The following is a 72,089-nucleotide window of genomic DNA, read 5'->3' as shown; positions in this document are numbered from 1 at the left end:
TTAATTTCAATAAAATTAAAGTACTTATAAAAACACAAAACATCATCAGCTTAACAAACCTGTTTCATGTTGTAGATCCAAATATTTCCTAGTTGATTTATCCCCAAATGGTTGCCTCCTTTCAACATTCAGTACTCTTAGCAGACTGACTGATGCACAAACTTAACTCTGGGACCTGGATTCGTACTCAGTGCAGCTTGGTATGAAAGTGTTCATCGCGTATTGGCTATGAAATATTGGACAATTTTACCTCGGTGTTATTCTATCAAAATAACCACGCTCAATTTGTCCCATCTTTGAAAGCTGAGAAACCACAGCATGAGAATTGGAAATATATAATATTGAGGTTGTAGCTGATTCTTTTCTGAAGTTGGGAATGAGACACATTGGTGGTACAGAGCAAAAGGAGTTTTTTCTCTGCATATAAACAAAACTGCTCAAAATCAAATAAAGTAAAAGATGTTGGAAATGTAAAGTTGGCCAGTCAGTTTCTGAAGGAAAAAAGGTAGATTAACATTTCGGGTGAAACTTTTCATCGGAAATGAAACAAAGGAAGTTACCATGTTGGTGCAATACAGGAGAATAGTCTATGTCCACACCCCAGCATGAGGAGCCAAGGTCTGCAGGAGAGGAAGTTCAGAGAATTGGGGTGCAGGTTCATCACTGAGAATGCAGCTTAGAGAATTGGGGTGTAGATTTATCGTTTAGAGCACTGGATTTTGGAAACATCCCTTAAATACCACCACAGCTTTGAACTTTCTCTAAAGCAATTTTATCTTACATAATATACACAAGCTCTGATTTTGTGGAGAACCCAGTGGGTATCTTGCATAGTTCTGCTTCCTTGATGTGTTACTAGGCCACTAACCAACTCTATCTATGCACCATGCAACATTTTCTTAACTGAGTCCAGGGCACTGGCCTCCACTGTCATTGCTGGCAAGCCATTCCAGCTCTTTCTGTGTAAAGAGGACAGGACTGGGAAGAAGTTTGAATTGTTCCAGTAAAGACCTGCCACAGGCATAATGGGTTGTCTATTCAGCTCTTCCACCTGTTCGATATGAGCGTTTGTGAAAAAACAGAAGGGGAAATCAATAATCTCCTGTAATTAAGACACTAAAGGAAGGGAAATCTAAAAGATGTAAAGTAATTAAACCAGGAGAGTGCTATTATCTGAGATGGTGGCTGCAAGTGCCAGTTCAAGTGACTGTGTTTCCTCTTCCTAAATTGTTCTCTCTCTAGGCCTCTGCCTCAGGCTCCATTGGCTGTCCACGTGACAGTTCTTGAGTGTCTGAAAGCATAAAAGCAGAATCTAAAAACACAAGGGCAAAGTTGAGGTGAGGAATTGGGGAAAGTTAAGGGGTGAATAGTTAAACCATCTGCAGTTTGTACATCATAAATTGTAGGATGAGGATAAAATGGGCTTTGAGGAGATTGTCATTCTCAGCAACATGGCTGCAACCATAGCCTCATTGGTGGCTACTCCAATGATTTCCATCTGTTCCCTCCATAGGGTTAACAAATATAATTGCACCTGCCTTCACTCCCCCACCACCCCCTCCCCACCCCACACCACCTGCTACCATATACCATAGACCACCTTGTCCTGTAAAATAGAGGGAAATATATCAGTGAGCATGGTGTCAAGTGTTTGTGTGTGTGATATGCCCGTTGAGTAGCTGGCCATGTGTTCAGTCTCTGAGATTTGAGTGCGAAGGCTGCAGCAGTACTAAGTGTCTGAGAGTGAGGTTTCAGTACTGTTTGACACTGTTGGTAGTTAGTGAAAGGGGTAAGATGAGTGAAACAGTACAAATGCTCTCACTGCCTTTTCAGCATTTGTCCTCAGGGTCCTGGCTTACAGTGTAAGAGAGCATCTTACCAAGGACACCAGTGCAGAATCTAAAAACATAAGGGCAGGCTTACTGAGCTGTTGGGCCATTTCTGCTCTTTGCTCCAGGTCTTTAAATTTTGTCCAAGCAGTTCCAGCTCCTGCCACAGGCAGAATGTACATCGCCTTTAAGAAAGGGCAGTCTAGCTTTAAGTGGTACTAAGCTCACACAAACTTGGGCCACTTGTTGATGGGGACTATCACTCAGCAGCATGTTCAGTTCAGGGATGCATGTCACAATCTTTCGAATAACCAGGCAGTACAAAGTTTCTAGGTAGCCAACTTTATTTCGAATGGAAGTGGGATATTTGTGCATCGCGATCCTTTTTCCAATTTCAGGGGTTATCCAATTTATCCCCCAAAAGTTTGTCTGCAAAGTGCTGTTCACAAGCTAGGTCGAGGGTGGGCAATTTTACCTGGAGGCAGTGACCCCTGACTTTCAAGTTGGGGGTGAGCCCTCCTCTGCTTGGCAAAGTTGCCCTGCAGGAATTTAATAACCATGGGGCTGTTAATTAGCTAGATGCGGGACCTCCACCCCCATTGGGGAAAAGCAGAGCCGCCTCCAAGATCTGCCGGCCAATTGAATGGGAGCAGTGGCCATTGCTGGTAATACAGGCTGTCCCCAGCACAGAGTAGCCAGTAGCTGGATACCAAGGTAGGTCTGGGGGTTTTCTGGGGCTAGTCCAACAGGCCCCAGTTAAGGGGCTGGTGTTCAGGTTCTGCAGGCAAGGGGGGTGGTGATGAAACATGATGGGAATCCTTGGCTGGGCACAGGTTGCCCAGAGGGTGCCCGAACAGGAGGCACATTCCTACCCGCCCTCCAGCTGGCAACAAGGCTGCCATATTTTGTCTGGCTCAGGCACCAACCACCATTGGTAAATTACTATTGGTGGCAGGAGCGGGCCCTAAATTGGCCATTAAAGGACTGCCCGACACTTCCCTGCCACGAGTAAATAACCTGCCAGCCCGCTTCCAAGGACGGATAATATTCCACCCAAGGTTATCGTCAGAAAGGTGACTTTTGCTCCCCTTGCTCCATAACGATCTTATATATAATCAAAACAAAAAATTTTCGAAATTCACTGCAGCTCAGTTGGTTTCTGAAAGAGATTCTGGAAGACAAGTTTGTTTCTTGGAACATGAAAAATGGCTAGTTGGGTGAAGTGTAAGGGAGAATTTTATGCAAAAGACATCGTTGAAATAATTACTGATAAAATGTCATTTTATGTGTGTGGTTCATGCAAGCTAATTGCTTCTATGCCCTGCCTACAGTGAGAATTGAAGAAGAATTGGCAAAAGCAAAAGATGGTAAGTTCAATCTAAAGGAAGAAAAAAATACAACCAGAAGTTACTTGCACTTTATGAGCATATTCAGCACTCTGATATTTTTTTGTGAGTGGTTCATGCTGACTAATTGCTTTTATTCTCTTTCCACAGCACCGCCAGCAGCAGCAGCAGCAGCAGCAGGAGCAGCAGCAGCAGCAGCAGCAGCAGCACCACCACCACCACCACCACCACCACATCCAGAACCTGGTAAGTTCCATCTGGAAGGGGAAATATTTTTAGCCAGAGTGATAAAGAGGAATGTGCAAAGATAGCTGCAGATTTGACTTTAACGCATGATAAGGAAATGGCATACTAATGAATACTAGTGGCACAGCCTAACAATGAGTCAAAGGGAGGCTTTTAGTGGATTTAATGTCACTTCATTATTTAAAATTGAGGGAGGGAGAAAGTAAATGATTGTCATTCAACAACATGGGGAAGTTACTGAAATTTATGTTCGGAGAGAACAGGGTAACTGAGCACTTGGTCACGTGAGAGCTGTTCAAAGAACGCCGGCATGTATTTGTGATTAAGACCATAAGACATAGGAGCAGAAATTAGGCCATTCGGCCCATCGAGTCTGCTCCGCCATTCAATCATGGCTGGTAAGTTTCTCAACCCCATTTTCCCGCCTTCTCCCCGTAACCTTTGATCCCCTTACCAATCAAGAACCTATCTATCTCGGTCTTAAATACACTTAATGACCTGGCCTCCATAGCCTTCCCTGGCAATAAATTCCATAGATTCACCACTCTCTGGCTAAAGAAGTTTTTCCTCATCTCTGTTCTAAAAGGTCTTCCCTTTACTCTGAGGCTGTGCCCTCGGGTCCTAGTCTCTCCTACTAATGGAAACATCTTCCCCACGTCCACTCTATCCAGGCCTTTCAGTATTCTGTAAGTTTCAATCAGATCCCCCCCTCATCCTTCTAAACTCCATCGATTAATCTAGTTGGATTTTTGAGAGGGTCACTAATGTTGGGACATTTCTTGTTCTAATTCATTTTGTTACTTTTGACACCGGAGTATACACACATCAGTTTTAATAACAGCAGAATGGGTCTTTTAATGAGTTATCACACTAAACAATCCAGTATGTGCTCTCAAATACATAACATGACACCATATTAATGGCCTCCCCTAAGGCAGGTTTGGAGTTGGTGGTGCATTTAATCAGGTGGGAGGTGCCGGGTGGGGCCCCTCAGCCTTGCCGCCTCCGGCTCAACTTAGTTCAGGGTGGGAAGGCTCATGGACAGCCTTCCTGGCCCACTGCCAGTTGAGGCCCACAAGTGGCAATTAATACTCACAGGGTCTCATCCCACAGCTGCTGGTATTCAACCAGAGGTGGGCAGGGAAGTCGCCATGCACGGAGCTGGAAAAGCAAATTCTGTTGTATTTGCTTGCGGGCTCATGGGGATTGTGGTGGTGGTGGGGTGGGGGTAAGAGGGGACCTCGTTGTTAGGTACTCAGTGCGAGGTGATACACTTTGGAAGGAGTAATTTGACAAGTAAGTATTCAATGAACGGCATGACACTAGGAAGTTCTGAGGAACAAAGGGACCTTGGCGTGTGTGTCCATAGATCTCTGAAGGCGGAGGGACATGTCAGTGGGGTGGTGAAAAAGGCATATGGGACACTTACCTTTATCAATCGAGGCATAGATTACAAAAGTAGGGAGGTCATGTTGGAGTTGTATAGAACCTTGATGAGGCCACAGGTGGAGTACTGTGTGCAGTTCTGGTTGCCACATTATAGGAAACATTTAAGTTATGAAGAGAGGTTGGATAGACTTGGGTTGTTTTCGTTGGAGCAGAGAAGACTGAGCGGCGACCTTATCGAGGTGTACAAGATTATGAGGGGCATGAACAGGGTGGATAGGGAGTAGCTGTTCCCCTTAGTTGAAGGGTCAGTCACAAGGGGGCATAAGTTCAAGGTGAGGGGCAGGAGGTTTAGGGGGGATGTGAGGAAAATCTTTTTTACCCAGAGGGTGGTGACGGTCTGGAATGCGCAGTGCACCAGGGAGGAGGGCTCCACACCCCTGTCCTTGCCTCTGAATCCGTGCCCCCCCCCCCCCCCCCCCACCTTCCCCCCGGCCCAACCCACCATCCTATGGCCTGGGCTCCCTCACTGATCCTGGGCCTCTGATGAGGGCATTACCAGAAGCTGCCACTGCTACTACTATTACTGCCTGCAATGGACAGCTGCTGGCCTGAAATTAGCTGGCAACGGGAGGGGAATGGGATTTCCACCCTGCAAGTCCTTGATCCTGGGGGAAGCCCGCCTTTGGCCATTTAATGCCCAACTGGCAGTTGATATGGTGTGCCTTCCCCAAAAGAGGTGACACAGGGTCCTTACCAGCTGTCCAGCCAGGGAAGTGGGGTGGTGGGGGTGAGGCCCTCTTCTTCTGGATTAAATACCACCCAATGCATGTACATGGGTCTTTAATGAGATCATGGCTGAATCTCACCTATGTCGGGCAGGCTGGGCGGGAGGGGGCAGGGATGGGCATGGAGCCAATTGCCGCTCGTGATCGGTTGCGTGCCGCCATTTTGGCCTACCCAGTGTAATGCGCATTCCGTAGCGCTCAGTGCTACCTGTCCGGGCGGTGGGGAGAGGGAGAATCGGGTCCTGCGCTCTTTCGCGCATGCGTGCGAAAGAGCGCAGCAATCTCCCTGAGGCACGGAGCTGTCTCAGGAAGATTGAATGGGCAATAAAAGTTTTTAAAAATTCAAGTAGAAAATTATTTAAACATGTCCCCTCAAGTGACAGTGTCACATGAGCTGAGACACGTTTGTCAAGTTCACCAAATGTATTTATTAATTTTATAAGACCTTCAAGAAACCTCATCCCGCCAGTGGATGAGGTTTCCTGGAAAACGTGAAGGCCACTTGGGCTCTCTGCGTGCCCGCCAACCTTCAGGTTGGACAGGCAGCGGTGTTAATGACATTAATGACTTTCTTAATGGTTATAATAGGCCTTTGACAGTTCGGCAGGCACGCAGCCGCCTCTCGCGCATGCCCGCTGAATGCAATATCAAAATGATGTGCGATGACGTCGGGACACATGCCCAACGTCATCTCACATCATTTTATGCGTCGGCATGTCGGGCCCACCCCTGCACGCCGATGGCAGTATTCTGGCCCATGATCCAATAAGTCCAATGAGAGATGGTGCAATTCTAGATTTAGTATTAGGAAATGAAAAAAGCTGGGCAGTGGATGAAGTAGCGGTGGGTGATCATTTTGGAGATAGTGACCATAATACAATTGGATTTAATATAATTATGGAAAAGGATAAAGATAGAACAGGAATAAAAGTTATAGGTGGGGTAAGACAAATTTTGAGAGGTGATCTGGTAAAAGTGGTCTGGTTACAGCTACTTGAAGGGAAATCAGTGACAGACTAGTGAGAGGCATTCAAAAGAGGTTCTACAGGCACAGTGTATACAAGAAAAAGGGTGGTATTGCCAAATTTAGAGCCCCCTGTTATCTAGAAGCATAGAAGGTAAGATAAAGCAGAAAAAGAAAGCTTATGACAGTCACAAAAAACTTAATATGTAGAAAGTCTAGAGGAGTATCGAAAGTACAAGGGTGAAGTAAAAAATGTAATGATGTAAGCAAAGAGAGGTTATGAAAAAGACATTGGCAGGTAAAATCAAAGAAAGCCTAAAGGTGTTTTACCAGTACATTAAGAGCAAGAGAATAACTAAGGAAAGGGTAGGGCCGATCAGAGATGTACATGGTAACTTGTGCTCTGATGCTGAAGATGTGGACAGGGTTCTCAATGAGTACTTGTCTCTGTCTCCACTAAGGAGGATTGATGAGGATAATGGAGTGGATGTTGTTTGTCTACATGGATTTTAGTAAGGCATTTGACAAGGCCCCACGTGGCAGATTGGTCAGAAAAGTAAAAGCCCACAGGAGAATGTGGCGAGTTGGATTCAAAATTGGTTCAGAGACGGGAAACAAAGAGTATTGATTGATGGATATTTTTGCGAATAGAAGTTGGTTTCCAGTGGCGTGCCACAGGTCTCAGTGTTGGGTCCCTTGCTGTTTGTTGCATATATTAATGATTTGGGCTTAAATATGGGTGGCATGATTGGGAAAGTTGCAGATAACACAAAAATTGGCTGCGTAGTTGATGATGAAAGCTGTTGTCTTCAGAATTATACCAATAGTTTGGTTAAGTGTGCAGAAAAATGGCAAATGGAATTCAATCCAGAGAAGTGAGAGGTAATGCATTTGGGGAGGGCAATAAATGGGAGGATACTGAAAGGGGTAGAGGAAGTGAGAGACCTTGGTGTGCATGTCCATAGTCCCTGAAGGTGGCAGGACAGGTGGATGGTAAAGAAAGCACATGGAATGCTTTCTTTTACAAAACAAAAACAAAAATACCTGGAAAAACTCAGCAGGTCTGGCAGCATCTGCGGAGAGAAACACAGTTAACGTTTTGAGTCCAAATGACCCTTCAACAGAACTAAGTAAAAATAGAAGAGAGGTGAAATATGAGCTGGATAGAGGGCCAGTGATAGGTGGAGATAACCAAAAGATGTCATAGACAAAAGGTCAAAGAGGTGTTGAAGGTGGTGATATTATCTAAGGAATGTGCTAACTAAGGGTAGAAAGCAGGACAAGCAAGGTACAGATAGCCCTAGTGGGGGTGGGGTGGGGTGGAGGAATCAAAAATGGCTAAAAGGTAGAGATAAAACAATGGATGGAAATACATTTAAAAATAATGGAAATAGGTGGGAAAAGAAAAATCAATATAAATTATTGGGAAAAAAGAAGGGGGGGGGGTGTCGGAAAGGGGGTGGGGATGGAGGAGAGAGTTCATGATCTAAAATTATTAAACTCAATATTCAGTCCGGAAGGCTGTAAAGTGCCTAGTCGGAAGATGAGGTGCTGTTCCCCCAGTTTGCGTTGAGCTTCACTGGAACAATGCAGCAAGCTAAGGACGGACATGTGGGCATGAGAGGGTGGAGTGTTGAAACAGCAAGCGACAGGGTAATGCTTGCAGACAGACCGAAGGTGTTCAGCAAAGCGATCACCCAGTCTGCGTTTGGTCTCTCCAATGTAGAGGAAACCGCATTGGGAGCAACGAATGCAGTAGACTAAATTGAGGGAAGTGCAAGTGAAATGCTGCTTCACTTGAAAGGAGTGTTTGGGCCCTAGGACAGTGAGGAGAGGGGAAGTAAAGGGACAGGTGTTGCACCTTCTGCGGTTGCATAGGAAGGTGCCGTGGGAGGGGGTTGAGGTGTAGGGGGTGATGGAGGAGTGGATCAGGGTGTCCCAGAGGGAACGATCCTTGCGGAATGCTGCCGGGGGCGTGAAGGGAAGATGTGTTTGGTGGTGGCATCATGCTGGAGTTGGCGGAAATGGCGGAGGATGATCCTTTGAATTCAGAGGCTGGTGGGGTGATAAGTGAGGACAAGGGGGATCCTATCATGTTTCTGGGAGGGAAAGGAAGGTGTGAGGGTGGATGCGCGGGAGATGGGCCAGACACGGTTGAAGGCCCTGTCAATCATCGTGGGTGGAAAACCTCGGTTAAGGAAGAAGGAAGACATGTCAGAGGAACTGTTTTTGAAAGTGGCATCATCAGAACAGATGCGATGGAGGCAAAGGAACTGAGAGAATGGGATGGAGTCCTTACAGGAAGTGGGGTGTGAGGAACTGTAGTCGAGGTAGCTGTGGGAGTCGGTAGGCTTGTAATGGATATTGGTGGACAGTCTATCACCAGAAATTGAGACAGAGAGGTCAAGGAAGGGAAGGGAAGTGTCAGAGATGGACCATGTGAAAATGATGGAGGGGTGGAAATTGGAAGCAAAATTAATAAATTTTTCCGGGTCCAGATGAGAGCATGAAGCAGCACCGAAGTAATCATCGATGTACCGGAGAAAGAGTTACGGGAGGGGGCCGGAGTAGGACTGGAACAAGGAATGTTCCACATACCCCATAAAGAGACAGGCATAGCTGGGGCCCATGCGGGTACCCATAGCCACACCTTTTGTTTGGAGCAAGTGAGAGGAGTTTAAGGAGAAATTGTTCAGTGTGAGAACAAGTTCAGCCAGACGGAGAGTAGTGGTGGATGGAGATTGTTCGGGCCTATGTTCGAGGAAGCAGCGGAGAGCCATCAGACCATCCTTGTGGGGGTGAAGGTGTAGAGGGATTGGGCGTCCATGGTGAAGAGGAGGCGGTTGGGGCCAGGGAACTGGAAATTGTTGATATGATGTAAGGTGTCAGAGGAATCACGGATGTAGGTGGGAAGGGACTGGACAAGGGGAGAGAGAATGGAGTCAAGATAACGAGAAATGAGTTCCGTGGGGCAGGAACAGGCTGACAGGATCGGTCTGCCGGGACAGTCCTGTTTGTGGATTTTGGGTAGGAGGTAGAAGCGGGCAGTCCGAGGTTGGGAGGCTATCAGGTTGGAAGCTGTGGGAGGAAGATCTCCAGAGGAGATGAGGTCAGTGACAGTCCTGGAAACCATGGCTTGATGTTCAGTGGTGGGGTCATGGTCCAGGGGGAGGTAGGAGGAAGCGTCTGCAAGTTGACGCTCAGCCTCTGCGAGGTAGAGGTCAATGCGCCAGACAGCAACAGCACCACCCTCGTCAATGGGTTTGATGACAATGTCAGGGTTGGATCTGAGAGAACGGAGTGCAGCAAGTTCAGAGAGAGACAGGTTAGAGTTGGTGAGAGGAGCAGAGAAATTGAAATGACTAATGTCACGCCAATAGTTCTCAATGAAAAGATCAAGACAAGATAAGAATCCAGAGGGAGAGGTCCAGGTGGAGGGAGAATGTTGAAGGTGGGTAAAAGGATCCATTGAACGGGAAGAGGACTCCTGCCCAAAGAAGTGAGCACGCAGACGAAGGCGACAGAGGAAGAGTTCAGCATCGTGCCGAGCCTGAAATTTATTGAGATGAGGGCGTAAGGGTATGAAACTAAGTCCTTTGCTGAGCACTGAACGTTCAGCGTCAGAGAGGTGAAGGTCAGGGGGTATAGTGAATACTCGGCCGGGGCTGGGATTGGAAGACAGGATGGGGACAGAGGGACAGGCAGGGGTAGAGGGTCCTGGATGGATGTTGGTGTCGATGAGTTGTTGGAGCTTGCGTTCCTTTGCACCTGAAAGAAAGAGACAAAGTTTTTTGTTGAGGCGTCAGATGAGACGAAGAATAAAATGAAATTGGGGGCATGCGCAGCTTTGAAAAAGGGTGCGTCGGTGCTGCTGGAGGGAGAGGTCGAGTGTGTTCATATGGCGGCGCATGGCACTGAGTGTGGATCTCAGAATGTGAAGAGAACAGCAGTCCAAGGAGCGTTGTATGTCCCGGAGATACCTGTAATCCTGGGTAGGTTCGAAACATGAGGGATGGAACTTCAGTTGAAATCCACGTGGGGTAAGTCGGAGACAGAGACAGTCACTGATGAAGGAAATATGGCTGTAAAAGCGGGTTTTAGTAAACACCTTGTCAAACACCAGAAGAGAAATGGAAAGCAATGAAGGTGAACGAGGCAAAAGAGAGATACGAAAATCCTGACAGAGAGAAGAGCAATACTTCTTCAAGGTAGGCTTTCCTTGAAGAAAAGTGGCAGTCAATTAAACACTAAGATAAAAGCAAAAAACTGTGGATGCTGGAAATCCAAAACAAAACAAAAATACCTGGAAAAACTCAGCAGGTCTGGCAGCATCTGCGGAGAGGAACACAGTTAACGTTTCGGGTCCTAATGACCCTTCAACAGAACTAAGTAAAAATAGAAGGGAGGTGAAATATAAGCTGGTTTAAGGGGGGGTGGGACAAGTAGAGCTGGATACAGGGCCAGTGATAGGTGGAGATAACCAAAAGATGTCACAGACAAAAGAACAAAGAGGTGTTGAAGGTGGTGATATTATCTAAGGAATGTGCTAATTAAGGATAATGCTTTCTTTTATTGGATGAAGTATAGAATACAAAAGCAGGGATATAATGATGGAACTGTATAAAACGTTGGTCAGGCCACAGCTGGAGTTTTATGTACAGCTCTTGTTGCCACATTACAGGAAGGACATAAAAACAAAAAATGCTGGAAAAACTCAGCAGGTCTGACAGCATCTGTGGAGAGAAAGACAGAGTTAACGTTTCGTGTCCGTATGACTCTTCTTCAGAGCTAAAGGGAAGTAGGAATGTGGTGAAATATATACTGTTTAAGGGGGTTGGAACAGGTAAAGTTGGATAGAAGGCCAGCAATAGACGGAGGCAAAGGAGAGATCGCAAAAGATGTCATAAACAGAAGGTCAAAGCGGTCTTAATGGTGGTGGTACTAGCTGAAGGAGGTGCTAATGGTGACATTAAGAGAACAAAGCAGGATGTGATAATGGCCGGACGAGAGTAAGCACTCTGGAACGTACAACATGAGCAAGTGACAAAACAAAAACAAAAATACCTGGAAAAACTCAGCAGGTCTGGCAGCATATGAGCAAGTGACAGATGGCCCGGGTGGGGGGAGGGGATGGTGATGAGAAAAAAAATCGAAAATAGGCTAAAAGCTGGGGATAAAACAATGAATAAAAATGGAAATGAATTTTAAAAATAATAAAAATAAGTGGGAAAAAATGAAAATTAAAAAATAAGAATGAATATTGAAAAAATGGGATCAAAAAGGGGTGAGGATGGAGGAGAGAGTTCATGGTCTGAAGTTGTTAAACTCAATGTTAAGCCTGGAAGCTGTGAAGTGCCTAGTCGGAAGATGAGGTGCTGTTCCTCCAGTTTGCGTTGAGCTTCACGGGAAAGTTGCAGCAGGCCAAGGACGGACATGTGGGCATGAGAGCAGGGTGGAGTGTTGAAATGGCAAGCAACAGGGAGGTCTGGGTCATGCTTATGGACAGACCAAAGGTGTTCCGCAAAGCAGTCACCCAGTCTGCGTTTGGTCTCTCCAATGTAGAGGAGACCGCATTGGGAGCAGCGAATGCGATAGACCAAATTGAGGGAAGTGCAAGTGAAGCACTGCTTCACTTGAAAGGGATGTTTGTGCCTTTGGATAGTGAGGAGGGGGGAAATAAAGGGGCAGGTGTTGCACCTTCTGCGATTGCATGGGAAGGTGCCGTGGGAGAGGGTTGAGGGGTTGGGGGTGATGGAGTGGACCAGGGTGTCCCGGAGGAAACGTTCCCTTTGGAATGCCAACGGGGGTGGGTGAAGGGAAGATGTGTTTGGTGGTGGCATCATGCTGGAGTTGGCGGAAATGTCGGAGGATGATCCTTTGAATGCGGAGGCTGGTGGGGTGAAAAGTGAGGACAAGGGGGACCCTATCATGGTTCTGGGAGGGAGAGGAAGGTTTGAGGGCAGAGGCGTGGGAGATGGGTCGGACATGGTTGAGGGCCCTGTCAACCACTGTGGGTGGGAAACCTTGGTTAAGGAAGAAGGAAGACATGTCAGAAGCACTGTTTTGGAAAGTGGCATCATCGGAACAGATGCCACCGAGGCGAAGGAACTGAGAGAATTGGATGGAGTCCTTACAGGAAGCAGGGTGTGAGGAGCTGTAGTCCGTGGTAGCTGTGGGAGTCGGTGGGCTTGTATTGAAGAGGAAGGACATAATTGCCCTGGAGAGAGTGCAGAGGAGATTTACAAGAATGTTGCCAGGGATTGAAAATTGCAGCTAAAAGGAAAGATTGGATTGGTTGAGTTTGTTTTCCAAGATTATGAAGGGCTTAGATAGGGTAGACCGGGAGAGAGGTCAATTACAAGGGGGCACAGATTTAAGGTGATTGGTAGAAGGATTAGAGGGGACATGAGGAGAAACGTCTTCACCCAGAGGGTGGTGGGTGTTTGGAATTCACAGCCTGGTTTGGCGGTGGAAGCAGAAACCCTCAACTCATTTAAAAGGGAATTGGACCTGTACCTAAAGTGCTTTAACCTGCAAGGCTATGGACCAGGTGCTGGGAGGTGGGATTAAAATGGCTGGCTAGTTTTGTTTTTTTAGCCAGTGCAGGCACGATGGGCTGTATCTTTTCCAAGGTTCCATGAGACAAACAGGGACATTACACACCACAATCCAGCATTTATGCAACATACAGTGATTCACTCAAAACTCCTAGATGAATTCTACCTTTGATTTCTACGTGTGCATTATAACGGTCTCCCTAGAGACTGGTAACTTTTAAAAAGAGTTTCAAACTTCCAGTTAAAAGCTAAAAGGAAAGCACTGTTACTGAACACTATTTTTGTAGGCAACTTATACTTTAAACCACAGAATGGAATACCCCTCACCCTGCCTTTCCCCTTATTTTTAGCACAACCAAAATACACACTTCACAGGTATACGTTACATTGTCCTTTAAGTAGACATTCAATGCTTCTGAAATCAATCCAAAGTGATTCTTAGTTTCTGTTCTTTGCTTTTCTCAGTCTAGTAACTTTGAAACCCAGAACTGTCCTTCACGGTGAGTGTATTACTCGAGATCTGCCCTCAAGCTAAAGCTAGGCAAAACTTACAGCCTCATTTTAGTTCCCCACAAATTTCAGAATCACAACATTGTTACAGAAGGAGGCCATTCGGCCCATCATATCTGTACAGCTTTCTGAATGAGAAATGCACCTCATGCCATTACCCAGTCTTCTCTCCGTAACCATGCCTATTCTACCTTTTCAAATAATAATTGAATTCCTTCCGGAAAGTCTCAATTGAACCTGCCTCCACCACATTCTGAGGCAGCGCATTCCAGATCTTAACCCCTTCTTGTTTGAAAAGGGGTTTCCTCATATCCCCATTGCTTCTTTTACCCCCTTGTTTTTCATCCTTCCACCAGTGGGAACAGGTCAGAATTTGGTCTTTTCGGGCTCCCTCTCTCTCTCTCATATCTAGGTATAGATGCTGATTAGCTATCCTTGAGAACCCCAATCTCTTTCATCTTTGAAGTAAATAGTAGTGTAAAGTACAAACTATTTACAACTTAACATTCTCAACATTTTTGTGGGACCTTGGAGACTCTCACTCTATCCACTGTTAGCACACAGGCTGCTGCCATTATCTCCAAATGAAAACACCTTTCACCGGCTTCCAAGTTAAATAATCTGGGTCTTCTTTAATCTCTAACGATCAAACCACCCAGGCTTGCTGTCAAGCAGACTTCAAAACGAGCCACATGACCCCCTTTACTTTACCATAAATTAAAGACAATCCCAAAACATTACAATATTTATAAACCTCATAATTGTAACAGCACGCTACCATTAATTCACGGTACATCAAAGGTAAATAAAAGTGACATCAAAATAACAATCTGGGATGCACCTAGGTCTTGTCCATCTCTTCCAGTCATCCTATTGCTATGGTTATATGACCTATTTAAGCTCTTTCAATCACTTTATTACTATAAGCACAGTCAATACATCAACTGCGGCCAGGCTACTAGGTGTACAGGTCACATACGAGCATACAAAATAGGAGCAGAAGTAGGACATTCGGTCCCTCAAGCCTGCTCTGCCATTTAATAAGATCATGGCTGATCTGTTTGTATTTCGAACTCCACATTCCCATCGACCCCTGATACCCTTTGTCCTTGCCTAACCAGAATTTATTTATCTCCATTTTAAAAATATTCAGTTACCCCCCACCTCTACCACCTTCTGAGGCACACAGCCCTCTGAGAGAAAAAAAAATCTCCTCACCCGTGTCCTAAAAGGATGACTCCTAACTTTAAAATAATAAGACCATAAGACATAGGAGCAGAAATTAGGCCATTCGGCCCATCAAGTCTGCTCCGCCATTCAATCATGGCTGATAAGTTTCTCAACCCCATTCTCCTGCCTTCTCCCCGTAACCTTTGATACCCTTACCAATCAAGAACCTATCTATCTCCGTCTTAAATACACTCAATGACCTGGCCTCCACAGCCTTCTGTGGCAATGAATTCCATATTCACCACTCTCTGGCTAAAGAAGTTTCTCCTCATCTCTCTTCTAAAAGGTCTTCCCTTTACTCTGAGGCTGTGCCCTCGGGTCCTAGTCTCTCCTACTAATGGAAACATCTTCCCCACGTCCACTCTATCCAGGCCTTTCAGTATTCTGTAAGTTTCAATCAGATCCCCCCTCATCCTTCTAAACTCCATCAAGTATAGACCCAGAGTCCTCAAAAGTTGCTCATATGTTAAGCCTTTTATTCCTAGGATCGTTCTTGTGAACCTCCTCTGGACCCTCTCCAGGGCCAGCACATCCTTCCTGAGATACAGGGCCCAAAATTGCTCACAATATTCTAAATGTGGTCTGACCAGAGCCTTATAAAGCCTCAGCACCCCTGCTTTTATATTCTAGTCCTCTCGAAATAAATGCCAACATTGCATTTGCCTTCCTAACTACCATGTCAACCTGCAAGTTAACCTTAAGAGAATCCTGGACTAGGACTCCCAAGTCCCTTTGCACTCCAGATTTCTGAATTCTCTCCCCATTAGAAAACAGTCTATGCCTCTATTCTTCCTACCAAAGTGCATGACCTCACACTTCCCCACGTTGTATTCCATCTGCCACTTCTTTGCCCATTCTCCTAACCTGTCCGAATCCTTCTGCAGCCTCCCCGCCTCCTCAATACTACCTGCCCCTCCACCTATTTTTGTATCATCTGCAAACTTAGCCAGGATGCCCTCAGTTCCTTCATCTAGATCATTAATGTATAAAGTGAAAAGTTGTGGTCCCAACACTGACCCCTGCGGAACCACTAGTCACCGGCCGCCATCCTGAGAAGGACCCCCTTATCCCCACTCTCTGCCTCCTGCCAGACAGCCAATCTTCTATCCATGCTAATACCTTGCCTCTAACACCATGGGCTCTTATCTTACTGAGCAGCCTCCTGTGCGGCACCTTGTCAAAGGTCTTCTGGAAGTCCAAGGTAGATAACATCCATTGGCTCTCCTTTGTCTAACCTACTCGTTACCTCCTCAAAGAATTCTAACAGATTTGTCAGGCATGACCTCCCTTGATGAAACCATGCTGACTTTACCCTATTTTGCCATGCACTTCCAAGTATTCTGAAATCTCATCCTTAATAATGGACTCTAAAATCTTACCAACGACCGAGGTCAGGCTAATCGGCCTGTAATTTCCCGTCTTTTGCCTCACTCCCTTCTTAAACAGGGGGGTTACATTAGCGATTTTCCAGTCCTCTGGGACCCTCCCTGACTCGAGTGATTCCTGAAAGATCACCACTAACGCCTCCACTATCTCTTTAGCTATCTCCTTCAGAACTCTGGGGTGTAATTCATCTGGTGCAGGTGATTTATCCACCTTCAGACCTTTCAGTTTTCCTAGCACCTTCTCCTTGGTAATGGCCACCATACTCACCTCTGCCCCCCGACTCTCTTGAACTTTGGGGATGTCACTCGTGTCTTCCACTGTGAAGACTGACGTAAAGTACCTATTCAGTTCATCCACCATTTCTTTGGTTCCCCACTACTACTTCTCCAGCGTCATTTTCCAGCGGCCCAATGTCCACTTTTGTTTCTCTCTTACCCTTTATATAGCTAAAAAAAACTCTTGCAATCTTCTTTTATATTACTGGCTAGTTTACCCTCATATTTAATCTTCTCCCTCCTTATTTCATTTTTAGTTGTCCTCTGTTGTTCTTTGTAGGCTTCCCAATCCCCTGGTTTTGCACTCTCTTCGCCGCATTGTATGCTTTCTCTTTAGCTTTTATGCTATCCCTGACTTCCCTTGTCAGCCATGGTTGCCTCGTCCTTCCTTTAGTATGCTTCTTCTTCCTAGGGGTGAATTTTTGCTGTGTCTCCCAAATTACTCCCAGAAACTCCTGCCATTGCTGTTCCACTGTCTTTCCTGCTAGGCTCATCTCCCAGTCAATTCTGGCCAGCTCCTCCCTCATGCCTCTGTAGTTGCCTTTATTCAACTGTAATACCGTTACATCTGATTCCAGCTTTTTCCTCTCAAATTGCAGGGTAAATTCTGTCATATTACGGTCACTTCCTCCTAAGGCTTCCTTCACCTTAAGCTCCCTTATCAAATCTGCCTCATTACACATCACCAAATCTAGAATTGCCTGTTCCCTAGTGGGCTACTCCACAAGCTGCTCCAAAAAGCCATCTCGTAGACATTCCACAAATTCCTTTTCTTGGGATCCACTACCAACCTGATTTTCCCAGTCTACCTGCATATTGAAATCCCCCATGTTCACTTTTTGCCCCTAGTTCTAGACTCATCCACAAGAGGAAACATCCTTTCCATGTCCACCTTGTCAAGACCGTTCAGGATATTATATATTTCAATCCCTTAATCTTCTAAACTCTAGTGGAACTAAGCCCAATCTGTCCAACTTTCCTCATAAGACAACCCACTCATTCCAAGTAACAATCTAGTAAGCCGCTTCTGAACCATCTCCAATGCACTTACATCCTTCCTTATATAAGGAGACCAAAACAGCACATAGTGTTGAGAAATATGATCTCACCAATGCCTGTATAACTGAAGGATAACAACCTTACTTTTATATTCAATTCCTCTCGTAATAAAGGATAGCATTCCATTAGCCTTCTTAATTACTTGCTGTACCTGCACCCTAACTTTTTGTGATTCATGCACTAGAACACCTAGATCCCTCTGCACCTCAGAATTTTGCAGCCATTCTCCATTTAAGTAATACTCTGCTTTTTTATTCTTCCTGCCAAAGTGAAAAGCTTCACATTTTCCCACATTATACTCCATCTGCCAGATTTTTACCCACTCACTCAACCTTATCCATATCCATCTGCAACCTCCTCATGTCCTCTCCACAACATACTTTCCTACCTTTCTTCGCTCCCCTCATCTAAGTTATTGATATAAATTGTAAAAAATTGAGGTCCCAACACAGACCCTTGCAGGACTCCATTCTTCCATGCTGCCAATCAGATAAAGACCATTTATGTATAATCTGTTTTCTGCCAGCTAACCAATCTTCTATCCACGCTAATATGTTACCCCTATACGATGAACTTTTATTTTCTGCAATAACCTTTGATGTGGCACTTTACCAAATGCCTTCTGGAAATCAGAGTATAGTATGTCTGCAGGCTCCCCTTTATCCACAACACATGTTACTCCTTCAAAGATGGGGAAGCCAAGAACATGAGTGCAAAAGACACGGCTGAATCATTTCCAACCATCTTCAGCCAGAAGTGCCTCTACCTGAGGTCCTCAACACCACAGATGCCTATCTTCAGCCAATTCAATTCACTCCACCTGATATCAAAGAAACAGGCAAATACAGTAGATACAGCAAAGGCAATGGGCCCTGACAATGCCATGGCTGTTGTGGTACTGTGCTCCAAAAATAACAATGCCCCTATCCAAGCTGTTTCAGTATGGCATCTACCCGACAATGTGGAAAGTTGCTCAGATATGCCATGTCCACAAAATCCCATCCAATTTTCAGCCTATCAGTCTACTGTCAGACATCAGCAAAGAAATGGAAGGTATTGTCAACAGTGCTATCAAGTGGCACTTACAGAGCAATAGCCCTTGAGTCTGGGTTCTGCCGGGTCACTTAGCTCCTGATCTCATTGCAGCTTGGTCCAAGCATGGACAAAAGAGTTGAATTTCAGAGGGAGGTAAAAGTGACTGTCTTTTGAAATGAAGACAGCATTTGACTAAGTGTGCCATCAATTTTGCCCTAGCAAAATTGAACACATTGGGAATGAGGGGGAAAACTCTTCACTGGTTGGAGTCATACCTAGCACAAAGGAAGATGGTTGTGGTTGTTGTAGGCAAACTAGCTCAGACCTAGGAATTGTTGCAGGAGTTACTCAGGCTAGTCTACAAGGCCCAACCATCTTAGTTGCTTCATCAATGATATTCCCCTCCACCTTAAGGTCAGAAGCGGGGATGTTCGCTGATGATTGCATAATGTTCAGCAGCATTCACAACTCCTCAGATGCTGAAGTTGTGTATGTCCATATGCAGCAAGTCATGAACAAAATTCAGAACTTGGGCTAAGTGACAAGTAACACCACACAAGTGCCAGGCAATGACCATCTCCAACCAAAAAGAACAAAAAATCTAATCATCTCCCTTTGGCATTCAATGGCATTGTCATCGCTGAATCCCCTACCATCAACATCCTCAGGGTTACCATTGACCAGTGATCCACAGGCATCCACAGTCCCCATATCTCATGCAGTTGCCTCCATCCCCAAATGTATGCAACAGCTTGCCAAAGCATCTCCACACAACTCACTGTACTTCCATTAACTGAGCCTAAGCAGAAGTAAATTAAAAGCACCTTACCTGCAAGTTATCCTTTTCCATTTAAATAAAGCCAATGGGGGACTTCTCTTGGTGTTGAATGCCTGTTCAGCTGTGAGTGATTAGTACATTAGGGAAATAAGCATCAAATCAGCCACAATGGCTGTTTGATGTCATGATATGAATTCTTCTGACACTTCTGGCACACGGTGCGCCCATGCCAGCAGTCTTCCCAAACTGGGGGTGCACGTGGACCAGATATAGCTTGAAGTGTGGCACCAATGTTGCTACAAAACCCAATTTCGCAGCTTTGCAGTTCAATGTGGAGAATTGAGAAGTCATTCATTTTGGATGTAAAAGAAGAATTTGAATATTTTCTGCATTGTGATAGAATTGGAACTGTGGTGAAGCAAATCACTAAAAAAAAGACATAAAAACAAAACATAATCAAAAAGGCTAATGCAATATTTCTCTTTATTTCACAAGAGGTTTTAATTCAAAATTGAGGGAACATTATTTGAGTACAGGAGTAAAGATGTCTTGCTGCAGTTGTATGGAGTCTTGGTGAGACCTCACCTAGAGTATTGCATATAATTTATCTAAAGCGAGATGTACTTGCCACAGAGGGTCTACAATGGTGGTTCACCAGATTAATCCCTGGGATGGTGGGATCGTTTTATGAGGAGAGATTGAAGAGACTGGGTCTGTATTTACTTGAGTTTCGAAGAATGAGGGGTGACCTCTTTGAACCATACAAAATTCTTGCAAGGTGTGACTGGGTGGATGTAGATAAGATTTTTCCCCTGGCTGGTGAGTCTAAAACCAGTGGACGTAATCTCAGGATAAGGGGAAGGCCATTTAAAACTGAGACGAGGAGGAATTCCTTTCCTCAGGGGGTGGTGAATCTTTGGAATTCCCAGTGGGCTGTGGAAGCCCAATCACTGAGTATGCCCAAGACAGAAATCGATAGATTTCTGGAGACTAATGACATCAAGGAATATGGAGATAGTGCAGGAAAGTGGCATTGAGGTAGATGATCAGCCATGATCTAATTGAATGGTGGAGCAGGCTCGATGGGCTCAATGTGAGGCATTGTGAGGCGTAGTGGTATTGTCACTGGACTAGTAATGCAGAGACTAGGGTAATGCTCTGGAGACCTGGGTTCAAATCCCACCATTGCTGATGGTGGAATTTGAAGTCTAATGATAACCGTGAACCCATTGTCGATTGTTGTAAAAACCCATCTGGATTATTAATGTCCTTTAGGGAAGGAAATCTGCCATCCTTATCTGGTCTGGCCTACATGTGACTCCAGATACACAGCAATGTGGTTGACTCTTAACTGCCCTCTGAAATGGCCTATTAAGCCACTCAGTTCAAAAGCAAATAGGGGTGGGCCACAAATGCTGACCTTGCCAGTGATATCCACCAAAGAATTAAAAAAAGGTTTACTCCTGTTCCTATGTTCCTTTGAAATCAAAGTGCTTAAAATGCCAGTTTTTTCAATGATGGAGGAATCAAGAATAATAAGGCATAATCTTCAAATTAAAGCTGCACCAATTAGTCCAGTAAAATCAGGAAGCTTTTGTTTCACAAATAAGGAAGTGGAAATCTGAAACCTTCTGTCCAAAGCCTATTGATGCAGGGCCCATTGAAATTTTCAAGACTAAGATTGATAGAAGTTTGATGGGATATTATGGAATTTTAATTTGTTTATGGGATGTGGGTATCACTGACTAGGCCCGCATTTATTGCCCATCCCTAATTGCCCTTGTTCAGAGTGCATTTAAGCTGTGGGCCTGGAGTAACGTATAGGCCAGACCCAGATAAGGACAGCAGAGTTCCTTCCCTAAAATACATTAATGAACAAGATGGGTTTTTACAGCAATTGACAATAGTTTCATGGTCATCATTAGACCTTTAATTCAATTCAAATTCCACGATCTGCCAGAGCATTAGCCACGGAAGAGGGGCAGATAGTCAGGCTGGATGACCACCTCGGTCACCCGCTACCTGGACCTGTTGATGGCCAGCCTGGCCAGGCCAAGTGGCAGGTTCATGAAAAGGTCCTCCTCCCTCCCCACCCCTCTCCGCACCGGGTGCCTGAAAACCAGGAGTATGAGACTGAAGTGCAAACAGAACAAAAGTAAAAGGCCTTTTAAATAACCAAAAACAGGATGCAGTCTACAACATGAAACATGGACATGGTCCACGGACTCCACAAGGCCGCAAAACACAAAGGCATCCTGGGAGTCCGTGAATCGAGACAGCCTACAGTTGTATGGCACTGCTGCGTGCAACACTGTCTACCCTAGGTCCCTGATGGTAAGCGGGAGGGCTCCCGAGTAGCGAGCCCTCCCGCTTGGCAACAAGGCATGCCAAGGCGTGTCAAAGGCAAAGGCAGGGAGGTGAAGTGTGTGCAGCAGCAGCCCATACAGGAAACCCTTCCATGCCGAGTGAAAAGGCACGAAGGACATTTCCATAAGATGACTCAGGTTACAGGGCCCCGCTCCCCGCAAGGGAGGATTTGGGGCCAATGTGGAATTCCATCCAAGCAGCGGTCAAGCAAGCCCATGTGTGCAATTGGGACCAAGCACAACCGTCCTATGGTCTTGAATGGCATCCACAGATGCACAAGGTGCCAACTTCTGTGGAATCATCCAGCCCACTCCTCCACCACATCCCTGATTCTGGTCACCCCAGCAAAGACATTACAACAATCCACAATGGCCGATGATCATCATTAGAATTTAAATTCCAGATTTTTATTGAATTCAAATTCCATCTGTAGCAGGACTCAAACCTGAGTCCCCAGAGCATTACCCTGGATCCCTGGATTACCAGTCCAGCGACAATACCACTATGCCACTGCCCTCCTCTCCTTAGCCAACTAAATAGAGTTCAGCTACAGGTCAATACCACTATAATTTTCTAATTGAATGCCAGAATGGACTGGAGGAGCTCACTGGCTACTGTTGCTCTTACATTCCGCTCTTCCTTGCAGTATTCCATACTTTCAGTGCTCATGTTGTTTTCACTGTGTGCATGCGAGTGACTGATTGAATGAGACACTTACATGTGCTTCAATAGTATAGTGCCAACTGGTTTAGTACTCACCTGATGCAGTAGGGATTGGATTGCAGTGGACAAAATTTAACATCAAAACTGCATTGCTGTTTTGAATACTGTTTATAGTGCTAACTACAAGTCAACTATGAAGGCTCAAAATTGAAATTGGAGCTTGTAATTGCAAAGTCTTTAAATAATTTCCCTTTATCCACATTTTACAGTACTGACTGCTTTAGAGGAATCAAGCTGCACATCACCTTTGACAAAGCATGACAGTCAGAAATATTGTGGCATCTCATCCAGTTCACAGAAGCTCCTGGAAATTATAATTATGCTACTCTGGTTAGCTTTATTGTGCAGAGTTCATGCTGATTTATTGTTCTGTTCTATCTTGCAGAGCACCCTAGAGGAGCAGAGGGAGGTGGTAAGTTTAAAATTTGGCAAGTGAAATTTTGGTTGTGCTTTAAAAAAAATCATACAAAATATTAACCTCCACAATAACATAGCCTACAGATGCTGAATCAGTTGACATTTTCAAGATTTGAGATTAATAGATGCTTCTTGGGTGCAAGGTTCAAAATACACAGGGACGATTGGTAAATTCCCCTCAAAAGCCTCAAAAATCCAGTGAAAAATTAAAGACATGGGAAAAAAATGAGAGAAAAGTCACCCCTGTACATAGTAACTTGTATTTATGGCTCCTCAGTAGTCCAATCTGGGCTGAATACTTGAATGTACATGCATCAAAGGGAGAAGGAAAACATTACACAGTTCTGATTTGAGTAGGGAGTGAAGGAGAGACAGAATCTGTGAGCAGCTGCTTCACCAATCACTGATTCTGCCTATTTATGCTGCTGGAAACATTGGGACCCTTGCTCTTCCTGATATATATATATAAACGATCTAGATCTTGGTGTGCAGGGGACAATTTCAAAGTTTGTGGATGACACAAAACTTGGGAGAATTGTAAACTCTGAGGAGGACGGTGTAGAACTTCAAAAGGACATTGACACATCGGTGGAGTGGGCAGATAAGTGGCAGATGAAGTTCAGTGCCGAGAAGTGTGAGCTGGTGCACTTTGGTACAAAGAACATGGAGAGACGGTATAAAATAAAGGATACTATTCTAAAGGGTGTGCAGGAGCAGGGAGACCTGGGCATATATATACGTAAGCCATTAAAGGTGGCAGGACAGGTAAAGAGAGCGGTTTCTAAAGCATACAGTATTCTAGGTTTCATTAATAGTGGCATAAAGTACAAGAGCAGGGAGGTTATGATGAACTTATATAAGACACTGGTTAGACCTCAGCTGGAGTATTGTGTACAGTCCTGGGTGCCACATTATAGGAAGGATGTGAGAGAGAGAGAGTGCAGAAGAGGTTTACGAGAATGGTTCCAGGGATGAGACACTTCAGTTATGAGGAAAGATTGGAGAAGTTGGGACTGTTTTCCTTGGAGAGGAAAAGGCTCAGATGAGACTTGATAGAAGTTTTCAAAATCATGAGGGGTCTGGACAGAGTAGATGGGGAGAAACTGTTCCAGCTTGTAAATGGATTGAGAGCCAGAGGGCACAGTTTTAAAATGTTTTGCAGAAGAAACAAATGCGAGGTGAGAAAAAAATTTTTACACAGCGAGTAGTTAGGGTTTGGAATGCACTGCTTGGAAACGTGGTGGAGGCAGATTCAGTTGAGGCATTCAAGAGGGCATTGGATGATTATCCAAATAGAAATAATGCACAGGGTTGTGGGGGAAAGGCAGGAGATTGGCACAAAGTTAAAATGCTCAGAGAGCCGGTGCAGACACAATGGGCTGAATGGCCTTCTTCTACACCATAACAATTCTGTGATTCTGCTCTAGTTCCTCCAATCACAGATTCCCTCTCTTGTGCTCTTGATGCTCCTCCAAAGATAGAATCTATGATTAGAGGAGCAGCAAGGGCAGGAGGGCATAAAGAAACATGTGATTGGAGGAGCTGGAGTAGTTATTCTGGCCAGTCCCCATGCCAACATGCAGGAGATGTTTGGCTGTGTTGTTATGAATCACACTGAGAAGAGGCCAAGGAGAAGAAGCTGCAAATGATAAATGGAGGGAGGAGTCAGCCTGAAGCAGGGCCTGAGGGAGCCTAGCTGCGTCTGCGCAGGCAGGGCCAAGGTTCTTGGCTGACCTTTCACCTTTTCGCAGTGACAGCTCAGATGAGTTTGCAGGATGTTTTAAAGGGAGGTGAGGAATGGAGAATATTTGCGGAAGTGCAATTAATGGGACGGTTGGGTCTCAGGATCTGGGTCTGGTACCATTCATTATTTGATGGTTAGCTAGGCGCTGGAGCATTAATTTATTTATTCCCCTTGTTGCACAGTTGGACCCTTCAATATCCTGGTGTGTGCTTTAGCACTCACTTTAAAGAGAAGTGTTGAGGGAATAGAAACTTGAAATTGGCCAAACAAAACCAAAGAATGGTGGAGATTGCTAATTGCTTGCAATTAATTTTTTAAAAGGGGCCACAGATGTGAGATTCATTCCCAATAAGTTACTCTGTACTGCCAAGTTGTTGGAATTTTCATTTTGATTAGAGCATGGGAGATTTATTTATAATCAATCAACAAAAACAACTTATTTATAAAATAATTTATAGGAAATTGAATACCAGGACCTGGCTACAGATTCCACCTCCTGTCTTTTGTATTTGTGTTATCCTATTTTTCTGAAGAAGAAAACGGTAAAAAAATTCAACACAAATATTCAACAGAAAATAATGTGACACTATCAACTAATTAAGGAATTAGTGAGAATGTAAAATAATCCCCTTAAAAGCAATGGTAAGATGATAAGTTCCACCTATAATGAAAAAATTGAGCCAGTGGTTACCTGTACTTTGATAGTATAGTGCAAACTGGTTTAGTGCTCATCTGATGCAGTAAGGATTGGATTGCAGTGGGAAAAAATTAAACATCAAAGCTGCATTGCTTTTTTGACCACTGTTTATAGTGCTAACTACAAGTCAACTATGAAGGCTCAAAATTGAAATTGGAGCTTGTAATTGCAAAGTCTTTAAATAATTTCCCTTTATCCACATTTTACAATGCTGACTGCTTTAGAGGAATCAGGCTGCACATCACCTTTAATAAACCATGACAGTCAGAAATATAGTGGAGCTTCGTCCAGTTCATGGAAGCTCCTGGAATTTATAGTTATGCTATTGTGAGCAGGATGTAGTGAAAATGGATACACTCAAATTTACAACCTTAAGTTCCAGTTACACTTGTTATTTTCTTGTTCATTTTCTTATTATTTGTCAAATTGAGAAATGTATTTAGTACTGAAACTGCTAATACTTTCAGTACTCTGGTTAGCTTTATTGTGCATGGACCTTGCTAATTTATTGCTCTGTTCCATTTTGCAGAGCTCCCTGAAGGAGCAGAGGGAGGTGGTAAGTTAAAAATTTGGCAAGTGAAGTTTTGGTTATGTTTTTTAAAAATGTAATATGAAATATTAACTTCCTCAATAACATAATTCGTAAGGCACTACCTTACAGGCCAAAAAAGCCCAAGCTTGATTCCTACATTAACTGAGCTGCTCTTTAGCGGCAATTGCCTCAGCACTGGTAGGCTAAAGAATGAATACTATCCATTGTCCTTTGCAGGGAAACTGCAATGTGTGGAAATTGTGGAGGACAGACCGATATATTCTAAAACCTTGCTCGAGTCAGTCGTAGCTCTGTTAGGACTGTCATCTCGAGTCAAAAGGTTATGGATTCAAGTTCCACGTCAGAGATTTGAGTGCAAAATTTAAGCTGTGCTCTCCAGTGCAGCACTGATGGAGTGCCATCTATCTATGGACAAGGCATTACATTGCCTGCCTCAGATGAATGTAAAAGATTCCATGCAACTATTCTGAAGAAGTGCAGGAGCATTCTGACTTGTGTCTTGGCCAATATTTATTCTTCAACTAAAGCTTATTCTCTAGTTATTATCACATTTTGTGCACAAAGTGGCTGCTACATTTCCTACATTATAACAGTGACTACACTTCAAATGTACTTCATCAGCTGTAAAATGCTTTGAGATGTCCTTAGGTTGTGAAAGACACGATATAAATGCAAGCTTTTCTTTATGATCAAATTACTCCAATGTGTGAGCACCATCAACACAAAAAGTTTAGCTGGTCAAGGAGAAGCTCCATCAACATCTATTCTGGGCAACAAGGCATAAGCACTAATTGCAGCCTTGCTAGTATCACCCATATCCAAGAACATATATGGAAAATGGCCATTTTGGCAAGGTATCAGAGCATTGTTAACATCTGTGCAATTGTACCCCAGGCTAAGTCAATCCTTCAGGAAGTATGGGAAGAAGATTGCTTTATGTTCTGTTGGCATTGGAAGTTTTTTTTGTACTAATCTTTTCTGTTACTTATTAGCAGCAACTGCAAGTTGTAGTGAAAATACCCTGTCTCAGAAACGTAAGTTTAGAAAAGAAGAATGCCTTGAAAGACATAAATACTGCCATTCAATCACACTCAAACATATTTCAAATATTACTGCTGTATAATAATAATTTTTACACAGGCATTTAAAAGCGAAGAAGATATGTTGGGACATTACTGCATCCATTTTTCAATCTCCACCTCCAGCAGTAGCTCACCCTGGTTATTATATTTAAATAATTTCTCCCTTAGAAAATGCTTGATCTGTAACCAATATTTTCTATTGTACAGTGTCTCCAATTGTTAATTCCATGAGATAGAGGATAGGGCTTCTGCTGGGATTCCCCAAATATGCTGTTGTAATTTTGACTTCAGTGGAAGAGTAACAGAAACTGTGAAGTTATAGATTAACAGGCTGTTTGCATAATTTCACCAGTGTTTCTGATGAGGTTCTGGTTGGTTTCTGACTAAGTTACAGTTGATTATCGGAGAAACCTCAGCTGAACTTTTACAATATAGTGTTTTCTGCAATAATTAATTGAAAAAGATCTAATATTATTTTTAAGAACATGAGAATGAGTGCAGCGAGGAAAAAAAAATATTTGGTCAATTAAGCCTAAGGAACGTGCAGTAAGAACATGCTTTACATTGCCCTGACAAATTTGCCTTGTGACAATGCTGCAAGTGGAGTGTAAATGCAGCTTGGAGCCAAGTTTGAAGCGTAACCTGACACCAGAACAAAATAAAGGAAGATACCCTAGAGAGGGATTGTCATCCTGCTGCATTTTGGATTATCACAGAATCACAGTGCAGAAGAGGCCCTTCGGCCCATCGAGTCTGCACCGACACGTGAGAAACACCTGACCTACCTAATCCCATTTACCAGCACTTGGCCCATTGCCTTGAATGTTATGACGTACCAAGTGCTCATCCAGGTACTTTTTAAAGGACGTGTGGCAACCCGCCTCCACCACCCTCCCAGGCAGTGCATTCCAGACTGTCACCACCCTCTGGGTAAAAAAAGTTTTCCGTCACATCCCCCCTAAACCTCCTGCCCCTCACCTTGAACTTATGCCCCCTTGTGACTGACCCTTCAACTAAGGGGAACAGCAGCTCCCTATCCACCCTGTCCATGCCCCTCATAATCTTGCACACCTCGATCAGGTCACCCCTCAGTCTTCTCTGCTCCAACGAAAACAACCCAAGTCAATCCAACCTCTCTTCATAACTTAAATGTTTCATCCCAGACAACAGCCTGGTGAATCTCCTCTGCACCTCCTCCAGTGCAACCACATCCTTCTTATAATGTGGCGACCAGAACTGCACACAGTACTCCACCTGTGGCCTCACCAAGGTTCTATACAACTCCAACATGACCTCCCTACTTTTGTAATCTATGCCTTGATTGATAAAGGCAAGTGTCCCATATGCCTCATTCACCACCCCACTAACGTGCCCCTCTGCCTTCAGAGATCTATGGACACACATGCCAAGGTCCCTTTGTTCCTCAGAACTTCCTAGTGTCATGCTGTTCATTGAATACTTCCTTGTCAAATGACTCCTTCCAAAGTGTATCACCTCACACTTTTCAGGGTTAAATTCCATCTGCCACTTATCTACCCATTTGCCCATCCCGTCTATATGTTCCTGTAGCCCAAGATGCTCAACCTCACTGTTAACCACCCAGCCAATCTTTGTGTCATCCACAAACTTACTAATCCTACCTCCCACATAGACATATATGTCGTTTATATAAATGACAAATAATAGGGGACCCAGCACAGACCCCTATGGTACGCCACTGGACACTGGCTTCCAGTCACTAAAGCATCCTTCTGTCATCACCCTCTGCCTCCCACAGCTAAGCCAATTTTGAATCCACCTTGTTAAATTACCCTGTATTCCATGTGCCTTTGCCTTCTTTATAAGTCTCCCATGTGGGACCTTGTCAAAGGCTTTGCTGAAATCCATATAAACTACATCAACTGCACTACCCTCATCTACACAACTGGTCACCTCCTCAAAAAATTAAATCAAATTTGTTAGGCATGATCTCCCTCTGACAAAGCCATGGTGACTACCCCTGATCAAACCTTGCCCCTCCAAGTGGAGATAGATACTCTCCTTCAGAATTATCTCCAATAGTTTCCCTACCACTGACGTGAGACTCACTGGCCTGTAGTTCCCTGGCTTATCTCTACAACCCTTCTTAAATAGCGGAACCACATTAGCTGTTCTCCAGTCCTCTGGCACCCCCCTGTGGCCAGAGAGGAATTAAAAATTTGGGTCAGAGCCCCTGCAATCTCCTCCCTTGCCTCCCTCAGCAGTCTGGGACACAAATTATCCGGACCTGGAGATTTGTCCACTTTTAAGCCTGCCAACACCTCCAATACCTTGTCAATCCCTATATCAATTTGCTTAAGAACCTCGCAGTCTCTCTTCCCGAGTTCCATACTTTCATCCTGATTCTCTTGGGTGAAGACGGACGTGAAGTATTCATTCAACACTCTAGCAATGTCCTCTGGCTCCACCCATAGATTTCCCCCTTAGTCCCTTATGGGCCCTACTCTTTCCCAGGTTATCCTCTTCCCATTGATATACTTATAGAATATCTTGGGATTTTCCCTACTTTTACCAGCCAGGGCTTTGTCATATCCCCTCTTTGCTCTCCTAATTGCTTTCTTAAGCTCCACCCTGGACTGTCTGTACTCCACTAATGCCTCTGCTGATTTGCTTCCCTTGTACCTGCTAAAAGCCTCTCTTTTCCTTCTCAACGTAACCTGAATATCTCTGGTCATCCACAGTTCTCTGGGCTTGTTACTCCTTCCTATCACCCTAGAGTGAACATGTTGAGCCTGTACCCTCCCCATTTCATTTTTGAACACCCCCCACTGCTCCTCTGTAGATTTCCCCACAAGTAAGTGTTCCCAGTCTACCTTGGCCAGATCCTGCCTTATTTTACTAAAATCCACTGTCCCCCAATCCAACACATTTCTTTAACACATAGAAGAGGAAGACATGCTGCTCAAACCCAATGGCGGGCCAGCTGGTTCTGTCTCAGGACAACGATGCAGGTTTTGCAAGCCTCGTCTTCATAAAAAAAAAGCTGGAGTGTGTTGGATTGTTTGTAAGGAAACTCCCATAACATGTTGGACTATGTTTGGTCAATAACACGTGATTTGTATTGAAAAGGTTTAAAATGGGAGTTTCACTCTGATACTAAACTTTATAACACAACTGTACCCTTGGACTCTATCCAATCCTGTCTGAAGCAAACATTTCTGAATTCCAAAGAGAGCTCACAGGGCTGAATTTCCGCCGGGGAGGCAGGAAACAAGAGCCAGGTTTGTTTATGAACCAGAAGCCTAGCTCCTGTAGGAAACTGGTTAAAAGTTAATAATTTCGCATAAGTGACCCTTTAATTGGCATGGAGACCGGTTCCTAGTCCAATTAAGGGCGAATCGGGAGTACTTTCAAAGCTCAGGGTCAATTAGAGGCCCTCCAGCTTCAGAGAAGCACATGGCTGTAGTATAAGGTAAATAACTGAGAGGGCTTCAGAACAAGAAGGTGCCCTTTCAGCTACATTTTAAAAAATTTAATAAAAAAAGGCAAAAAGCAGCCAGGCCACCGCTTATTTGTGGGGGCTTGGGAAATCCCTTTACAGGGTGGCCTTTGGCTATAGCCACATCCAGGTATGCAAGGAGGGTCTGTCGGCCTTCCAGGGGCACTAGTACCCCTGCTTGCCACTGAGTGCCCCCCCCACCCCTCCCCTTGCATTGAAAAATTGGAGGCGGACTGGAAATTTTCAGTCTAAACTCACCTTTAACAAGGGTCTTAATGAGTCTGTTTGCTTTGCTTGCCTAATGTTGGAGGCAGCTTTCCCAGCCCTGATCTTGCCTCTCCACAAAATGGTGGGTACTACCCACCGACACCCCCACCCCGGCCACCTACATTTCCAATTTCAGAACGACCCAAACAATTAACGCATTATTGAAACATAGAAGATCCTGAGAGGACTTGACAGAGTGGATGCTGAGAGGAATGCTAAGGAACACAGTTTAAAGATTATGGGTCTCCCACTTAAGACTGAGATGAGGAGAATTTTTTTCTCTGAGGGTCATTAGTCTGTGGAATTCTCTTCCCCAGAAACCAGTGGAGGCTGGGTCATTGAATATATTCAAGATTGGACAGATTTTTGATTGACAAGGAAGTCAACAGTTACGGGAGGCCGACTGGAAAGTGGAGTTGAGGCCACAATCGGATCAGCCAGGGCCTCATCAAATGGCAGAGCAGGCTTGAGGGACTGAATGGCCTACACCTGCTCCTTGTTTTTGTGTTCTTATGGAGCCTAACTAAACCTGCGTAATGCATTGTTTCTTTTTGGCATAATATTTTCCTTCGCCTTGGAGTCATTGGACAAGAATTTCACCAGTATGTGGCTGGAATGGAGGTGGGTGGGAGTGTAATATTGCGCCATCTACATGCCATTTCACTGCCACTATCCCACTCCAAGGCATTTTGGGGAAGATCAAGTTGGGGGCAGTTCAGCTTCACATACTCAAGCAGCGAGTAACCAATTGAGGTCATTAAAAAGACAATGGAGGCCAGCTGGAATAAGGCCAAGCCTCCTGGTGGCAAACCATTAAGCTAGTGCTCCAGACAGTCTCAGAGGAACTCCTGCTCCCCCCCACCACTGCCAACTTGGCCTCAAGATGAAGGCACCTCTCTCCCCCCCTTACCTGCAGGCTGCAGCCCTTCCATGCTAGATACCCTCTTATTAGCACGCTCCAGTAACTATTTGGCCAATCAAGGCAAAAGCATCATCTGGTGACTATTCCCAACATAGTGTGAGTTCAGGACTCACATTTGACCCTGAAGTTGGGGCCCCAACCCAAAACACAAAATCCTACCATTTGTGATTATGTCTAGCCCATTTTTAAAATTCATTCATGGAATGTGGGCGTCGCTGACTAGGCCAGCCCATCCCTAATTGCCCTTGGTGGTGGTAAGCTGCCTTCTTGAACCACTACAGTCCATATGGTGTAGGTACACCCACAGTGCTGTTAGGAAGGTAATTCCAGGATATTGATTCTGCATCCAACTATTTTAAGACTTGCTAATTACAGTCGTCAGTAGTTCAGCAAACAAAATGTTAGAATATTGTTTTTCATCTCAAGTGCTGTCTAAAACTTGTTAAATTCAACTTATGGTTCTGTTTACCTGCTTAATTTGAAATTTAGCTTATTTGTTGCAAATCTCTTTGCATGCTGTCAGTCTTCTATACTTGTTTTGTATTTTTACATACTATGATAAATCACTCCTAGCTGAATCACATGGGAAACATTGATTCACAGTGAAATAATTTGCATTTTATCCTGCGTTCAGTATCCAATTTCAGTCCTGCATGCATGTGTGATCAATCATTTATGCCACCTAGTTTATGGCACTATCTTGACTGTTGGATGTGTGATTACCTTGTGTAACAAATTTCAGATTGTGAATTGTCCCGAGTATGATGTTTTCACATCTGGAATGTGTAATATTTCTGATTTTTATCTTTTAAAGCTTAATAGGAGCACAACTGTTTCAATTTTAAATCTGGACTACATATAAAGCCAGGAGGCGCTAAGTGATAATAGGAAAGGCCTGTTTGAATGCCTGGTTTTAGCAAGCAATTTTGATCCTAATTGTTGATTATAATTATTTGAACTTGCCTTGCTCAAACAGAAACCTGCAGGTTTAGGTCAAGTGCTGATTAAATGGGATTCTTGTGGCATTGTGTATGTGGGCTCCACACGCTCCGTTTCAGTGAATGTGTGGACTGCATTGGCTGACACAGCTACAGGTTGCAGGATGATTCAAGGATAGAGTGCAAAGGTGCACAAGTTCTCATAAATGATGCTGGAGGTCCTGGTGGAGGAGGTTCGGAGGAGGAGGGATATTCTTTACCCGGAGGAAGGAGTCCATCTCATCATCCTGTCCCTCTCGCAGAAACTGATGCTGCCAGGCTCCTGTTGTCCTTCCACTTCTCTTTCAGACCAAGGATGACCCCTACCAAGATGCTTGTGAGCACTTCCTTTCTCCAGGTAACTCTTATAAAATGTCCAAGAATATTGAGTAGCACAGCACATTTATGAGTTGAAATCGTCAGTGAATTTCCAGAGTAAACATTGGTAAGTGTCTTGATGAAGTCTTGACAAAGTGTCCCAGAAAGTCTCTCTGTGTTTCAAAAGTTGTCTTCAAACCTCCAGCAGCAAGTTGAAACGCCTTTAAGTTGCGCTTGAAATCTTCTGTAATTACTTATTACTTGTCGTAGTTAGGAGAGGGTGTTAAGTCAACCACTATCGATCAAAATGTTGTGCAGATCCCATCATGAGCACCAGCAGGCAATTCAAGTAGAAATCAGCCCCTCAACAGTCCTCTGGATGGCCGCTCTTAGTGCAAGTTTCAACTCCATTACTAAGATGGTGTCTTACAGCAAATGGTGTTCCGGTGTAATTTTGCTTCTGGGGTCAGGAAATAGATGTCAGGACTGTTATTAGGTCCCAATCCTGCCCCAGAGAGGAAACAGTCATGGGGCACATCTCTTAATTAGCTGGAGGGTTTTTTTCATTCTTTCTTGAGATGTGAACGTTGTTGCAAGGCCAGCATTTATTGCCTATCAATTTCCCTTGTGAAGGTAATGATGAGCCATCCTCAAACTGTTCCAATCCGTGGGCTGGATTTTATGCTCCCCGCTGGTGGGTTTGAAGACAGTGGTGGGGGGAGGAGGTGCTCGTAAAATACAATGTGGGGCCCACCCGGCCCGACCTGTATGAAATTTTACAGGGGACAATGGAGGAACCGGGTGGCCCGTTCACCCTTGGGTCTATTGAGACCCTTAAGCAGCCAATTATGGGCCACTTAAGGGCCTAATGCTGTCCTGCTTCTATTTTTCCCCCAGCAGGGGAGGCACGTGCCATGTGGGAAGCCTGCAGTTTTAGCAGCCTGGGCTTGTGTTGGGCAAGGGGTTGGGTGACCTCCTTTGTGGGGCCCCATGTGCCCATCAGGGGCATCTCCCCAAGATCATATTTCCCCCTTTATGCTTCCCTCCCCCTGGCCCCTCACCCATCTCACCTCCTTTGCCATGTCTGCCGTCCTGACCCAGTGAAATCCACCCCCACTTACCTTGGTGCCCAGCTTCAGCGACGATCCCCATTGGGAACTGCCTTTAATCCTAGCAGAGACCACCACTCCTACCTGGCACTGCTAAGACCATCAGAGCTCCCTGGATGATGAAAGAGATGGCAATTCTGAGACAGAAAAATTATGCTTATGGCAGATGTCAGGTGGATAATACAATCGAGAACCGGGCTGACTATAGAAGTTTCATAGGAGAACTGAAAAAGCAAATAAGACAAGCAAAGAGTATGAGAAGAGACTGGCAGCTAACATAAAAGGAAATCCAAAAGGCTGAGGTATTAAATGAATACTTTGCATCTGCCTTTACCAAGGAAGATGATGCTGCCCAGGTCATGGTGAAAGAGGAGAAGGGTTTAATGTTGCTAAGGAGGATGCCTAGGGAGTTCAAATTTCCTTAGGCTAATTGCCTTGCACTGGGAATCCTATGAAAATGCGATTTAAATTGCCAACTTCAGATGGTTCTGACTGTATTACAGCAATAGTTATCCAGAATTAAAGAAAATAATTAAAACCAATTCTTGCTTCTGGGTAACTATAGCATTGACCTACCCTGGCCTCCTACTCCTGAAACTCAGAACCTCTGACAACCTGAGTGCCATGAGAGGAATGCTTGAGTTTGTCAAGTTGCAGCTCTTCAGTCCTCCTGATGTGAGGTAGCACTGCCCTGCTTTTTGTGGATGCAGATGCTCTGAGGTCACCTGTTACAGAGTTGAATTCCAGGCAACCTTTCTTGATGGACACATTGAACTTTATTTACAAGACAACAGCAGCAAAATATGTGTGCAGCAAGCTCTACAGCTAAAGAAGAACTCCCCCCAAGAGGGTTCCTGTGCTGCTAATCCATTGGTTTATATAGATCATGTGATCTTACAATACAGGATTATACTTAAATCTACGGTCCTATAATTACTATATTCCTCCCCCTTTAACTTTTTAGTACATTTTGTATTTACAAAGATATTTATCTCATGACATTACAATATTTACACAGGTCATGAAATTACAAGTTCAGTCTTTCAGGTGGTTTCCTGATCCATATGGAACATTGTAGCTCCACGACTTCAGATTCTTTTGCAGGAACCACATTCCCTGGAACCGCATTAGCATCAGGTATCTCATTAGGCACAGGCAGTTCAGTGTCTTTCACTCCGACAGAGACATCAGGCATGTCTGTCCTAGGCTGAGCAACTTCCACAGGAACCACAGGTTCAGCAATAGTTACAGGTGGAACATCATCTTGTTGGGGTATCTCCCTTCTTCTTAAATGATCCTCATGCTTACAGGTGATCCGGCCCTCCACTTCCACGTGGTACGACGAAGGTCCGGACACAGAGCTTACTTTATCAGGTAACCACTTCGGTCCTCCACCGAAATTCCTTACATATACTGCTTCTACAGTAGTAGATTGTTGCTCACGTTTATGCAAATCTTGAGTCACTTTTTGGCTCCCTTGACTTTTCTCCACCTTCCATTCCAAATTGGGAAGTATCAGGCTGAGTCTTGATTGAAGACAGCGCCTCATCAGTGATTCTGAAGATGTTGGCTCCTGCTCTAGTGTGGGGGGGTTGTTCTGTAATGAAATAGGAAACAAGCAAGTCTAATTTCCAACGATTCACCTGTTAACTTTTTCATTCCCACCTTAACAGTTTGTACTTCTCTTTGCGCCAGTCCATTAGATGATGGATGGTATGGTGCAGTCTTCACATGGTTGATACCATTATTGCTGACAAATCGTTGAAACTCAGCGCTCGTAAACACAGTACCGTTATCTGAGATGATTACCTCTGGCACTGCATGGATGGTGAAGCTTTGGCATGGTTTTTCTATAGTAGCGCCTGACAATGGCAACTTTACCCCATAAGCGTCTAACCATTTGGAATGAGAATCTATAATCAGTAGAAACATGGTCCCAAGGAAAGGATTGACGTAATCTATGTGCAAACTCACCCAGGGTCTACCAGGCCAGTCCCATGGGTGTAATGGGGCTGCCACAGGCAGCTTTTGTAGCTATTGACATTGCATACAGTGTTTTACCACCTTTTCAATATTGCCATCCATCCCCGGCCATCATAGATAACTTCATGCTATCACCTTCATTCATGAGATTCCTGGATGGGCACTGTGTAGCTCTACTAAGCTTCTTTGTGAAGGAACTACTACTCATGCACCCCATAATAGAATACCATCTTGACTGCTCATTGGTGTCTTTAGTTGAAAAATGGCTTCAATTCATCAGAGACTAGTTCCTGGGACTAACCGTGTAACACTTGGTCTCTCACTCGAGATAGGACTGGATCATGATTCGCCCAGTTTTTTATCTGCCTGGCACAGACTGGTGAGGAATCCAGGAAATTCAGCACTTGGGGAATTGGGACATGGTCATTGTTCTCTTGCAAAGGAAGACAACTTAGGGCCTCAGCATTTGCTATATGAATCCCTGGTCTATGTACAAAGGTGTATTCATATGCCGCCAAAATTAGGGCCGATCTTGTATTCGTGCAGAAACTATGGGAGGTATAGCCTTTTCCTTGTTAAACAGACCCAGAAGTGTTTTGTGGTCCGATACTATCATGAAATGCCACCCATGCACGTATTGGTGGAACTTTTTTACACCAAAAATAATGACAAACCCTCCTTTTTGATCTGAGAATATCCTTTTTCAGCTGTGGTAAGTGTCTTGGATACATAGCCAATCGGCCTCTCTATATTGTCATCCATCTTGTGAGATAGTACCACTCCCATTGCATAGGGAAACCATTGCAGGTTAGTACCAATTCCTTTGTTGGGTCATAATGCACTAACAAATTTGAAGAGTGCAAGAGCTGTTTTACTTTCATGAAGGCTTCTTCTTGGGGTGACTTCCAAACCCAATGTTGTTTTTCCTTTAGCAGTGAATGTAGAGGGGCTAGAACCATTCATAAATTTGGTAGAAATGAGCCATAATAATTTACCATCCCTAAAAATTATTTAAGTTCAGAGATGTTCTTAGGTGCAGGTGCCTCTCTGATTGCTTTAACCTTCTCTTCAACAGGGTGTAACCTTTGGGCATCTACCTGGTGGCCCAAATAAATGACTTTTTGCCTGAAAAGTGCATTTTTCCTCCTTTAGATGCACTCCTCTTCTAAAAATCATTTCAGGGCTTCCTCTAGATTTGCCAAGTGTTCCTTTTCTGTGAATCCAGTTACCATCCACATTTTATGTGGAAGTATCAAGCAGCCTGCCCACCCTAGGGCCTATTGAGGCCCAATTAATGGCCACTTAAGGGCCTCATCCTGACCCACTGGTATTTTACACATGTCAGGGGAGGACAAAGCCAGTTGGAAAGCCTGTAGCTTCAGCTGTGAAGCTGGTGTCAGGCAAATTGTGAGGGTGCATTCTCTTTGTGGGTCCCTGAACCCATTGAAGACACTCCTCCTCAGATCATACTTCCCCCTTATGCCCACAACCCCTGGCCTCTCAATTGAGGACCCCAACCCTTCGCCAGGCCTGCCAGGCTGACCTCAGCAAAAAAACCCCACCCCACTTCGGTATTCAACTCCAGTGACAATCTCCACTGGGGACTCCCTGGAGCCCCAGCAGTGACCATTGCTCCCACCTGGTGCTGCTGGGACTACAGAGTTGCCGGCCATCTGATTACCCTGCAGCTGTCTAATCCAGGACTTCCTCCCGAGATAGGGGCGGAAGTCTTGACTTAAAGTAATTAACACTGTGCCCAGCCTTAATTGCTGAGGGGCAGCCAGTGGAATCGTGGGTAGACTCGTCATGGACTTTTTAGCTGGGGAACAGGCAAGATCCAGTCCTTAGTGGTGGTCAACTTACTGTGAAAAAAAGTCAACTTGGAGGGACCATGTGGTGACATGAAATATGGGATCTATGGAGGATTGCAAAGTATTTCTCTCTTGATTCTCAGAGCTTGTAATGATATGTTTTAGGCTATTTGCCATTAATTATGATTGAAATATCTTCACTCAACTCACTCCTAGCTTAAAACTCCACCTTGCAGAATAATTATATTTATAAGAATGTTGCACAGGTAGTTGAAGGAAAGGGAATAAAGGAAAATGAGAACAAGGAAGGCACAAAACAAAAAGAGAATTACCTGGAAAAACTCAGCAGGTCTGGCAGCATCGGCGGAGAAGAAAAGAGTTGACGTTTCGAGTCCTCATGACACTTCAACAGAACTGAGCAATATCAGGAGAAGGGTGAAATATAAGCTGGTTTAAGGTGGGGGGTGGGGGGAGGGTTGGGGGAGAGAAGTTGTGGGGGGGTGGGGTGGTTGTAGGGACAAACAAGCAGTGATAGGAGCAGATAATCAAAAGATGTTACAAACAAAGGAACAAAGAGGTGTTAAAGGTGGTGATATTATCTAAGAGAATGTGCTAATTAAGAATGGATGGCAGGACACTCAAGGTACAGCTCTAGTGGGGGTGGGGTGGAAAGACTGACAGGGTATTACAGGTATAGATTTAAAAATAATGGAAATAGGTGGGAAAAGAAAAATCTATATAAATTATTGGAAAAAACAAAAGGGAGGGGGAAGAAACGGAAAGGGGGTGGGGATGGAGGAGGGAGTTCAAGATCTAAAGTTGTTGAATTCAATATTCAGACTGGAAGGCTGTAAAGTGCCTAGTCGGAAGATGAGGTGCTGTTCCTCCAGTTTGCGTTGGGCTTCACTGGAACAATGCAGCAAGCCAAGGACAGACATGTGGGCAAGAGAGCAGGGTGGAGTGTTAAAATGGCAAGCGACAGGGAGGTTTGGGTCTTTCTTGCGGACAGACCGCAGGTGTTCTGCAAAGTGGTCGCCCAGTTTACGTTTGGTCTCTCCAATGTAGAGGAGACCGCATTGGGAGCAACGAATGCAGTAGACTAAGGGGAAATGCAAGTGAAGTGCTGCTTCACTTGAAAGGAGTGTTTGGGCCCTTGGACGGTGAGGAGAGAGGAAGTGAAGGGGCAGGTGTTGCATCTTCTGTGTGGGCATGGCGAGGTGCCATAGGTGGGGGTTGAGGAGTAGGGGGTGATGGAGCAGTGGACCAGGGTGTCCCGGAGGGAACGATCCCTACGGAATGCCGCCGGGGGTGGGGTGAAGGGAATATGTGTTTGGTGGTGGTATCATGCTGGAGTTGGCGGAAATGGCGGAGGATGATCCTTTGAATGTGGAGGCTGGTGGGGTGCTAAGTGAGGACAAGGGGGACCCTATCATGTTTCTGGGAGGGAGGAGAAGGCGTGAGGGCGGATGCGCATACAAGGAAGGCACATAAGATTAGGACTGCTACTCACATAGAGGAATAGCCTGGAGGAGGGTGAAAGGGTTGGGGTCCTCATTTGGGAGGCCAGGGGTTGTGGGCAAAAGGGGAAAGTATCAACATTAACTGGTTCAGCTAAACAACTTGTTTCTCTGTTTCATTTCTGTGTAATTCTAATTCTTCCTCACCCTGAACCTAATTGGTTGATGACGTTATTGATACAGCACTTAGAATGTTAGAATGTTTCTAACTTCTTATTCTAAAGCTGACGTATCCTTACATTTACTTCTCTGCTAAAATTACAATATAGCAGCCTCTGGAAAACTAATGCATGCATGTGCAGAGCTATGCTTATCTAGTTCACAACATGACACTGAGGCCAGGACTTTCCCAGAGTTGGGAAGACTCCACGTACCTTTGAAAATGGTTGGTGGGACCTGGCTGAGGAAGGCCCCCCTCCCCGTCCTTTCCGATATCACATTTTTGCTGATAGAAGGAAGCTGGCAGATCGTGTTTCTCACAGGAGGGAAACCCAAACTTAGCAGGACCGTTTGAACATAGTGCTGAATTCAATTTGACACCTGTTTGGCTGCTGTAAGTGCCAAGTTGTGAGAGTCTGAAATTGATGGAGCAGACATAAACACCCTTGAAGGGCAGAAAAAGTCCATATAACTGTCATAATCTGAAGTTTTTTAAATGGCCCACTCTTTAAGATGTTTAAGAAAAGCCTACAGATTCAGTGATTGTAAAAAAGAAACTCTGCTAGACTGCTTTGAATGACAGGCCAGTTGATGTAGCATCTGTTCATGGAGTTTCAATAGAGTAATTTTTGACATTTCCATAAGGCCTACTCATAATTAATGCTTGGTTGAATTTTAAAAGCTACAGTTATCTCAGAAAGTGATTCTGAGTTCACAGTTTGATTGACAGATTAAAGAGGGTATTGAAAGATTTGAATGAATTGAAGTTTGTTTTCATAAATTAACTCCTTGAAAGCTTTGATGCTTTCATGAATGGGATGTTTTTCACTTTCAAGACTGTATAGTGAGAGCTGTTTTCGATTTTCAGGAGTTCTTTTTTCATCTCCAAATGGCTCATAGGGTCTGCCCATGGTTGATACTGAGTGGGTTGGCAGTGAGTTGGCAATGGATGTGTAAGGGGCCATGGGGGATGGGTGGGGAGCATGAGTTGGAATTGAGTTGGCATGGAGGGAATGAGAGTCAATGGGGGTTTTGTAGGGGGGTTGGTGAGGGCTAGAGGGCCTAAAATCTTCTAAGAGAACTGGTACCAAGTCCCAGAGAACCAAGGTGGGCCTTCTAACCAGCCTGCCTCAGTACTCACCTGCCCCCATGGTCTCCTGCTTCTGGGTCGATGGCCCCGAATTCATCCTGCAGCAAACCACCCCCGCACCCTGGAGTGAAAATCTTGGGATTAGGTGAGAGTTACTGCCCTTGACATCAAGGTAGCATTTGACTGAGCATGGCATCAGGGAGCCCTGGCAAAACTGGAGTCAATGGGAATCAGGGGAAACCTCTGTTGAAGTCATACCTAGCACAGAGGAAGATGTTGTGGTTGTTGGCGGTCAATTATCTCAGTTCCAGGTCATCACTGCAGGAATTCCTCAGGGCAGTGTCCTTGGCCCAACCATCTTCAGCTGCTTCATCAATAGCTGGCCTTCCTTCCATCATAAGGTCAGAAATGGGGATGTTCACTGATGATTGCACAATGTTCAGCACCTTTGTGACTCCACAGATACTGAGGCAGTCCATGTCCAATTGCAGCAAGACCTGGACAATATCCAGGCATGGGCTGACACATGGCAAGTAACATTCGCACCTCTCAGGTGCCAGGCAATGACCATCTTCAACAAGACAGAATTGAACTATCACCCCTTGACATTCAATGGCATTACCATCACTGAATCCCTCACTATCAACATCCTGAAGGTTACCATTGACCAAAATCAACTGGACTAGACATATAAATACTGTGGCTACAAGAGCAGGTCAGAGACTGAGGCCCGGCACCTCCTGACTCCCCAAAGCCTGTCCACCATCTACATGACACAGGTCAGGAGTGTGATGGAATACTCTCCACTTGCCTGGATGATAACAGCCCCAACAACACTTTTGACACCATCCAGGAGAAAGCAGCCCGCTTGGTTGGCACCCCATCCACAAAAGATATTCGCTCAGTAGCAGCAGTATGTACCATCTACATGATGCACTGCAGGAACTCATCAAGGCTCCTTAGGCAGCACCTTCCAAACCCATGACCGCTACCATCGAGAAGGACAAGGGCAGCAGACACATGAGAACACCACCAGCTGGAAGTTCCCCTCCAAGCCACTCACCACCCTGACTTAGAAATATATCGCAGTTCCATCACTGTCATTGGGTCAAGATCATGGAACTTCCTCCGTAATAGCACTGTGGGTGTATCTACACCATATGGACTGCAGCGATTCAAGAAGGCAGCTCACCACCACCTTTGGAGCAATTAGGGATGGGCAATAAATTCTGGCTTAGCCAGCGACACCCACACCCCATGAATGAATAAAAACAAAATTGGGACATTTTTTATGGAGGCAGGTCCTGTGAGTTGGGAAATTTTGGCTTCAGTAACCAAAATCTCCCCCTTAGCCAACAGTGAACTCAGGTTTTCCAGCCCCATTTCACATTCAATCTGTCCTGCTTTTAAACAGATACCTGCAGTAAAATGTTATACTAAATTTTTCTAAAAGTCATTTATAATTAAAACATAAGTAAAATATTGTGAATACTGGAAATCTTAAATAAAAACAAAATGCTGGAAATGTTCAACAGGTTTGGTAGCATCTGTGGAGAGAGAAACAGAGTTAATGTTTCAGGATAATGAGAGTTTCTGCTTTAATTTCATGTATAATTTTGTTTGGAGTCTCCTACCTTTGCTTCCTGGTCACAAAAAGATGCTTACGTTGTCTTTGCTTTCTTGCACATCAGGCCCAATTTTACCAGTCCCTGGATGGTTGGCTGGAAGATCGTTGGAGAAGGGGGTGTGGTGTTGTGTGATAAAATAGCAGGGGGCTTTGTGGGTCTTTATGCAGTCCTGCTGCCAAAGCATTTCCCAAGAACACAAGAAATAGGAGAAGCAGTAGACTGCACAGTCCATCGAGCCTGCTCCAGCATTCAATACAATCATGGCTTCAATTCCATTTTTCCCACCCACTCCCCATATCCCCTAATTCCCTGAGAGATCAAAAATCTTGTAATCTTAGCCTTTCTTAAATATATGTAACAATGGAGCATCCACAATCCTCCTGGGTAGAGAATTCCAAGGATTCACAACTCTTTGAATGAAAAGTATAGAGTAGTACTGTACAAGTACAATAAGTCAAGAAACAAGGTTCCTAGCTAACATAAATAAGGCCCCTAGCTAGCATTTTTTTTTAAGGGAGTAACTACCTAAATTGAGAGGGGCATCATGGCAGGAGATCTCAGACCCGTGATATGCTCCTCCTGCAAGATGTGAGAAATGAGGGACACTTCCAGCGTCCCTGTTGACCATGTGTGCGGAAGGTGTGTCCAAATGCAGCTTCTAGCTAACCAGATTTTGGAGCTGGAGCTTCGACTGGCTCATTGTGGAGCATCCGCGATGCTGAGCAAGTCGTGGATAGCACGTTTAGCGAGGTGGTCACACCACAGGTGAAGATTACGCAGGCAGAAAGGGAATGGGTGACCATCAGGAACAGTAAAAGACTCAAGAAGGTAGTGCAGGAGTCCCCTGTGGTCATCCCCCTATCTAACAGATATACCGCTTTGGATACTGTTGGGGGGATGGCCTCTCAGGGGAAAGCAACAACAGCCAAGTTCTCGGCACCGTGGGTGGCTCTGCTGCTCAGAGGGGCGGGAGGAAAACAAGTGGCAGGGCTATAATGATAGGGGATTCATAGTTAGGGGCACAGACATATGCTTCTGTGGCCGCAAATGTGAATCAAGGATGGTATGTTGCCTCCCTGGTGCCAGGGTCTGGGATGTCATGGAGCGGCTGCAGGACATTCTGGGGAGGGAAGGTAAGCAGCCAGTGGTCACGGGCACACATTGGTACCAACGACATAGGTAAACTAAGGGATGAGGACCTGCAAGCTCAGTACAGGGAGTTAGGAGATGAAATAAAATGCAGGACCTCAAATGCAGTAATCTCATGATTACTCCCAGTTCCATGTGCTAGCGAGAGCAGGAATAAGAGGATAGACCAAATGAACAGGTGGCTGGAGAGATGGTGTAGCCGGGAGGGGTTCAGATTCTTGAGGCAATGGGATCGGTTTTGGGGAAGGTGGGACCTGTACAAACCGGACGGGCTGCACCCAGGCAGAGCTGGGACCATTGTCCTTGCTAGTTCTGTTGGGGAGTATTTAAACTAGTGTGGCAGAGGGATGGAATCCCAGGAGTAGGGTCAGATAGGTCAGATTCAGATCAGAAAAATGGAAATAGAACATTAGCTAGGGACGTTGTGATAGATATGGAGTTACAGGAGAAGCAAAGTTTACAAAGTGTCCAGCAAGGGAAATTGACGCAGTTAAACTGTTTATACTTCAATGCAAGGAGCATTACAAACAAGGTAGATGAGTTAAGGGCACAGGTAGATACATGGCAGCAAGATGTCATTGCTATAACGGAGACTTGGCTAAAGGAGGGACAAAACTGGCAGCTAAATATCCCTGGTTATAGAGTCTTCAGACACGATAGAGTAGGAGATAAAAAAGGAGGTGGGGGGTAGCACTAATGGTTAAAGAATCAATTCCAGTTGTGAGAAGGGATGATATACTAAATGGGTCAACAAACAAGGCTTTATGATTGAGCTTAGAAATAAAAAAGGGGCTGTCACACTACTGGGACTATACTACAGACCCCCAAATAGTGAAAGGGAGATAGAAGAACTAATATGTAGGCAAATTTTTGCTTGTAAGAACAAGAGGGCAATAATAGTAGGAGACTTCAACTATCCTAATATCAACTGGGATTCAAACAATATAAGGGGCACTGAGGGAGGAAAATTCATGCAGTGTGTCCAGGAAATTTTTTCAACCAATTAGTGACAAACCCAACGAGAGGAGATGCAATTCTAGACCTAGTCTTGGGGAACAAAGAAGGGCAAGTGGGTGAAGTGACAGTTGGCGACCATATCGGGGACAGTGATCATAATTCAGTCAGATTTAGCATTACCATGGAAAAGGACAAAGATAAGGCCGGAGTAAAAGTCTTGAACTGGGGGAAGGCAAATATTGCAGAAATGAGAAAGGACTTGGGTAAGGTGGACTGGACAGCACTGCTGGAGGATAAAACAGTGAAAAACCAGTGGGAAGCACTAAAAAGCGAGATCCTAATTGTACAAAGTAGACATGTCCCCAACAAAAATAAGAGTGGTACTGCCAACTCTAGACCTCCCTGGTTGTCTAGAGGAATACAGGGGAACATCAAACAGAAAAAGAAAGCGTACGATAGGCACAAAGAACTAAGCACTGCTGATAGCCTAGACGAATATAGAAAGTGCAGGGACGAATTAAAAAAGGAAATAAGAAAATCAAAGAGAGGGCATAAAAAAAGATTAGCAAGTAAAATTAAAGACAACCCAAAGATGTTTTACCAATATATTAATTCTAAAAGGTTAGTTAAGGAAAAAGTGGGACCTATCAGAGATGAAGATGGAAACTTGTGTGTAGATGCAGAGGCTGTGGGAAGGGTTTTGAATGAATATTTTGTCTTTGTATTTACAAAGGAAAAGGAGGATGTACATATAGTAGTCCAGGAGGAACACTGTGAGATATTGGATGGGATAGTCATAAAGAGAGAGGAAGTACTCGAAGGGTTGAAATCCTTGAAAGTTGATAAGTCACCAGGGCCAGATGGATTGTTTCCGAGGCTGCTGAAGGAAGTCAGGGAGGAGATAGCAGATGCTCTGAGGATGATTTTCCAATCTTCACCAGATACAGGGGAGGTACCGGAGGACTGGAGAAATGCAAACGTAGTTCCATTGTTTAAAAAGGGATCAAAGGAAATGCCAAACAATTATAGGCCAGTTAGTCTTACATCAGTGGTGAGCAAATTAGTAGAATCAATCCTGAGAGATAGGATTAACTGTCATGTGGAAAGGCATGGACTAGTCAGGGATGGTCAGCATGGATTTGTTAAAGGAAGGTCTTGCTTCACAAATTTGATTGAATTCTTTGAGGGGTTGATGAAGGTAGTGCAGTAGATGTAATGTACATGGATTTTAGCAAGGCATTTGACAAAGTCCCACACGGCAGATTGGTCAGGGAAGTAAAAGCCCATGGGATTCAGGGTAATGTTGCAAACTGGATAAATGGTTGGCTTTGTAACGGGAAACAAAGGGTAGTGGTCAATGGATGCCCTTGCAAATGGAAAGTTGTCTCAAGTGGTGTTCCACAGGGCTCAGTGTTGGGACCCTTGCTGTTTGTGTTATATATTAACGATTTGGACATGCACATGGGGGGCACGATTGGGAAATTTGCAGATGACTCAAAGATTGGCCAAGTAGTGGATAGTGTAGAGGATAGCCATAATCTCCAAAACGATATAGATGGGTTGGTGGAGTGGGCGGTAAAGTGGCAGATGGATTTTAACATAGAGAAGTGTGAGGTCATACATTTAGGGAGGTCAAGCAGTTACAGGGATTACAAAATAAATGGGAATGTACTAAGAGGGGTAGATGAAGTACACAGGTCCCTGAAGGCAGCAGTTAAAGTAGACATGGTTGTAAAGAAGGCATATGGAATGCTCCCCTTCATTGGTAGAGGTTTAGAATATAAAAGGATATAATGTTGGAATTGTATAAAACACTGGTGAGGCCACAACTGGAGTATTGTGTGCAGTCCTGATCACCACATTACAGGAAGGATGTAATACCTCTGGAGAGACTGCAGAGGAGGTTTACAAGAATGTCGCCAGGGTTAGAAAAGTGTAGCTACGAGGAGAGATTGGATAAGTTGGAGTTATTTTCCTTGGAACAAAGAAGGCTGAGAGGTGACTTGATTGAGGTGTACAAAATTATGAGGGGAATAGATAGAGTGGACAGGATAAAATTGTTTCCCTTGATGGAGAATTCTAGAACCAGGGGACATAGATTCAAGATAAGTGGCAGAAGGTGTAGGGGGGACTGAGGATAAACTTTTTTACGCAGAGGATAGTGAGTGTCTGGAATTTGTTGCCCAAGTTTGTGGTAGAGGCAGAAACTTTAAACTCTTTTAAAAAGTACCTGGATCCGCACCTTAAGTGCTGTAAGTTGCAGGGCTATGGGCCGGGGGCAGGAAGGTGGGATTAGAAAGGGCACCTGGGTGTCCATGGGCTGGCATGGACAAGATGGGCTGAATGGCCTCCTTCTGTGCTGAAACTTTTATGGTTCTGTGGTTCTAAGTAATTTCTCCTCATCTCAGTCCTGGATGATCAGCCCCTTATCCTGGGACATGCCCCTGTGTTTTAGATTCCCCCACCAGCAAAAACAATCTCTCAGCTTCCACCCTATCAAGCCCCTTCAGAATTTTGTAGCTTTCAATGAGATCACCTCTCATTCTTCTAAGCTCCAGAGTAAAGGCCCAATATCCCCAGCAACAGGCTGCAATACAGATTGACTGTCTGGCTCCTTGATTTTCTTAATTAAAGGCTATTTTGCTGATGTCAGCGCAGCACACCCTCATCTCACCACCTGCCACTTGGGAAGGCCACCAGCTTCAAGCAAACAGAATCCCGGTGGCAGCCCAGAGATGCATCAGAGCTAGAGGCTCAATGGCCCAAAGCAGGGTCCACATGCAGGGAAGGCAGTTCTTGCGACTCCAAAAATCATCTCAGATGAACTTCCTCTCCGACCCTTGGCCCCCTGAATTGTTTAGTTTTTTCAAACTCACCTGGCTGAGCTCCTGAGGTCTCTTGCTTGCCTCAACAGTGACCACCTCTTCCAATGTTGCTGCTGAGGCTTCAGACCTTCTGATTAAGCCTACAGAATCAAGACCCTGCCTGACTTCCTTAATTGGACAGTTGGTCCATAGCTGGGCAATTAGTGATGCCTGTGGTAAAATTGTCGAGTTGGTCCTGCCGCTGGAAAGTTGCTGGCTGAGAACCTGCTTTTCACCTCAGTGTTAAGGCCCTGATATCCGCAGTAAAATTCAGGCCATCACAACTGGCATTCATCAGCACATTGATACCCATACATAGGGTGTTTGAACTTAGCTTGGCCATATAACGTAAGTGGGGCATGAGCAGCCTAAAAATATCTTGCCTCCCTGTTAATGCCTGCTCTTTGGCCGCAACACTTTGGCCACACAAAAGGGCCTATTGCTGGGCAGGCAAAGTGCCTGACTATTTAAGGCAGTGGCCCAATTTGATAAACGAATTGGAGCCCTATAACATATACTGGACCCTGATTGATGTTTTAGGACAAAGGTGTGTGGAATGTGCACCGTCCATGCCTAACCCAATTTCAGCTGGCAGTCCAAACAAAGAGAAGATGAAAAGTAGTTTTTAAAATTATTTTTATGAGACTACATGGAATAGAAGTACTCCTCAAGACTGTCTAAGTATAACCTGGACTACTTACTCCCCAAGTTATATCCTCCCTACTCCCCTCTGTTTTCTAAATGAAACATTATATTAAAATTAACTGTAATTGCTTGTTCCAGCATTCCATAGACATTTCGTAGCTGTCCACTACCAATCAACAATAAATTTCTACCCGCGACTTTCAATAGTTAGTCCATTTAGTAATGTTTCATTTAGATTTATGTTTTAATAGTAATTTTAACAAATTACAGTATTTTAGAATTTTCTTTAATATGCAAGGTTTGTACTGAGTCTTGTTCTCTGTTGACAGAGGAGGCTCTGAGAGAACTTCAGGAACAACTTGGTAAGTTGACGGATGACCCGAAAAGGAATTTGTTTTAAAATTATGGGGTTTCATTGCAATAGCAACATTCAATGCCTAGATCAAACCTTGTATATTAAGAGAAAGTCTGAGTACTGTTATTCCCTCAACAGAAAGATTGCAGCATGGTGAAATTTCAGAAGAAGAACTGGGTAAGCTTTAAAAGTAGAAAACAGTAGATGCAGGAACAAAGGAATAGTGAGCACCAGGAAGGATAATTTTGTCCATATAGCTGGTGCACGCATTTTGAAAGATATGTGACCTGTTTTAAAATATGTTATGCATAAAAGGTGACCCAGTGGTAATAATCATTGCTTTATAATATTGCAGAATAGAGCATATGAATCTCATAAATGAAGAATTCCTTCAAAGACGGTTTTGCCACCAGTTGTCGATTGGAACTGGACTTGTGCACACCACCCGCCATGACTATAATCCACATGCCTTGGTCATTAAAATTACAGGCTGGGCTCCCATTGTTCCATCCACTAACAGAATGACCCTGCCACTGTCAACCATCACAGTTTGTTGTGTTGTGGTGCCAGAAGGAGTAGAAGGCACTGAAAAGAGGCTGGAGTGCTTGAAAATTTGTATTTGAAATTTTTATTAAGTCCTCAGAAATGAGTTATAAAGTACACATTTGGGCATGGAGAGCAAGAGGTGACAACTACTGGGCCCTTTTCTTTCAATAGGTCAATCTGAAGGATTCTTACCACTGCTGTTGTTATTATTGGAACCCCAGCAGTTGTTTTAGATAGTGAAGCTGCAGGATGAAATATACTGGCTTCCCTAGCCCTGACACTTGCCTTCATTTGGAAACGTAGTCAAAGATTAGAAAGCTAAGATCTTTGTTCGGGGGAGAGAATTTTTTAGTAATGGTTTTAGGGAGGAGAAAAATCCAGGAACTGCTCTAATCTTCCTTTCCATCCACCACTTGATTTTAAACAGCACAATGGAGGAGAATCCTGGCTCAAAGAGAGAATTATGTGAATGTCAAGAAGAAAATCTGAGGCGAATCTTGATATAAATTATAGCCATATCACAAATTAATCTTACAACCAAAAATATAACTGCTGTACTTTTGCAAAAAAGGTTGTAATCAATGGCAGATTAAGCTGCCTTGAAACATTACCAATGTTTGTCGTGAAACATTGCTTATAATATTAGACTAGAAAAGAGCCAACTCATACATGATTAACTAAATGGTTTCTTCCATTTGGGTATTTAGGTTAACGGACTAAAATTAAAAATCATGAAATCTTCTTAATTTATTCAATTCCACTAACTAATGGGTCATTGTCATCCTCTTACTGGAGTCTTCTTAGACAGTCCCTTAGGATCGAGGATGATTTGCTTCCACTCCAATGAGTTCTGAGATGCCTAATAAGTCAAATGCATGGTCTACTGACTCTGCTACATCCAGGTCAGGTGGTCCTTGAAGAGTTGAGCAGATGAGATGCTTGGAGGTTTGTGCGCTCTCTCCAATGCCTGAACTTCACCCCTTTGTGCTCCCGATGAAGACTCTTGATATGTTGGGTGCATTCCTCACTGGAGGAAAGCACCTGTTCTTGGCCCTGAGTTCTCTTCTCTCTTATTGTGTTGTGTCATATATTGGGTATGTCTTTTCGCATGTTGAGACCAACCCAGAAAAAAAAATTATAACCCCTAATTCTTTTTGCTTAGGAAATCAGTTTTTAAATCACTTCTTCTGTCCTAGCATCCATAGTAGTTGTTTCTTTTACACAGTTTTTTGCTCTGATCACCTGAATCCTGTGCCCAGGCAGAGCCAGAAAAGTTCCCTATTGCGTGTTTCTTCTGTATCAACAAGGAGGATGAGACTCCTTTCTTAGACTTTCTGCATTTACACCATGCAGAGCAGATATTAGTTCAAAGCAAGTACATTTGTCAGTCTCAAATCTCTCAAAGATATCTTCAAGTGCTTCACGTATAATAAGTTACAACAAAAAGTGCAGTGACTAGAATGTAGGAAAAATTGCCAGCTACCGTTAGCCTGGCCATATGGCCTGAATTCCATTCAGTAGTGATCAATTTGATTTATAGTAAATTATGTAATGTAGAAACAAGTCATATAGCAGTTTTGTAGAATAAGGGACTGGTATAATTCTGGTCCAAGATTCCATTCAAGATGGCATGAATGAGATACCTGATGAGCTGACAATTTGCTAGGAAACTGTTCTACATAACTTTTCGCCCACTTTCCCTTCATATGAAAAGAAAATCATATTCAATAATTGACTCTTTTTTGCTGAGAAGACTCAAGTTCTCACATCATATGATCTTCAGTGTTGACAGTCCAAACGTACTCTCATACATGGAGGACTTTTGGTCAATAAACTGTTCATTCAGCCACCTGTATCAGGTTTTTCAAAGGGCTGCAGGTTCGGGTCCTGGTGCAGAGCAGGATTCGAAAATCATGGGGTGGAATTTTCTGCTTTTACTGGTGGTGAGCTTGGAGGTCAGAAGAGCATGTAATTAGGTGCAATGGTGGCATACTAGAATCCTGCTGCCTTCCCACTTCCACCAGAATTAAGTTCTGGATGGGAAGGCCCATGGTCTACCTTCCCATGCTGCTGCCAATGGAGGCCCTTAAGTGGCCGATTAATGACCACTTAAGGGCCTCATCCAGCCACAGCTGGTGTTAACCCAGCTGCAGACAGGCTTGTCGCCATGCTGCATGTACGGCAGCTAATACCATGTGACCAGCTTGCAGCCTGCCACCTCCGGAAAGGGTGGTGGGGAGCGGGGTCGGGGGGTGGAAGTCCCACGATGAAAGGCACTCAGTGCCTGATCAAGGCACTGGATATCGGGAAGGAGATGGCGTGGGAGGGGCAACTGGGAGCCAACCCCCTCCTCTTACTGCCAATCCCCTTGCACCCCTCATTAAAACCCCCCCCACATTACCTACCTGTGGCCTGGGACTGCTTTCGGACATGCATATTTTCACAGATGGGTCCCAGAACAGTGTTGAATATGGATAATAGTTTTGCTTTGAAGTCTGGTGAGTGGATTCGGTAAAGAGATCATTTTATGTGGCAAACCAATTGCATAATATAGTCAGGTGCATTTCCTGGTCTTTTGTGTTGTGTAATATTAGGTTTGAAATAGTTATAGCCTCATGGATGGTACTCAGTAACACTGAAGAAAAACTATTCTTCTACAGTTCAGGAAAGATAATAGGCAAAATATTTCTTGGAAACAAACTGGAAATAGAATTAGACCACTGCAAATTTTCAATGTGAGGAATTACCTTCCTTTAGATACATTATTCATGCTTGAAAATGAACCTTCTGCATATATCAAAAGCTGACAGATTTGCTTAAATTATGATTTCAGCACTGTGCTTTTCTGACCACAGTGCAACTTCAATTATTCATCTGGAAGCCAACAAGAGAGAGCCATGATTTTCCATGTCAGAATTGTTTGTGAACCTAAGTGACAGCAGCCTTGATGATCACTTGGACTGGACTCTTGCTGATTTCCTGATCTAGCTCAATACCCAGGGGTCTCCTAATCCAGCTTCAACAACAGAAAAAAAAATCTGGCTAATCAAGGACCCATATAATGGAAGTGCCAATAATTAAGGTTCAACAGTATATACTTCTTTGATAAAAGCAAAATACTGCAGATGCTGGAAATCTGAAACAAAAACAAAAATTGCTGGAAAAACTCAGCAGGTCTGACAGCATCTGTGGAGAGAAAGACAGAGTTAACGTTTCAGGTCCATATGACTCTTCTTCAGAACTGTAGAGAAGTAGGAATGTGGTGAAATATATACTGTTTACGAGGGTTGGAACAGGTGAAGCTGGATAGAAGGCCAGTAATGGGTGGAAACAAAGGAGAGATTGCAAAAGATATCATAAACAAAAGGTCAATCGGGGTGTTGACAGTGCTGATACTGGCTAAAGGAGGTGCTAATGGTGACATTAAGATTAGAAATCAGGATGAGCAAGTGACAGATGGCCCTAGTGGGGGGGAGGGGACGGTGTGAGAAAAAAAGATCGAAATAGGCTAAAAGGTGGGGATAAAACGATGAATGGAAATACATTTTAAAAATATTAATAGAAATAGGTGGGAAAAAAATTTTTATGTGAAAATTAAAATATAAATATTGAAAAAAGGGGATCAAAAATGGGTGAGGATGGAGGAGAGAGTTCATGATCTGAAGTTGTTGAATTCAATGTTAAGTCCGGAAGGCTGTAAAGTACCTAATCAGAAGATGAGGTGCTGTTCCTCCAGTTTGCGTTGAACTTCACTGGAACATTGCAGCAGGCCAAGGACGGACATGTGGGCATGAGAGGAGGGCGGTGTGTTGAAATGGCAAGCGACAGGAACGTCTGGGTCATGCTTGCGGACAGACCGAAGGTGTTCCGCAAAGCGGTCACACAGTCTGCATTTGGTCTCTCCAATGCAGAGGGGAGCAGCGAATGCAGTAGACCAAATTGAGGAAAGTGAAAGTGAAGCGCTGCTTCACTTGAAAGGAATGTTTGGGCCCTTGGACGGTGAGGAGGGGGGAAATAAAGGGGCAGGTGTTGCACCTTCTGCAATTGCATGGGAAGGTGCCGTGGGAGGGGATTGAGATGTAGGGGGTGATGGAGGAGTGGACCTGGGTGTCCCAGAGGGGACATCCCTATGGAATGCCAATGGGGGGGGTGAGGGGAAGATGTGTTTGGTGGTGGCATCATGCTGGAGTTGGCGGAAATGGCGTAGGATGATCCTTTGGATGTGGAGGCTGGTGGGGTGAAAAGTGAGGACAAGGGGGACCCTATCATGGTTCTGGGAGGGAGAGGAAGGTGTGAGGGCAGAGGCGCGAGAGATGGGTTGGACACGGTTGAGGGCCCTGTCAACCACCATGGGTGGGAAATCTCGGTTAAGGAAGAAGGAAGACATATCAGAAGTATTGTTTTGGAAAGTGGCATCATTGGAACAGATGCGACAGAGGTGAAGGAACTGAGAATGCGATGGATTCCTTACAGGAAGCAGGGTCTGAGAAGTTGTAGTCGAGGTAGTTGTGGGAGTCGGCCTTGTAATGAGTATTGGTGGACAGTTTATCATCATAAATTGAGACAGAGTTCAAGGAAGGGAAGGGAAGACTCAGTGATGGACCATGTGAAAGTGATGGAGGGGTGAAAATTGGAAGCAAAATTGATAAATTTTTCCAGGTCCAGACGAGAGCATGAAGCGGCACCGATGTACTGGAGAAAGAGTTGTGTGAGGTGGTCTGATTAGGACTGGAACAAGGAATGTTCCACATACCCCATAAAGAGAGAGGTGTCAGCTTCTCAGTTCTTAGCACCCTCGCCTTTGAATCAGAGGGTTGTGGGTTCCTGTCCCACTCCCGGAAACCAAGAACTGTGATTGTACTCGAAAGAGTTGCAATCCGTGACTGTTGATAACTCGAAAGAATTTTTTAAAAGAAGATACCCCATAAAGAGACAGGGCATAACTGGGGCCCATACATAGCCACACCTTTTATTTGGAGGAAGTGAGACGAGTTTAAGGAGAAATTGTTCAGCGAGAGAACAAGTTCAGCCAGACGGAGGAGAGTGGCGGTGGATGGAGATTGTTCAGCCCTCTGTTCAAGGAAGAAGCGGAGAGCCCTCAGACCATCCTAGTGGGGGATGGAGGTGTAGAGGGATTGGACGTCCATGGTGAAGAGGAGGCAGTTGAGGCCAGGGAACTGGAAATTGTTGATATGATGTAGGACATCAGAGGAATCGCGGATGTAGGTGGGAAGATACTGGCAAGGGGAGAGAGAACGGAATCAAGATAGAAAGAAATTAGTTCCATGGGGCAGGAACAGGCTGACACAATCGGTCTACCAGGACAGTCCTATTTGTGGATTTTTGGGAGGAGGTTGAAGCAGGCTGTCCGAGGTTGGGAGACTATGAAGCTGGAAGCTGTGGAGGGAAGATTTCCAGAGGAGATGAGGTCAGTGACAGTCCTGGAAACAATGGCTTGATGTTTGGTGGTGGGGTCATGGTCCAGGGGGAAGTTGGAGGAAGTGTCTGTGAGTTGGCACTCAGCCTCTGCGAGGTAGAGGTGAGTACATTCCTTTGAACTCAGACTACTAAGACTTGCTTTCTGAAGAACAGTAATATTGGACTGGAAACGTTCACTCTGTTTCTCCCTCCATAGATGCTGCCAAATATGAGTTTTTCCAGCATTTTCTGTTTTCATTTAAGTCTTACTTTGGGATGGCTTCTCTCATTCTCTCTCCCTGAAACTATAGTAGGTTCTTGGATTATGCCAGCTATGAGAATGATTTTTCAATGATTTAAGCTTCCTTGACCTGGTTTGGACTTTGCAACACTGAACAGAAACAGAAAGTTCAGTTGCCAATTTGTCTGTGACTGGCAGCACAGTATCATGCAGGCCAATGCCAAGTTTCCTGGGAGCTCTTATTCTGCATTTACTCCATACCAGTCTTATGGAAGGGGAATGATGGCTCTTTGAAGACACAGCCAACATAACATATTCTGTCTTGGCTAATCATGAAGTTTATTGCACCTAGGGAGAATACAGTGTCAATAAAATTAAGCCCACTACAAGATCATCAGTGCCCTTTAGTCTACAGGTGAAATTATTTTTAAATCAGCAGCTAGTTAGCTCTGAATAGCACACTAACAGAAACTTGATTATTCAACCTTAGCCAGCCACACTCCATACCCTTCCAACCCTCTCTGTGATACAATTCAAAGCAACATCTGAATCTTAGCCTCAGCCTCCTGGACTCCATTTTGCAGCTCTACCACTGGAAACAAATTTTGTAATTTTCATTACCAGTGTGAACTATCTCATAGAAGCAGTCAACTTCAATAATTTCAACTAACCTCTCATGGAGTGTTTTAAGGTTATTGGCAATTACAACCGTCACACTTGAATAGTAAGTAAAAGCATGTACTGCTTCATAACTATAAACTGGACAGGCATTTCTTAGTATTTTTAATGTGCAGAGTTTGAACTCTACCTCTATTCTCTGTCAACAGAGAGGTTGATGAACGAAGAAACAACACTAACTGAAGGTAAGTTGGAGCATGAGGGATGATGATCTCAAAATGATGATATTTAGGAAATCAGGTGTTTTGCAGACCTCAAAAGATGTGGGAAAGAAAAGAGTTCCATTCAAATGTTTTAAAGTAATATTTATTTAAATTAAAAAACATAGAAGCAAAAGATAGCTAAAATGGTGATTAGGCTTTGAAATTGTTTTCACAAAAAATGCAAAAAAAAAAAGAATTTTTTAGCTTACTGTGGTAATAGATAAATGTGTCCCACCCATTTGGTTGACATGTCCTTGACTCCCCAGGCACTCAACAGGTCTTGTCTGGCGTAGGCCTTTCTCCTGGTTGTGAACACAGAAAGTTAAGAAGAGATAACAACAACATTTTTTGAAAGTTAAACATGTTTAATTTTAAAAGTCAAGAAAACGCAGGAATCTTTGTCAAGTATGTGAATAGGTTTATTAACTGATACTCAGCCAGTCATGTTATAGAATCGTAGACTGATACAGCAAAGAAACACGCTATTCGGTCCATTGTACCTGCATTGCCTGTTTTGTAGAGCTATCCAAGTATTCCTATACCCCTATTCTTTCCCTATAGCCTTGAACATTTTTTCTCTTTAAGTATTTATCTAGTTCGTCTTTGAAAGTTATTTTGAATCTGCTTCTACTAGCCTTTCAGGCAACACATTCCATTTCCCAATATGCAAACAAATTAGGGAGATAAGCAAAACAAAAATAGGCCCAGATTTCCATCACAACCGAGAGGTGCTCCGTTGTCTGGACGTTCTAAGTCCTGCCCCCGAACAAGGCGTGTTCCATTTTCATGGGGGCGAAGCTGCAGTCGGGTTGGTGTTCGCGCATCTGCTGTTTACCAGCTGTCTTCATTGATGTGAGATTTTGCTAGGCCAGGAGTATGAAACTCGAAGGGTGCAGATTAGACCTGGTAAGACCAGGTCTGAACTTGGTGAATTCATTTGGATAGCCAGGTTTACTTACTGTAAACTGTAAACAGTAAATACTGTAAAAGTAAAATTTACTTACTAAAGCCAACTTTAATTACTTTTAAATGGCCTTAATAGGCCTTTGACAGTTCGGCGGGCACGCAGCCCAATGTCATTTTACTCGTCAGCCCGCTCGCCGACCGGAAGCTTCTTCCCCAAGTCTCCGAATAACCTTACAATGGATGGGCACTATGGTCAATCACTCCGTTCCTGCCCTTCCTCCTGTAATCTCCAGTGGTTGACTATTCCACTCCGGGTACAGCTGCAAATCCTGGAAACAATGTCCCTTTAAGCCAAGTTTCTGGTTCCATTCCAGCCTTTTGAGACGTAGGGCAGGATTCTTACCCTGTTGTGTGGGCACGGTGGGCTGGCCCGGGAGCGGTCGCGAAACTGACTGCCCCCCCCCCCCCCCCCCCCCCCCCACAAGCGATCGGTCCCTGACTGCAATTTCACACTGGCAGGTGTGAGCATGGAAGATTGCGCATGCACGGGAGCTAAAGATTTATAACAGTACAAATAAAGATTTAAAAAATAAGGCGAACGTGTCTCCTCATGTGTCACATGTTATAAATGAGATTTAGACATTTTTATTTTTAATTCCTGTTAGAAGCCTCATCCTGCCTGTGGATGAGGTTTCATCAAAAAATCCAAAGGCCGCTTGGATTTTCGCCTGCCCGCCTACCGAACGGTTGGACAGGCAGCAAAAAATCTGATTTAATTAATTGATTAAGGGCCTTAATATGCCTCTTGATTGTCAGTGGGCGTGCTGCCTCCTCTCGCATGTGCTCGCCAAGAAAAAATATCGCAAGAGTCCACAATGATATTTCGCCCAAAGTCATTGCGCACTATTTTACTCTCATTTGGGTCGGGTGCGCGCCTGCCCGATGAGAGAAAAATTCTGCCCATAGCTCAGACATTCTCAAAATGGGTCTGGTAAATATACATCCTTATCAATTCTCCTCACAGTCACTGCAGACTTTCGTAGACTTTGCCATATTCAGGTCCTTTCCACATTCTTTGATCTGCCATCAATCAGATGGTACGTCCATCAATCAAACTTCATCTGATTCCACACCATAGTTGACCACTCCACATAAGACTACTCATTGTCCTGGCCTGTAACCTAAGGGCCATCGAATGCATTAAGAAAAAGGACTTGTGAATAAAAAATTTGAAAAAAACTTTTTTTTTAGTAGCCTAGCTTAGAAGGTGAAAACAGAGATGTAGACCAAACACCAGATGGCCAATATGGAAAACAAAGTATTGGGAAAACACATCACTACTGATTATTATTGATTAATTAATCAAAGCACAATCACAGCTAGGTTTAGATCAATGTCTACCAAGCAAGCTTCAATACGAAATAACTTTAAATATCCAATATAGGCTCAAAAACAAGGGCAAAGTAGAAATAAAATGCAAAAATACAAAATTGCAATAATTAGTGGCTGCGGGCCTCAGGCCTACAACAGGAGAGCTTTGATCTAGAGGAGTAGTACTGTTAATCAAGGATGACATTGGTGCAATAGTTAGAGATGACCTTGGTTCAGGAGATCAGGATATAGATTAGGTTTGGATAAAGATAAGGCACAGTAGGGGAAAGAAGTCACTAGTGGGAGTGGTCTATAGGTCCCCTAACAGTAGCTACAATGTAGGACAAAGTATACAAGAAGAAATATTGGGTACTTGCGATAAAAGGACGGCAATAATCATGGGTGATTTTAATCTACGTATAAACTGGAAAAATCAGATTGGCAGTAGTAGCCTGGATGAGGAGATCATAGAATGCTTTCAAGATAGTTTCTTAGAGCAGCATGTTCTGGAATGAACCAGAGTGCAGGTTATATTAGACTTGGTATTGTGTAATGTGACGGGATTAATTAATGGCCTCAGAGTAAAGGCACCCCTAGGTAGCAGCGACTACAATATGATTGAATTTTACATCCAGTTTGAAAGGGAAAAGAGTGGTCTAGGACTAGTATTTTAAACTTAAATTTAAAGAAGAAAGGAAGGGATAATTCAAGAAGGGAGGAAGGGATAAACCAGAGAACTACAGGCCAGTCAGTCTAACCTCTGGTGGGGAAACTGTTGGAAACAATTCGGAGGGACAGAATTAATCTACACTTGGAGAGGCAGGGATTGATCAAGGACAGTCAGCATGGTTTTGTTAAGGGGAGGTCATGTCTGACCAATTTGATTGAATTTTTCGAAGAAGTGACCAGGTGTGTAGATGAGGGCAATGCATTTGACGTAGTCTACTTGGACTTCAGCAAGGCTTTTGATAAGGTCCCGCATGGGAGACTGATAAGGAAGGTAAGAGCCCATGGGATCCAAGGCAATTTGACAAATTGGATCCAGAATTGGCTGAGTGGCAGGAAGCAAAGGGTGATGGTCGAGGGGTGTTTTTGTGACTGGATGCTTGTGTCCAGTGGGGTTCCACGGGGATTGGTGTTGGGTCCCTTGCTGTTGTGGTATATATAAATGATTTAGATTTGAATGTAGGAGGGGTGATCAGTAAGTTCATGGATGACACACAAATTAGTGGGGTGGTAAATAGTGAGGATGGTAACCTTAGATTGTAGGAGGATATAGACGGGCTGGTCAGATGGGCTGAACAGTGGTAAATGGAATTTAGTCCGGATAAGTGTGAGGTGATGCACTTGGGCAGGACAAACAAGGCACGGGAATACACAATGAATAGTAGGACCCTGGGAAGTACCGAGGATCAGAGGCACCTTGGTGTACATGTCCACTGGTCCCTTAAGGTAGCGGGACAGGTAGATAAGGTGGTTAAGAAGTCATATGGGATACTTGCCTTTATTAGTCAAGGCATAGAATATAAGAGCAGGGAGGTTATGCTGGAACTGTATAAAACGCTGGTTAGGCCACAGCTGGAGTATTGCGTGCAATTCTGGAATCCATATTATAGGATGTGATTGCACTAGAGAGAGTGCAGAGGAGATTTACCAGGATGTTGCCTGGGCTGGAGAGTTTTAGTTATGAGGAGAGATTGGATAGACTGGGGTTATTTTCCTTGGAGCAGAGGAGATTAAGGGGGGACATGATTGAGGTGTATAAAATTATGATAGGGTAGAGAGGAAGGAACTTTTCCCCTTGGAGGAGGGGTCAATAACCAGGGGGCATAGATTTAAGGTAAGGGGCAGGAGGTTTAGTGGGGATGTGAGGAAAAATCTTTTCACCCAGAGGGTGGTGGGAACCTGGAATTTACTGCCTGAAAGGGTGGTAGAGGAAGAAACCCTCATAACATTTAATAAGTATTTGGATGTGCACTTGCAATGCCATGGCATACAAGGCTATGGGCCTAGTGCTGGAAAATGGGATTAGAATAGTTAGGTACTTGTTTGACTGGTGCAGACTCGATGGGTCGAAGGGCCTTTTCCTGTGCTGTAGACCTCTTTGACTCTAAAGGCAACTATGTAGGCATGAAAGCTGAGCTAGCTGAAGTGAACAGGGATACTAGGCTAGAGGTTAGATCAATAGGGAAGCTGTGGCAGACATTTAAGGGTATATTTCAGAATGCACAGAATAAGTATATTCTGACTATAAAGAAAAATTCCAAGGGGAGGACCCACCATCCGTGATTAGTGAAGGAAAGCATCAAACTTAAGGAAAAAGCTTATAGCTGTGCAAAGATAAGTGGCAGGTCAGATGATTGGTCAGAAAATAAAGAACTGCAGAGAAAGACCAAAAGGTTAATCAGGAGAAAGAAATTAGAGTACGAGCGGAAGCTAGCTAGAAATGTAAAAAAGGATAGCAAGAGTTTCTACAGGTATTCAAAAAGGAAAAGTAAGTAAAGCGAGTGTTGGTCCTCTAGAGAGTGACAGTGGGGAGTTGATAGTAGATAATAAGAAAATGGCAGATGAAATGAACAAATATTTTGCTTCTGTCTTCTCTATAGAAGATACAAAAACATTCCGGTCGTAGCTGTAAATCAGGGGTGGAAGAGAGAGAGGGACTTGGTGAAATTACAATCACATGGGAAGCGTTACTGAGCAAACTGATGGGTCCTGAAGGACTACATTCTAGAGTCTTAAAAGAGGTGGCTATTGAGATAGTAGATGCTTTGGTGTTAATTTTCCAAAATTCACTAGATTCTGGAAAGGTTATATTGGACTGGAAATATAACTGCTCTATTCAAGAAGGGAGGGAGGCAAAGAACAGGAATCTATAGGCCAGTTAGCTTGACATTTGCCAATGGGAAGATGTTAGAATCAATCTTTAAGGAGGTTATAGCTGGGCACCTAGAAAAACTCAAGGTAATTGGGAAGAGTCAGCATGGTTTTGTGAAAGGGAAATCATGTTTAACCAATTTATTAGAGCTCTTTGAAGGAGTAACATGTGTTGTGGATAAAGGGAATCCTGTAGACATACTGTACTTGGATTTCCAGAAGGCATTTGATAAAGTGCCCCATTAAAGGTTATTGCAGAAAATAAAAGCTCTAGGGGGATAATGTATTAGCGTGCATAAAAGATTAACTGGATGGCAGAAAACAGAGTATGCATAAATGGTTCTTTTTCTGATTGGCAGGATGTGACAAGTAGGCTGTTGCAGGAGTCTGTGGTAGGGCCGCAACTTTTTACTGTTTAGACAAATGACTTAGATGAAAGGAGTGAAGGCATGGTAGCTAAATTTGCAGATGACGTAAAGATACGTAGGAAAGTCAATTGTGAAGAGGACATAAGGAGGTCACAGACGGACATAGGCTGAGTGAGTGGGCAAAAATCTGTCAGATGGAACATAATGTGGGAAAATGTGAAGTTGTTCACTTTGGCACGAAGAACAAAAAAATAGAGTATTACTTGAACAGAGAACGACTGCAGAATTCCGAAGTGCAGGGGGATCTAGATGCTCTAGTGCATGAGTCACAGAAAGTTAGTATGCAGGTGTATACAGGTATAGCAAGTAAATAAGAGGCTAATGGAATGCTATCCTTTATTACGAGAGGAATTGAACATAAAAGTAAGGATGTCATGCTTCAATTATACTAGGACATCGGTGGAACCATATCTTGAATACCGTGTGCAGCTTTGGCCTCCTTATTTAAGGAAGGATGTAAATGCATTGGAGGCAGTTCAGAAGAGTTTTACTAAGTGGATACCTGGAATAAGCAGGTTGTCGGATGAGGAAAGATTGGACAGATTCAGCTTGTTTCCACTGGAGTTTAGAAGAGTGAGGGGTGACTTGATTGAAGTATGTAGATCCTGAATGGTCTCGACTAGGTGGATGTAGAAATAATGTTTCCTCTTGTGGATGGGTCCAGAAAAAGGGACTGCTGTTTTAAAATTAGTGGTCACCATTTTAGGACCGAGATGAGGAGAATTTTCCTCTGAGTGCTGTGCGACTTTGGAACTCTCTGCCTCAGAAGACGGTGAGGCGGGGTCATCGAATATTTTTAAGGTGGAGGTAGATAGATTCTGTTAGACAAGGGCATCATAGGTTATCAGGGGTAGATGGGAATGTGGAATTTGAAACAAACAGATCAGCCATGATGTTATTGAAAAGCGGAGCAAGCTTGAGGGGCTGAATTGCCTACTCCTGCTCCTACTTTGTATGTTCGTATGAACTGTTGGCTGTGGGATTGCCTCTGCCTGTCTATAGCTGAATAACAACTTGCTGTGTTTCTAGCCTATTCTTAATTCACTTAACTTACATATACCGAGTACAGTGCTCCATCCCACAGAAGAAATTACTCACTCATTCTTCTTCTGTCTGTTGTTTTAAACAGCAAGCAGCATTTAACTTGAATTCTGTTTTCTTGAGCCTTTAAAATTTTAACAGCACTTGACTGTTGTAATTCTTTGGCTTTATCAACCATTCAGGTTTGAATTCTATTTTTCTTTTCTATATGTGAGCCTGGGAATAATGGTGGTGAGAGTCCTGTGCAGATAGTTGTTGAAATTGTAACTCTTTTCTAGTCGGTGCCTGACATGGACAGATTGCCAATGATATTTGAAGTTTTAATTACTCTACAGGACAATTTTGCCAACAAGGGTTAGCTGAGGCAGCACAGCTGCTTGTCAGCCTGACCCAACTTCCTACAATGGGGCTGAATAAAAAGTTAGGGAAGACTCTGAGCAGCACTGTCATCATACAGGTGGAGCCCATCATTGACAGGGAACGAAATGGAATCCACAGGGACCCAAAGATACGCAGCAGCCATAATTAAAGGGGTCAGCAAGGCCTGACGTACCCTTTTAAACTTTTAATCAATAGCAAGCTATGAACCAAAGCCTCCATTTGACCAGATAGGGAGGTAGATGGTTTGTAGTACCTTCCCTTGAACAGACATTTTGCCACTGCCACAGAGCTTCTCTGGCCCCTGGTCTCAAACCCTATTGCCATTTAAGTGTGAGGGTGGGGTCAGGAAAGCCAGCAAGTTCCCCAGCAAAATAGACGATGGAGGAAAATCTCTGGCAGTGATTCAGTGGCTCAATCAGGTGGTTAGCCACCCCACTCCATATTCTTTTTTCCTCTATTTCTTCATTACCCAGTGGCAGGCAGTAGAGTTGAAGAAAATCCAGACATGAACATCTAGTTTGGAAGCTCATTACTTAATGCATCAGAACAGAACTTTTTAGGCCAGATTTCCCAAAATATCCTTATGTTTGATGGTTCTGTGATCAGACTGGCTTTTTGTAACCACAACTTCAATCATTTAACAGATGCTGGTCTCTAATAAATATGAATTTATATTCCCTGCAAGGAAGCCCTTTAACAGCCTGTATAGATGAATAATTTCTGATTTGATATTACTGTGCTTGTGCTTTGATGGCAGTATTTAATGCTTGTTTTCTGTAAACATTTTAACTAACTATTTCGTAATCAGAAATGACAAAACACAGGGCTTCAGGCCTCCATGGAACAGCAAGAGTACCCTGTCCTGCTAACCGGCTGACAACATCTGCACCACCACCACCACCACCACCACCACCACCAGAAACAACCCCAGAAGGTAGAAAAATTTGGATTAGGAGGGAGGTGGATTGGAATATAGCTAAACCAGCAGAGTGATTTAGAAATTGATGCAAATGCCATTGCTGTTTACAGTTATAAGTTATTTGTGAAAGGGTCAGAAACAAGATTGTTTAAATTTGCAAATGAGACAAAGTTGAGGTGGCGAAAATTAAACAATGCAAAACAGGGAAAACTAATACACGGGGCTCTGGATAGAAGAATGTGCAATAATAAAGTGCCCTTCATAACATGGTAATAACCATGAAATACATTTGGAATGTAGTCACTATAGGCAAATGTGGCAGCCTATCCCAGTTACTAATGGGGGAAAAAAAGAAAATATCGTGCTTTCACAATCTTGGGATGTCCCAAAGCACTTTACAGCCAACTTTGAAATGTTGTAAAATGTAGTAATAAAGGAAACGCAGCATCCAAATTGGGCAAAGCAACTACCAAAAACATCAATGTGATAATGATCGCGTAGTCAGTTTTAGTAATGCTGATTGAAGAATAAATATTGGCCTGCTCGTCCTCAACAAAGATAACACCTCCAACTGTGTAGCACTTCCTTAGACCTACACTGGACTGTCAGACAGGATAATGTAATCAAGTTTTAGTGTGTGTTTTGGAAGTCACAGCTTTCTGACTCGGGGACAAGAGTGATTCCATCTAAGCCCCAGTTAAAGTAAACAATTTCTCAGAACATAAATCCCAACAGTGACCAGCTAATCTATTTTCTGTGGCTTTGGTTGTGAGAAAATTGTTTGCCATCCTTTTTTTCAGTAGTGCGGGGTGGGATCTTTAACATCCACCTGAACTGCCTGAAACATGTTCAATTTCTCATCTCTAGGACATCAGCTCTAACATTAGAGAACAGCACAACAACTCTCAACTATTGATGTTAAGTGCCATGCTAGGTTATGTAATCACATCCTAGTGTGGGTCTTGAACTCCACTTTAATTGTTCAAATGAGGGAATAATGATTAGGTGAATATTATTACAGCCATCTATTGATAGCAATTTTAAGTCTCTTTAGCTTTAGATTTTTTTAATGTAGCGGTATTGTACTGACTACTTTCATTTTTCCTTCATAACTGCCTCAGAACGAGCCCCACCAGCAGCCCCACGTGTAGCCCCACCAGCAGCCCCAGCTTCGGGTGCCCGACCAAAAGCCAGGACGCAAACCTGTCCAAGGCGGCGTACACCTCTACCATGTAAGTACTGATTTAAAAAAAACATTTGAGTCACTTTACAAAGGTGCCGTAGTTTTAAGGAAGACTCAGATAACATTAATAATCCAAAGGTGTGATTGGACTTCACTTCAGGTACTTTTCTTATGCCAATGGAAAATTACGGGCCAGGCTTTTGCTGGGTCAATCTTTAACATTGGCAGAAGTGCTGAGTTCAGACAGATCCCATATTAGCTATAGCAAGAGCCTTATTCCTAAGCATGGGAGTCAAACAGATTTATGGAGGAAATGTGAATGCTCGTAAAGGGCGAATAATATCTGTAGAATGCTTGCAGACGAGCAGGGGAGAGACCTCGTCCTGAGTGGGACACAGCCAGAGTGTGAGTCATCTCAGCTCACCTGAGATCTATTTAAGAAAGGGACTATTTAGAAGCACGCTACAGTGTGCTGGCACATGCACAGGAGAGAGACCTCATCCTTAGTGAGACACAGCCAGAATGAGTGTGGGTATTGGCAATTTGGTGCAGAGGGGAAGAGGTGCTATTTGCATTTTTTCCTTGCTATCCAACTTCTCAAATCTTGAGAAAGTGGTCTTGCCCTGCCGCTGCAGTAGAGGCTACAAGGGAGAGAAATGACTGGTAAGTAGTGGGTAAGGTCGGTAAGTATTTACTACTTTTATCCCTTATAGTTTAAGGTCTTTTTGTGGTTTATAGTTTGTATATTCTGTAGTAATGAGGATCAGGAAAGAAGGGCCCTAGAGTAATTGATTTAAAATGTTTAATTTAAAAGGATAAGTCATGGCAGGAGATCTCAAAGCTGTGGTGTGCTCCGTGTGGGAAGCCAGGAACATTTCCAGTGCTCGGGACCAGCATGTGTGCAGGAAGTGTGTCCAGCTGCAGCTCCTGGAAGTTCGGGTTTCAGAGCTGGAACAGCGGCTGGGGACACTGTGGAGCATCCGCGAGTCTGAGAGCACCATGGATAGCATTTAGAGAGGTGGTCACACCGCAGATGAAGGGACTTGAGGAAGAAAGGGAATGGGTGACCACCAGGCAGTCCAAGAGAAACAGGCAGGTAGTTCAGGAGTCCCCTGGGGTCCTGCTCACAAATTGGTATTCCATTTTGGAGGCTGAAGAGGGTGCTGGTTCCTCCAGGGAGTGCAGACAGAGCCAAGCTTCTGGCACCACAAGCAGCCTGTCTGTACAGGAGGGGAGGAAGAGAGGAAAAGCAATAGTAATAGGGAATTCTATCATCAGGGGAACAGACAGGCGCTACTATGGCAGGCAATGTGACTCCAGGATGGTGTGTTGCCTCCCTGGTGCCAGGGTCCGGGATGTCACTGAATGTCTGCATAGCATCCTGAAGGGGGAGGGTGATAAGTCAGAGGTCATGGTACATGTTGGTACCAATGACATAGGTAGAAAGAGGGTCTTGCATCAAGAATTCAGGGAGTTAGGCAGTAGACTCGGGTTGTAATCTCTGGATTACTCCCAGTGTCACGTGCTAGCAAGCTCAGAAATAGGAGAATAGCGCAAATGAATATGTGGTTTAAGAATTGGTGCAGGAGGGAGGGTTTTAAGTTTCTGGATCACTGGGACCGTTTCTGGGGAAGGTGGGACATGTACAAGTGGGACGGTCTACATCTGAACCAGAGCGGGACTAACATCCTTGTGGGCAGGTTTGCTTGTGCTGTTGGGAGGAGTTTAAACTAATTCTGCAGGGGGAGGGGACACAGAACGTTTGCAGAATAGGGACACATCATAACACAGTAAAACAATCAAGTCAGAGGGAGTACAGCTGCAAGGGAGCAAGGCAAGGCTGGATGGCCTCTACTTTAATGCCAGGAGTATTACAGGTAAAACGGATGAGTTAAGGGTGAGGATTGACACGTGGAATTTTGATGTAGTAGCCATCACAGAGACGTGGTTGAGGGAGGGGCAGGATTGGCAGCTCAAAATTCCAGGATATAGAATCTTCAGGCAAGACAGGAGAGGATTAAAGGAGCAGGAGGCATTGCATTATTAGTTAAGGAGTCAGTTACTGCGGTAAGGAGAGATGATATCTTGGAGGGGGCATTGAATGAAGCTTTGTGCTTAGAGCTTAGGAATAAAAAAGGGGCAGCCACATTGTTAGGTGTTTATCATAGACCCTCAGATAGTCAGCGGGAAATTGAGGAGTAAATATGTGCATAATTTGCAGAGGTGTGTAAAAACAATAACAATAGGGTCATTATATTAGATGATTTCAACTTTCCTAACATTAATTGGGATAGACATAGTGTTAAGGGCTTGTATGGAGTGGCTTTCTTGAAATGTGCACAGGAGAACTTTTTAGGTCACTATGTAGACTGTCCAACAAGGGATGGCGCAGTGCTGAACCTAATTCTGGGGAATGAAGGCGGACAGGTGGCTGAAGTGGTGGTGGGGGAGCATTTTAGTGATAGCGACCACAACATGGTACAATTTAAGCTTGTTATGGACAAAGAAATAGACAAGTTGCAAAAAAAATGTTTTGGATTGGGGGAGAGAGCATTTTAGTAAAATAAGGCAGGATCTGGCCAAGATAGACTGGGAACAGTTACTTCTGGGGAAATCTACAGAGGAGCAGTGGGGGGCGTTCAAAAAGGAAATGGGGAGTGTACAGGCTCAACATGTTCCCTCTAGGGTGATAGGAAAGAGTAACAAGCCCAGAGAACCATGGATGACCAGAGATATTCAGGATACGATGAGAAGGAAAAGAGAGGCTTTTAGCAGGTGCAAGGGAAGCAAATCAGCGGAGGCATAAGTGGAGTACAGAAAGTGCAGGGTGGAGCTTAAGAAAGCAATTAGGAGAGCAAAGAGGGGAAATGAGAAAGCTCTGGCTACTAATAGTAGGGAAAATCCCAAGATATTCTATAAGTATATCAGTGGGAAGAGGATACCTAGGGAAAGAGTAGGACCCATTAGGGATCAAGGGGACAATTAATGGGAGGAGCCAGAGGACATCGGTAGAGTGTTGAACGAGTACTTCACATCTGTCTTCACTCAAGAAAATGAGGATGAAGGTATCGAATTCGGGGAAAGAGACTGCGAGGTTCTTAAGCAAATTGATATAGGGAGTGACAAGGTATTGGAGGTGGTGGCAGGCTTAAAAGTGGACAAATCTCCAGGTCCGGATGATTTGTGTCCCAGACTGCTGAGGGAGGCAAGGGAGGAGATCGCAGGGGCTCTGACCCAAATTTTTAATTCTTCTCTGGCCACGGGGGAGGTGCCAGAGGACTGGAGAACAGCTATTGTGGTTCCGCTATTTAAGAAGGGTTGTAGAGATAAGCCAGGGAACTACAGGTCAGTGAGTCTCACGTCAGTGGTAGGGAAACTACTGGAGAAAATTCTGAAGGAGAGAATCTATCTCCACTTGGAAAGGCAAGGTTTGATCAGGGATAGTCAGCATGGCTTTGTCAGAGGAAGATCATGCCTAACAAATTTGATTTAATTTTTTGAGGAGGTGACCAGGTGTGTAGATGAGGGTAGTGCAGTTGATGTAGTTTATATGGATTTCAGCAAAGCCTTTGACAAGGTCCCACATGGGAGACTTATAAAGAAGGCAAATGCACATGGGATACAGGGTAATTTGATAAGGTGGATTCAAAATTGGCTTAGTTGTAGGAGACAGAGGGTGATGACAGAAGGATGCTTTAGTGACTGGAAGCCAATGTCCAGTAATGTACCATAGGGATCTGTGCTGGGTCCCCTATTATTCGTCATTTATATAAACGACATAGATGACTATGTGGGGGGTAGGATTAGTAAGTTTGCGGATGACACAAAGATTGGCCGGGTAAATAACAGTGAGGTTGAGTGTCTTGGGCTACAGGAAGATATAGACGGGATGGTCAAATAGGCAGATAAATGGCAGATGGAATTTAACCCTGAAAAGTGTGAGGTGATACACTTTGGAAGGAGTCATTTGACAAGGAAGTATTCAAAGAATGCCATGACACTAGGAAGTTCTGAGGAACAAAATGACCTTGGCATGTGTGTCCATAGATCTCTGAAGGCGGGGGGAGCATGTTAGTGGGGTAGTGAAAAAGGCACATGCCTTTATCAATCGAGGCATAGATTACAAAAGTAGGGAGGTCATGTTGGAGTTGTATAGAACCTTGGTGAAGCCACAGCTGGAGTACTGTGTGCAGCTCTGGTCGCCACATTATAGGAAAGATGTGATTGCACTGGAGGGGGTGCACAGGAGATTCACCAGGATGTTGCCTGGGATGAAACATTTAAGTTATGAAGAGAGGTTGGATAGACTTGGGTTGTTTTCGTTGGAGCAGAGAAGACTGAGGGGCGACCTGATCGAGTTGTACAAGATTATGAGGGGCATGGACAGGGTGGATAGGGAGCTGCTGTTCCCCTTAGTTGAAGGGTCAGTCACAGGGGGACATAAGTTCAAGGTGAGGGGTAGGAGGTTTAAGGGGGATGTGAGGAAAACCCTTTTTACCCAGAGGGTGACAACGGTCTGGAATGCACTGCCTGGGAGGGTGGTGGATGCGGGTTGCCTCACATTGTTTAAAAAGTACCTGGATGAGCACTTGGCACGTCATAACATTCAGGGCTATGGGCCAAGTGCTGGTAAATGGGATTAGGTAGGCAGGTCAGTTGTTTCTCACCTGTCGGTGCAGACTCGATAGTCCGAAGAGCCTCTTCTGCACTGTGTGATTCTGTGATTCTGTGAATTGTCAAGCTGTGAGGTTATTTAAACTCCCAGCCCTATAAAAATGAGAATAAACAGCATGCTCTGGTCAGTGAGAGATAAAAACTCAAGCTGTGAAGTAATTTAAATCCCCCAGCTCTTTAAAAATTAAAAGAAAGACAGCCTGTCTATTCTCATGTTGTTATGATGATAATAAGGAGATTTTGTTAATATGTTTTGGTTCATTTATTTAGTCTAGGCACATGGGATCATTTATACGCAGGTAGAAAGATTCAAGATATCAACAGCAGAGCTGTGTGCTGTGCACTCTGCTCAAAGGCAAAAATTAATTTAAGACTGGATCGCATGACACGCTTCCCTTCTAATGATGTCATGCTGCTCTCCTTTAAAAGCATATTACAACATCGCCCTTTCTTTTTGAAGATACCTCCCCCACCCCTTCCAAAGGGGTATAACTATTTATAATAAATTTTCCTGTTTAGTTACCATTACATGAGTGCATAGAATTGATGAATCTGTGAAGTTTAGAGGTAATCTGCTGCCCAGATTTCATAATTGTTGCCTTGTCTGGGGGTGTCTTTGATTGTTCACAGTGATCTGTGAGATTGTCATTCTTGAATGTCAGTCCTGGTTTAATTCAGGATCTTGTCCTTGATGCAATAGCACTGTATGGTGATTGAGGAGCTGGAATGGATCTGATTTACCCTTTGTTACACCTTACCATTGCGCCTTTGTAATGACTTCATAGGACCTTGGCTCTAACCAAATCCTTGTCACCTCGGCTGGTTGCCACACACCTGCTATAGGATCCTGGATGTGAACTTGTTGTCCCAATTGTAAACTTGGCAATTCAGTACCCACATTTTTACCATTTACGTTGGTCATCTCCTCTTGTAGTTTTAAAAGCTGCTCCCTAGTTTCTGAGAGAACAGAGTGGGTAAGAATAGGTAAATTGGTACACACTGGTCTGTCAAAAATGAGCTCTGGCAGTGATGTAATAGTTGCACTTAAAGCTATTACTCTCAGATGTAACATTGCAATATGTAGATCTTGTTTGGTCTGTCTACAATTCAGAATTAGGGATTTCACCGTGTGAATCATTGGTTCAGCTGGGCCATTATTTTCTTTTTATTCATTCATGGGATTTGGTCGTTGCTGGCTAGGCCAGCATTTATTGTTCATCCTTAATTGCCCTTGAGAAGGTTGTGGTGAACTGCCTTCTTGAACCGTTGCATTCCATGTGTTGTAGGTACACCCACAGTGCTGTTAGGGAGAGAGTTCCAGGATTTTATCCCAGTGACAGTGAAGGAACAGCGATGTCGCTCCAAGTAAGGGTGGTATTTCTTGGAGGTGAACTTCCAGGTGGTGGTGTTCCCATGCATCTGCTACCCTTGTTCCTCCAGATGGTAGCGGTCGTGGATTTGGAAGGTGCTGTCCAAAGATTTAGTGTAATGAGGAGAAGAAGCAGTGTGATTGATATTCCGCTTCTCGCCCATATCCTGAAATGGCTTACCTATGAATTACAGACTATTATTGGTCTCTCTAGGCACACTGTATAAACTGAAAAGTAGCACTTAGAGTATGCACAACAGTTGGGCTTGATGCGTTGTGCAATTGTTGAATAATGGGGTACTTGGTAAATTAGTCAGTAATGACAATGAAATCAGTGCTGTGGACATGGAAGAGGTCAGATGTATTTTTGGCCAACCATGGGTAGGAACCTTATGTGGCATATGCTCTTGACATACCTCCCACTTCTTGACAGCGATTTCAATGGGTAGAATTGTCTGTGCCTGCTGGCGTCAAGCATGCTCGGCAGCGTGAGCAGACAATATGGCAAGAAGGCCAAAAATTAGTTGCATGATGTCGTGAAACCAGTTTGCGCTTGTACGCTCAGTCTGTCAATGGCGGGCTGCGTTTCCTGCCATCGGACATCGGGAATCTCATTATGATACATCTGCATATCATTATAAGCCCGCAGGACTCATCCCCCTGCTGCTGGATTATCCACGAACACGCTGATGTGTTTCACAACTGCACATAAGTGATGTGCACCTGGCAAGCTGCACTTCACTTGGGACTTCGAGGTTTTTTTGACTGTCTTGCTTCGGGCAGCACTCAGTCATCAGTGCCATGCTTCACAGGCAGAGCCACAGCACTTTTAGGGGGACTCACTGGCAGGTCTCTACCTACCAGACCAGCCATAAGGTGGGGGTGGCTTTGTACAGAAGAAGTGGCCTCAGGCAAGGGAGGAGGCTGCAGGGTAAGGGCTGTACTGAGAATGTGTGGGGGCACAAGTTATCTGTGCAAGTGGCCTCAAGATGATGAGCACTGAGCTGGCAGTCTCCAGAGGAGATGAGGCCAGATGGACATGCGAGGGTGTGTGTGAGTGAGTAGTGATGTCCTTTGAGCTGGCAGTGAGTGAGATGCCAGTGAATGTGTGATGGGTTTGTGTGTATGAGTTTAGAGTGATGAGGTGGTTGCCTTACCCTGGCGGCATGGATGAGATCATTCATCTTCTATCTGCATTAGATAGCCAACCTCTTCTGGGCAGCATTGGCACTGACTACCACTGCCATCACCAATCAAGCCAAAGTGGTAATGTTGCTGCCCCTCCTGCGACCAGAGCGGTGTTGGAGGACATCACGGCGGGCGTCCACAGCATCCAAAAGGCGTTTGAGAGACGTGTCACTAAACCTAGGAGTTGCAGTCGTCTTGCCTTTCGGGGCCATACCTTGTTTGCAGCAGTCCTGGGCTGGAGGCACTGAGAGGTGTGCACGTGGCTGCACTTTAAATGTGGTGCCCAGCGTGATGAAGTGGTGAGGTGACGCCATTGTGGGCGAATCAGAGCCAGCCCGCCGTGGAAATGACGTGTTTCCCAGGAGTGCATAATTAACATATAGCTTGAAAAGCCACCTTGGCAGCCGGTAGGTAAAACGTCATTTTACCCGCCCACTACCGCACTTAGTGCAAATCTGGGATGAT

This window comes from Cetorhinus maximus, chromosome 3 (assembly GCF_964194155.1).
Source record: "Cetorhinus maximus chromosome 3, sCetMax3.hap1.1, whole genome shotgun sequence".
NCBI lineage: Eukaryota > Metazoa > Chordata > Chondrichthyes > Lamniformes > Cetorhinidae > Cetorhinus > Cetorhinus maximus.
This window is presented reverse-complemented; position numbering follows the sequence as displayed.